The 68,627-nt window shown below is 38.6% G+C and overlaps 1 protein-coding gene across 1 annotated transcript; it reads left to right on the top strand.

Moving 5' to 3' along the window:
- Window positions 1-12,631: 12,631 nt before the first annotated feature.
- snx4 (sorting nexin 4) lies at window positions 12,632-66,527 on the top strand. Its single transcript, XM_043693968.2, has 14 exons — window positions 12,632-12,795; window positions 21,914-22,038; window positions 32,671-32,809; window positions 33,605-33,754; window positions 34,981-35,028; window positions 41,990-42,045; window positions 44,824-44,896; window positions 45,343-45,404; window positions 45,703-45,768; window positions 46,466-46,555; window positions 53,377-53,476; window positions 57,067-57,212; window positions 61,934-62,048; window positions 64,821-66,527. The coding sequence occupies exons 2-14, from the start codon at window positions 21,917-21,919 to the stop codon at window positions 64,866-64,868; spliced, it is 1,215 nt and encodes a 404-aa protein (XP_043549903.1). The 5' UTR covers window positions 12,632-12,795; window positions 21,914-21,916; the 3' UTR covers window positions 64,869-66,527.
- The last annotated feature ends 2,100 nt before the right edge of the window (window positions 66,528-68,627 follow it).

Here is a 68,627-nt window from a genome sequence, read left to right as displayed (position 1 = left end):
CTCTGCAATGGAATTGCCTCCAGAAATCTGGTAGACACGTCCATTATGGGTAACAAGGGCTGATTCCCACTTTTAGTTCTTGGGAGGGCACCTACTCAATCAATTATAACCCATGTGAAAGGTTCTTCAAATGTGGGAATTGGCAACAGACGTGCTGTTTTTATAATGGCCTGTGGCTTACCTACCATTTGGCAAGTATGATACGTATAGCAAACGTTAACCATATCATTGTGCATTCCAGACCAATAAAAATGTTTTTGCAGCTTAGCTTGAGTCTTTCGTACCCCTAGGTGACCTCCTACAGGTAGTTCATGTGCTACCCATAACACCTTCTGTCTGTATGTTACTGGCAACACAAACTGGTGCACTTTGGCCCATTTCTCCTCTGCACTAACCTGCCATGGTCTCCATTTCCACCTTAAGACTTTATCTTAAAGATAATAACTCTCCAGAATATTCTCTGCCTCCTTTTCAGAGTACGGATCCACATATATATCTTTTATTGTCTTATCTTGCTGTTGCAAGACCCTTAGCCTTTCAAGACTAAACACTTGTGTCTAACCCTCTGCCTGTTCAGGTTTTTCCTGCACTATTACATCAAACAGGGTATCCACTAACTGAACCTCAATTCCTTCATCTTTTTCTTTACACTTTGCTTCGTGCTGTCACTTATGATAGTGGGATCTAGTTCCCACAGAGTTTGGGGAAAAAAACAGAATATTTCTGTTTTAACTCCTCAGTTTCTTGGGCTTCTCCACAGCAAGGGGTGTCATTACCACCTTGGATCCTGCCAAATCATTCCCAACAAAAAACTGAATTCCTGGAACTGGCACTCTGTCAATCATTCCCACTGTAACTTCCCCAGTCTTAAGCTGGCACTCTAACATGACCTTACATAAGGGACTGCTAAATTTTTGTCCATCTATCCCACAAATTACCACACTCTCGGATAATAAATCAGAAAGAGTGCATATTTGTTCATCTCTTACTATCAATGACTGGTTAGATCCTGTATCTCTCAAAATTATAACTTCTTGTCCTTCTCCCCTGTTCTTTCTGAGTAAACTTTACCAATGGAGGTGAATTCTTTGTAGAGATCAGGTACTAACTCCATACCCAGCCCATGCCTAGGCTGTGCACTCTCCTGCAGCTCCTCAGCTCTTCCTGGGATCTCCTCTACTATCTTCACTAATGCCACTGGCTTAGCTTCATTTACCATATCTTCTCCCACAATGCCTTTCTTTAATGACCAGCACTGTGACTTTACATGTCCCACTTGACCACAGTGAGGCCTTTCACCTCCTTTCCACCCTCTTGGGCTTCTTTTTTTATCCTGTGGTAAATTCTTACCAGTGCGCTCTACTCTTGGTTTAGTAGTGTAGGATCTCCTCTTCTCCCAACTTCTTTCCCTCACAGGACGAAATTCTGGTCAGAAGCTTGTCTTACGCACCAACATGTACTCATCTGCTAATTCTGCTGCCCTTCTCACGTCCTGAGCTTTCGGTTCCTTCATGTGAATTCTCACCATCTCTGGAAGTGAGTTTTTAAACTCCTCCAGCAGAAGAGTCTCTCTTAGCACCTCAAAGATCTTATCTATTTTCAAAGCACGCACCCATTGATCAAAAAGATTATATTTAATTCTTTCGAACGCAACATAAGTCTGACCTGATTCCTTCTTTGTGTTTCTGAACCACTATCTATATGCTTCTGGTACCAATTCATAAGTACTTAAAATAGCCTGTTTAACTGCTATATAATCTCTTGACCCCTCATCTGACAGTGTGGCAAATAGCTCACTAGCTCTGCCTACCAGTTTAGTCTGAACTAGCATTACCCATAAATCCTCAGACCATTCCATCTGCCCAGCCAATTTTTCAAATGAAATAAAGAAGGCTTCAACATCTTTCCCATCAAAATGTGGCAGAGTTTTGACATAGTTTTATGTATATATATATATATATATATATATATATCACTATCTTCTCTTTTAATCTCCATCCTATTAACTTGACTGACTAAATCGCACCTTCTCAAGTTCAAATTCTCTCTTTTTGCTCAGTCATGAACTTTCTCTCTCTTTTTCCTCTCTCCCTCTCTTTCTCTCTCCCTTTCTTCTCTCTTGCTTTGCTCAGCCAAGAACTTTCTCTCTCTCTCTCTTTTTCCTCTCTCGCTCTTTATCTTCCAACTCCATTTTCCTCAATTTAAGTTTAATTATAGTTTTTCTATCTCTACTGCACTTCTCTGTTTCTCGACACATTTAAGTTTTTGAGTAATTCCCTTACAATTTCAGCTTTTCTTTTGTCCTTGGTTAAACCCAAATCTAACTAACTAGCTAATTCTAAATGTATGGCCTTTTTCTTTCCTTCCAAACTTCCTTGACAAATTTGAGAATCATCTTCAAAACCCTCTTTAGCAATTTTAAGAACCATTTCTCTCACTTTTAATTTACTCAGCCACAAGTCACCGAAAGTAAACAAATGGCCTCACCTATGTTTTATTTAAAGATCTAGGACACCGACCTGCAAGTGTCTAAATCTGCTGGGACGTTTTGTACCCCCAAATCTATTCAAATCTGTCTAAGATAGTTCAAATCATGGATCCGAGCACCCAAACTGTTACGACACAGGGTAAACTCCTCTCCTAATTTAAAACCCGCAACACAAAAAGATTTATCTCGTGTAGTAATCTGTGAAAATTCAAGAGGCCAGGCACTATTTAAAGTAAAAACTAACAACTTTATTTCTTAGAGTATAGCAGAGAATAATTCACTAACAACTATTTACAAGTCCTTCCTTGAACCAATCTTTTACCTGCCTCCACAATACTAGTCCGATGAAACACACAATTAAGATGTACAAAACAAAATTTCTTATCTCAAAACCAGGCAGCTTTCAAATTTCTCTATATTCCTGTTTTATTTTCTTTTTTTTCTTGGGGGGAGGGGTTCTGCTTCATAGGTTACTGATTGATAAAGGTACTTTTTAAGAGAGCTATTTTTTAACAGCTTTTACATGCTGGTAGCTTGGCAGTTCTCCTCTCAACTGTTCAATTTTCCCCTGTTTCATAGCCTCAAAGCATCAGATTGTGTCATTAGCTTTTAAGATTGTCAATATACCAAATTAAAACTGGATTGGAGTTTGATATTTTTCAGGGTATAATTTAAACTAGTTGGTCTAATTCAAATCTGTTTTGTCATTTCCAGGCAACCCAGCTAATCTAGCTTTCGACCCAGTGTTACATTGTTTCTTATTGAAAACACTTGGTGCTGTCACTCCTAGTTTTTAACTCTCTTAAAGGTACAGTGCACCCACATCTTCATAACAATATGTAGAAGACAGGACAATCTGATCCAGAAACTGATGAAGAACTGAATCAAAGACAATTTAAGCAAATTTTGAGTTTTTTTATACATTTGAAAGGCAAGATCCATGTTGACTTAAACTGTCACAGGTAGCAGATAATAATACTCAATTTTTTTAAAAAAATCATGTGGTGCCCCAGACTCAAGGAAAATTTGAGATTAAATTATCGTTACTTTGCATTCGGTCTTGGAACTGGTTATAAGTAATGACCTTTTTTTTAGATTTTAAAAGCATCAAGATGGACAGAGAAAAGCAGGAATATGACATTGAGATATGGAACAGCGATGATCATAGTGAATAGTAGAATAGGCTTGAAGAGCCAATGGCATACTCCTGCTCCTAGTTTCTGTGTGTGCTATGCTGCCATAATGATAATATTTCAAATTGGAGCCTGTGTTAATTGCTTCTTTTATTTAGTTAATGTGAGTCCATGACAGAAGCAAGTAGTTCCTAAACTCAGTTCAGTTTGGGAACAGGCAGAGCCACTTATAGCTTTGCTATCGTGAAGACTACACCTCACTAGATTAAGATAGCCGACAAGATGTGGTAATCAGCTAGGGCTACGTTTGAAGCTGAAAAAAAAATTCTCATTATGCCAACTGGTAGAAAGCAGTCAGCAAAGTTAGCTTGAATAGCTCTGGAGAGGCTTTTTCCAGCAACCCAAAAAAGGAGGTGAGAGGTCCACAATCTTAAGACTTGCAAGAAAAAGTTAATGGGGTCACATAACCAAAAACGTAATAGCTCTACCTTGGAATCTTTCTTCACAGAGTAGCTGAAGTAAGTATAGAAAATCAAAGAGAATTCCAGAGGGCTGTGGCATACTTTTCACATTTGTTTCTGGGAAATGAACTTTCAAGGCTTCATAAGATAAGGGACACTTTGGCAGGAATGAGAGGAAGTGAACAGTCCAATTGAGTTTGCAATAAGTGGTTCCTTATAGACTTTATTGTATATTTAAAGAGAAATTAAAGAAAACAAACACTATTTGCTTAACACTAAAGTCTGCTTTTGTGAAAGTGACATGAAATCTTGTGATATAGATTTCTTGGTGAATTGTTGGATGTTGGTGTTTTATCTTTAGACATTGATGGTCCTGAATAGAATTGTAACATCAAAGAGTAAAGATTAGATTAGATTAGATTCCCTACAGTGTGGAAACCTAATCTAATCTAATCTTTACTCTTTGATGTTACAATTCTGTTCAGGACCATCAATGTCTAAAGATAAAACACCAACATCCAACAATTCACCAAGAAACCTATATCACAAGAAATGAAATAATTCCAGAATTCGGGGGAACTAAGATCTTGGCCAAAGTAACCATGGACTGAATGGCTTTCTTGTGGGCTGCAAGCTTCAATAAAGTAATTTTTTCTACTAAAATATATTCTATTTGTAAAACTTGTAAAAGTAATTCACAAAACATTTTGATTTGAAAATCACAGAAGATACATGGTGGCACAGTGGTTAGCACTGCTGCCTCACAGTACCAGAGACCTGGGTTCAATTCCCGCTCAGGCGACTGACTGTGTGGAATTTGTACATTCTCTCTGTGTGGGCTTGCTCTGGCTTCCTCCCACAGTCCAAAAATGTGCAGGTTAGGTGAATTGGCCATGCTAAATTGCCCGTAGTGTGGGGTGAATGGGTGTGGGTCGGTGTGGACTTGTTGGGCTGAAGGGCTTGTTTCCACACTGTAAGTAATCATACAATGAAATTCAACCTGTTTTCAGATAACATGGGCCACTCTTAGGTGTCTCAATTCAATTGCAATAACCTTAATAATTTCAATATACATTTCATATCAGTCATTGAACTTGAGGGAAAAAACATTTAAAATTGAAAATTATTGAAAGTGTAATAAAAATAAACTTTTATCCTGTCACTAAATTCCATTCTGAAATATCTCAATTGAATTTCAATATTCTCAATTTTCACAATGTATATGTTTTGTCAGGCCATGTGTTTCTACAGATTCTAGGCCTATGTCACACAATGGCTAAAAAGCATTTGACAGCATCCTTTCATCAGTTTCCCTCTTTGGCAGCTGTCCCAAGATGTTGTGCATCTGATGGTAGAAAGTCATTTTGAAACTGTTGGTCTGCAGCTATCAGTCAAAAACGACTCTCTTCATTGGAAAATTGGAAGTTTTCAGCAGAGCAAGTGCATCTTTGAACAGAAGGAAGGTTGTTTGAAATTATTGTTTGTTTCAGTGCGCATTCCTAGAAACTGCCAATAGAGCACTGAGCTCAGTTTCATGGAGCTGCTTGGGATGAACCTTGACTACTGAAACTCTGTCCAGATCTTTTTCTGCTTCAGCCTCCTTGAAAGCAGTGTAAAGAGGTGTTGAGACTTCAGCCATGTGAAAAGGAATTGACAAGAGGGACCTTTCACCACTATCCCAGCTATGTCTTGGTGTTTGTTTGTATGTTGTGGCTATGAGGTAAATGACTTTGACAGTCTGCTTAGGGAACCAACCAACAAAGTCTACCATTTTCTTTTCCTGCAGGCCTCTAGGACTTCATCCGCTGACCACTGCCTGATGGATTATGGTCAAAGGTGTTTCTTTGCATAAATGGGTCAAGTGATATGGCATGATTCAACTACTTGGAATCTTCTTCAACAATGTGTCCTGATACAGCTGAAAATAAAGATGCCGTCAAGATGAGGGCACTGTTAGGAATATTCCTTCCTCCCCTATCTAGAGATTTGTACAAATTATCCATGCAAACATGACTTGTTTTTGACTGCCAGATAAAGCTGAATATAACTTAATTGATTAGCTGAAGGCATGATGAATGGATCTGTTCTACATACAGATACTTTGAGAATATGTCATATCTGATAATCATGTTCCTACTTGCAATGGTGAGGGGCTATTGCTCTCATATGCACAGTTATTTACCATGGCCATTCATTTCTTCCTCTTGTTACAACATAGCTTGACCCTTCTGAACGTTATCCCCACCACTTTCAGGTAACTTGACTGATGAGAGATGGAGGACCAGTCATTTCAGTTCTCAAAGCACATGACCTGGCTCTAGCCATGATTTACCTTGGCCCCAGAGGCATGGTCAAACTAGTCTGGATGTACATCAGTCTGTGCACTGACTGTGAGCCCAAACAGAGGATAGGAACGTCATCAACATACAGCAAGGCTTGGAACTGAATGTCTCCATTGGCTGATATGGTCACTGTTTGATAGCCACATTCTCCCTGATGGACTCAACAAAAGGTTTGATGCAGGACATGAACAGGACAGGAAGAGAAGGCAGCCCTGTTCACGTACAAATTTGATTGGGACACATTCAATGAAATGACAAACATTTGTAAAGTGTTGACTGTGCCTTGAAGTGCGGATCCCTTACAGCAAACTAGGTTTGTTCAATATACCGGTTTAATTGCATGACACTGTGATCTTTTGCTATAAATTCTGTATTTTATGATCCTGCCACACTAGTTACCTGATGAAGGAGCAGTGCTCTGAAAGCTACTACCTCCAAGTAAACCTGTTGCACTTTAACCTGGTGTTGTGTGATTTTTAACACGATAAAAAAATCATGCTAGATTTCAATTGCTAGTTTTCAATTGAAGATTTTTGTATTCATTGAATTTGAACTTCACCTATTATGCTGTAATTTTGATATTTATGATTTGGTGGTTTCATGTTCCTATAGCATTAGCCTGGGTTACTAGTTTAGGATTGTTATCACTGTGCCACAATTTCCCCTATAATCACACCATTCTACTATACTGCTTCCCCACTGTTGTTCAGCTGTATGCCAATTGCCAGGTTCTATTTTTTTTGTTCATTTCTAGCCAGTGAATCACTTGAAATGGCTTATTTTCTATTTCCAACTGTTTTCTCCACCATAAGTGATCTCTTATATTTCTCAACTATGTGTTTGTCCTCTGCAATGTCATTTGATGGCATATCATTTTCAATGATTCCCGATGAAGAGCTTATATTCAAAACATTGGTTCTCTTGCTCCTCAGATGCTGCCTGACCGGCTGTGCTTTTCCAGCACCACCTCTCAACCCTGATCTCCAGCATCTGCAGTCCTCACTTTCTCCCATTTTCAATGATGTTGACAACCCATCTCTTCCCCACCTCTTACAAATTGTTCACACTTTCAAAAATGATCAAGCTTCTTATCTGACATCAGTACTGGATGAGTAGCAAAGCATATTTATGCTGGGAGAATGTGTGGGAGTTGAACCCAGGTCTCTGGTGCTGTGAGGAAGCAGTGCTAACCACTGTGCCACCGTACCGCCCATTACTTCGAGCCTAACTACTCGAGTGCACTTCTCCCAACTCTATCCCTTGTAAACTTGACGTAATCCAAAATTCTGCTGTTTGTTTTCATTTGCCTCAAGTCACTTTCATCTATTACAATGTTCATCAATTCATATTCAAGTCAAGTGTTCATTTTAAAGATTCTCATCTTTGTTTCAGATTTCGCCATGACCTTGTCCCTCCCTATCTCTTCAACCAGTCTACAATCATCAGAGATATCTGCACTAATCTAATTCTGGAGCCCTGACATCTCAATTCACAATTCCAATTATAACACCCTTGGTGAATGTGCCTAGCCCCTTTGCTATAGAAATTCCTCCCTAAATCCCTGTGCTTTTGTAGTTCTCTTTCTTCCATCCAGATGTACTTTATGGCTTATCTGAACCATCAAGCTGTTGGCCATCTGCCTTAATATTACCTTATGTGCCTTGACATCCAAATTTTCTTAATGAAGTGTTCCAGAATGTTTTATGATATTTATATTGTGAATTTCACTTATAAAACATACATCAATCTTGTGTTTTTTTTAATAAATAAATAGACAAAACTGCTTGCTGAAGAGTATGGGGATCAACTAGGCTAATAAAGGATACAGGCCTCCAAAAGGGATTTTTTTTTCTGAGTTAGGTGGAAGATTTCAGTTGATTTATATTCAGATTGCTGGTTATGCATTGAAAAATTTTTAAAATGAGGTTTATGCATTTGTCAAATTTTATCTCATTTGACAGTCATAATGAGAAAAAAAACAGATAATTTTTCCACTACTATCTTTGCTACAATTGCTTTTCAAAGGAGTAACTTATGAAAATCAGCAGTCATATCCATAATTGTGAGGAAATACTGCTGTCTAGCTTTTGTTTTTCATAATGGTCCTACACAATCTTCTCACACTTCATTGAATGGTTCTTCAAAAATGGGCATAAGTATTAAAAGCAACAGTTTGACTACTGAGTTGAAGATTTTCTACTACTTGATATGTATTGTATGTTTTACGGAAGAGCAGTATAATTAAGTCTTATAAAGTCTTGGCCAGGTAAAATGCCTATTTATCGTTGCATGAATTTTCTGAATTTCTATGTCTTGTCATACACATTTCCTGTGCTACTCTGCAATATCTCATCACAATGTTAGGGCAGTAGCATTATCTGATGAACTACCATTCATTCTTTGTGCACTTTTTCATTAGATATCTTAATATGAGAACACTCAGAAACCTCTTCAGCCTCAGCATTTTTGTGAGATGTTTGTGCGATCTTATTTGATTCTACATCTGCTTTCTGAGTCCCAGCTGAAGACATACCAAGCACCTCCTTTGAATTGTCCTCATCTTTAAGGAATGTTTTTACTACTCTAACATCCACTTGTGATATTACTTTGACTTCAGTTGATGCATTTTGTTTAGCAATTGACCTGGTCACCACACAATAAAAAAAAAACCCAGAACATGTTCCTCTAACTGTCCTGTCTCTTTAGCCTCATTTGGACTTTCTGTGCTTATGAGTGGAGCTGTGACCTTTACTATAGTGTATAGACAATTACTTTTTTGTTTTTCTGTATTTTTGATTTGGGACTGAAATGGAAAAGATAAACCAAGAACGATCCAACTCATCCATGCCGACCAGATATCCCAACTCAATCTAGTCCCACCTGCCAGCACCTGGCCCATATCCCTTCAAAGCCTTCCTATTCATAAACCCATCCAGATGCCTTTTTAATGTTGCAATTGTACTAACCTCCACCACTTCCTTTGGCAGCTCATTCCATACACGTACCACCCTCTGACTGAAAGAGTTGCCCTTTAGGTCTCTTTTATATCTTTCCCCTCTCACCCTAAACCTATGCCCTCTAGTTCTGGACTCCCTCACCCCAGGGAAAAGACTTTGTCTATTTATCCTATCCATGTCCCTCATGATTTTATAAACCTCTATAAGGTCACCCCTCAGCCTCCGATGTTCCAGGAAAAAACAGCCCTAACCTATTCAACTTCTCTCTATAGCTCAAATCCTCCAGCCCCGGCAACATCCTTGCTTCAAGTTTCACAACATCTTTCCGATAGGAAGGAGACCAGAATTGCTCACAATATTCCAACAGTGGCCTATCCAATATCCTGTACGGCCGCAACATGACCTTCCAACTCATGTACTCAATACTCTGACCAATAAAGGAAAGCATACCAAACGTCTTCTTCACTATCCAATCTACCTGCGACTCCACTGTCAAGGAGCTATGAACCTGCACTCCAAGGTCTCTTTGTTCAGCAACACTCCCGAGGACCTTACCATTAAGTGTATAAGTCCTGCTAAGATTTGCTTTCCCAAATACAGCACCTCACATTTATCTAAATTAAACTTGATCTGCCACTTCCATTGGCTCATCTGATCAAGATCCCGTTGTAATCTGAGGTAACCTTCTTCGCTGTCCACTACACCTCCAATTTTGGTGTCATCAGCAAGCTTACTAATTATACCTCTTATGCTCACATCCAAATCATTTATATAAATGATGAAAAGTAGTGGATCCAGCACCGATCCTTAGAGGATTGCTGTACTTTGTAAAAGCAATTAACCTGATGCCAATTATAAGTACGGTTTATACAGCTGCTTATTCAAGCAGTAATGAAGCTGGAAGAACACAGCAAGCCAGGCAGCATTAGGAAGTAGAGAAGTCAACTTTTCAGGTGTAACTCTTCTTCACCTCCTGAAGAAGGGTTATACCTGAAATGTCAACTTCTGTGTTCTTCCAGCCTCCTGCCAGTCTACTTTGAATTCCAGCATCTGTAGTTTTTTTGTCTCTATTCAAGCAGTAATGGCAATCTAGTTTGCAGACTGGCTGGAGCCAAGGATTGTGTACCAATGGAGCTTTGGCTGACAACAAATAGCTCATTTGTCTGTAGACTGGGGTTTACTGAGATGATTGTTTTTACCTCTCCAGGTACTTACACTTGTTTGCAGGAGGCACAGGATGACTGGCTCAGACTTATAAGTTCTCTGAATTATTGGCTAAGAGCCACAGCTGACAGCAAGTGATGAGAGAGGATAAATTGGCTTTCTTCAGGTTTGCAATTTTAACTGCGGAGGAAAGGATCAATTCCCTTGTTTTCGGAGGTCTAAAATTGCATTTGTAAAAGCATTCACACCAAACAGGTATTCAGCCACCTGGGAGTCGAGAGTGTGGTACTGGAAAAGCATAGCAGGTCAGGCAGCATTCGAGGATCATGAGAATTGATGTTTCAGGCACAAGCCCTTCATCAGGATTGGTCACCTGGGAGCCAATCACATTGTGTTTGGCTTTTTGTCATTGACAACCAGTCACCATTCACCAAACTAATCGTCTGCTCTGTAGCTCCAGCTTATCTGTAATTACATGCCCCATCCCCCCACCATCACTGAGTGCTTACAGTGAGTGTCAGGTAAATTGCTTTTAAAATGTGCAGCAAGACTTCATTTTTAAAACAGCCCTTTTCCCATTTCAGTCCATTATCAGGAATGCAAGAATAAATAGATACCGGTCTTTACATGAGGAAGACAACGTAAAAAGTTCAAAATGACATTGACAAATCGGTGGAGTGAGCAAATAGATGGCAGATGAAGTTCAACATTGAGGTGTGGGAGGTGATGTATGAAATAAAGAGTACCATTCCAAAAGGAATGCGGGAGCAGAGAGACTTGGGTGTACATATGTGTAAATCATTAATAATAGAAGTTAGAGAGAGCTAATAATAAAGCATGTAGTATTATATTCATTCACATGGGCATCGTGTATTAGAGCTTGGAGGTTATGCTGAACTTTAGGACAGTGGTTAGACCTCAGCAGGAGTGTTGTGTACAGTTCTGGGTGTCACATTCTAGGAAAGTTGTGAAAGCATTGGAGACAGTGCAAAAGAGGTAAATGAGAATAAATCCAGGATGAGACACTAGTTACGAGGATAAATTGGAGAATTTGGTACTGTTTTCCTTGTAGAGAAGGTGAAGGGGAGATTTGAAATAAGATGTCAAAATCATGAGGGATTTGGACAGTATACGTAGGGACAACTGTTCCCAATTGTAAAAGGATCGTGAAATAGAGACCACACTCTGTTTAAAAGTAGTTGCAAATAAATCAAATACAAAGCAAAAAAAAACTTTTAACATAGCCACTGGTTCAGGTTGGGACAGGATTGCTGGAAGTGTGGTGGTGATGGGATCAATTGATACATTTGTGAGAACACTTGAATGACTATGTAGAAACACCAGGCAGTGGTAGAGGCAAAGGCAGAAATTTGGCACCCAAGTTAGAGTCAGGGCAAATACAATGGGCCGAATAATCTCCTTTGACACCATATTGATTCTGTGAATTAAGAACAAAAACAGAAACTGCTGGAAAAACTGAGCAGGTCTGGGAGTATCTGCCGAGAGAAATCAAAAGTTAACTTTCCGGGCCGAGTAATCCTTCTTCAGAATTTCAGTAGCCCTGCGAATTAGGGACTGACACCCAGCATCACCCCCCACCCCATGAAGGAATACAAACAACATTCCTTTCTCACTTTGCCGTACATTCAGTTTCGGTTGGGGGCAGGGAATTAAACTTCGCACATGCGTCCCATTTTCAGACTTGCACATCGAGGTCTTGTAGGAGACGAGACAGTGAGGACTGCAGATGCTGGAGTTCGGAGTCGAGAGTGTGGTGCTGGGAAAGCACAGCGGGTCAGGCAGCATCCGAGGAGCAGGAGAATCGACGTTTCGGTCCGGAACCTTTCAACATTCCTGATGAAGGGCATATGGCCGAAACGTCGATTTTCCTGCTCCTCGAATGCTGCCGGACCTGCTGCGCTTTTCCAAGAACACACCCCCAACTCTTCACAGTCTTGTTTCTGTCATGCGCGAATGGGGACAATCGAGAAAGGACACAAATCGCGCATGCGCTGCAACCGCTGTCAACCAGCAGCTCGTGATGTGAAGTCAGTACGCGCCGTCGTGCGGTACGCTACGCATGCGCAGATGGCGCCCGGCGGCCATCTTTAATGGCGGCCTGCGTAGGGAATTCTGGTATTGTTTGATTTATCATCTTCACACTACGTTCTGATAGTGTTCAATCTCTTCATTTTCCACGGTCAAGATAGATTTGGCATTAAAGCATTTCAATAGTGCATTCTCTCTGAGGTGAGTGAACATAAAATGTCAGACGGAAAGTAGCTGAACGATCAATCGGTGTTTTAAAAAAAATTGATTGTGCGATTTTGGTACAGCATAAGATCATGGCAGCAGGCAAAGAGTGAGCTGAGTGCAAATATTTGTGGGGACAGGGAAGGGCGAAGGTAAGTGTTGGATGGGTTGGGTTGTGTTGTGTTGTGGGCGGCTCTGCATGCCAGCTGCTCTGAACTTACCTCTTCTACTCCAGCCGTAAAGCTCAGCGTTGGGGCTGCTCAGAAGGATGTTGTTGACATGTCAAAAAAAAAACACTGGCTTTCCATGGGCAAAACCAAACGGAGTCAGCTAAGCACCCTACTTTTAAATTAATATTCAAAGTTTAACTAAACAGCTACTTATGGCAATAAAACCAAGGTTGAAACACAAACAAAAAGTGCTGGAGAAACTCAGCAGCTCGGGTAGCATGTATAGAGAGGGCAAAGATAGTGTTTAGAGGTCCAGTGACCTTTAGGCTGCAAGAGACTGCATCCTCTAGCTCCAAATACTCGTGGACTTCCATTGAAAGATTTTTAGTATCTGAATAGATTCTTAATTTTTTTTAGAAACATTCCTCATAGTGGTTCTTAGGGAAAAAAAGCAGTGCATGTGAAAACCAGCACCTTTTGGGCATAATATACTTAGTTTGAATTCTCAACATACGTTTTACTTTAAATTAGTCCTTAGAGCTGTTAAATAACACTGTTTATTGGAGCAAATGCACTGAGAATTGAGGGACTGCTTTTTCTTTAATGGGAAGAGATGTTTGTCTATAAATTTTTAACTTTAAAAAGAGCATGCAAAAGAATGTATCAACTGACACTTGGTTAAAGCTTTGGCCCAAAAATTGGAAAGTAACTAATGTTATAGAATTTATGCCTAAAGTGTATATTTAATCACTTTTTTTTCTTCTTTGTCCAGATTTGGCTGTAAAAATGATTTGGGGGTGGGAATACTGGGTAAACATCTGGTGGCATTGACAGAAAATATGAATTGAGAGATAACTAAAATGGATTTTACTTTGAAAGTATTCACCTAATTTAAAAAGGCATCTCCAAAAAAAGGTGGTAGATTTGAAAGTGGAAATGCAAATTCTGTGTCTTTGCTGTGGGAGTTTGCCTATCAGAAGAACTCAACTAAGCATTAAAAACATTTTGGTAAACTTTTGAAATTGCATATTGGAAGAGGACCATGTATCTATGCAATACTTTGCTATACTATTCTGATTAGATGCTCCTTGTCAGACATTTGAGGCACCTTCTAGTCCAGTATGTTCAGTGATCTAACGTATTTCCGGAACCTCCTGCTCAGGAACTACACTACAACTTGCACTACAAGAACTCCTTTGTCAGATGTTTGACCAAACTAGTTCACTACAATTAGGTGTTAAATAATTCTATATTTGATATGGGCTTCATGTTTTATTATTCGTGTTTTTTAATATTTAAACATCACAAGAGAAGTTGACTGCATTGTATACTACGGCTTGCCTCATCTGTCAACTTTTAAATTTTGTTGATCACAGACGTTACCAGAATATTTCTCTGCTATTTCTGTTGTTTGAGCAAAATGTCTGTTTTATTGTACAATGTGGTAAATGACTGTACTTCTACAGTCAATTAGTTTAATTTTGATTTATCACCCTTACTGATTTTCAGTGACTACAAAACAATTTATAAATTTGGAGAGTAGATTATTATCCAACTTATCAGGATTACTTTTTAAAATAAATCTAAAGGAAATTGTGATCTTTGTTCCCCTGTCCAATAGTGGAGAATATGTTGAATGCAGCACTAATTTTAATAGACTCCCTGGAGATATCACTGGCATGTCTTGTTCATTCCAGTTACTTTTCAAAAAATGGTGTTGACCCATCTTGTTGAACAAAATTATGTGTGGCCCTCGAGACCATTTTAAAAAATAAGACAGTGAGGACTGCAGAATCAGTCAAAAAATGTGGCTCTGGAAAAGTGCAGCAGTTCAGGCAGCATCTGAGGAGCAGGAGAGTTGGTGTCTCAGGCATAAGCCCTTCATCAGGAATGGGGGAGAAGGGGGACTAAGAGATAAATAGGATCGTGGAGCTGGGGATAAGATGGCTGGGAAGTTGATAGGTCGGTGAGGAGTGTGGAGCAGATAGTTGGGAAGGAAGATGGACAGGTCAAGAGGGCATTGCTGAGTTGAAAGGTTGGATCTGGGTTGAGGTGTGGGGAGGGGAGATTTGGAAGCTGGTGAAGTCGGTATTGATGCCGTGTGATTCAAGTGTTCCAAGGCGGAAGACGAGGCATTCTCCCTCCAGTTGCCAGGTGTCTTGGATTTGGCAGTGGATGAGGCCCAGGCCTTGCATGTCCTTGGAGTTGAAGTGGTCAGCCACAAGCTGGTGGTTTTGTTTCTGTGTCCCAGAGATGTTCCCTGAAATGCTCTGCGAGTTGGCATCCTGTATCCCTGATGTAGAGGAGACCACATTGAGAGCAACGGATACAGTAGTTCAGGTAAGTGGGTTTGCAGGAAAATCTCTGGATGTGAAGCAATCTTTTGGGGCTTTAGACAGAAGTGAGGGGGGAGGTGTGGGTGCGGGTTTTACACCCTCCGACTCGGTACCGCTATCTTGACCTGTCCTACCTGTCCATTTTCCTTCCCACCTATCCACTCCACCTCCCCACTGACCTATCACAATTACCCCCTATCGCCTTTCCAGCTACCTTCCTCCAGCTCCATCTCAACTTGGTTGCTGCCTGAACTGCTGTGCTTTTCCAGTGCCATATTTTAGAATGATTTGGAGGTGCCAGTGTTGGATGGGGGTGTACAAAGTTAAAAATCAAACAGACCAGGTTCTAGCCCAACAGGTTTATTTGGAATGAAGGGACAGTGCTCTGAAAGTTCGTGTTTCCAAATAAACCTGTTGGACTATACCTGGTGTTGTGATTTTAAAAAAACTATTTAGAAAACAGTTAGAGAGACAATCTCATTGCCAATAATTGCAAAGAGGTGGCTACATTCTCAGGTATAAATGGAATAAATGGCTCAACTGAACTGTGTAATTCCATACATTTAAACATCCCAAAATAAGTGTTGATACAGTTTAACTAATTATACTGAAACCCCCATATTTAAGAGTTTATTACAATCTACTTCTGGAACATATGATACCCAATTTTTGACCACTTTAGGTGTGCATGGTAGCATTTAGGTCTGTATTGGTTTTAGTTTCTTTGCACATTTTATGGTTGAGATCGATTTGTTCTCTGGTCATAAGCAAGCACCTGTCCATTATATAAAAGTAGTCAATATTCAGTACACCACCATTTTAAGAATTAAAATGAATTAATTGGAAGTAGTTGGCTTTACATTTACACTTATCTCTCCACCCCAGAGACTCCCAGCCACATTCCTGATGAAGGGCTTTGGCCCGAAACATTGATTTTCCTGCTTCGTGGATGCTGCCTGACCTGCTGTGCTTTTCCAGCACTACTATAATCTTGACTCTAATCTCCATCATCTGCAGTACTCACTTTTTTGCCTTCACTGAAAAAAGTTGCCAGGTGTAAAAGTAGTTTGGTTTCAGATGTCCATGCTTCCTGACCAATGAGAGGCTGTGTTATAACCTTGGATATGCCAATCAACTTTAATTCACTTACACAGTTTACTTTTTGAACAGAAGGGGGTAGGGTGCGGGGAACAATAGTAAGTGATTTGGGGGGAAGGAAAGCAAAAACATGAGAAAATTAAAAAGCTTGAAGAGTGGAAAATTTTAGCAAAATTGTTCAAGGGTTTATTTTCATATTGGATACATTCCAAATCAAACGCTTTCAAACTGAAAGCACATTAGAGGGACATAAATTCCATTGGCAAATCACAGATTGTACTGGGAATATTACATTCTCAAGTTGAAAAGATGTCACCCAAGGCTCAAGCTAATGTTCTAGGGCTATGGCTTCAAACGAGTATCTGGTGAAATGTAAATTCAGTTGCTAAATCTGGAATTGTTGACAATGAAACCATTCAAAAGTCCTGTCTTTTAAGGAAGGAAATCTTCCATCCCTACCTGGTCTGGCCAAGATGCAATTCCAGCTCCACAGACGTGTGGTCAACTCAAAAACCTTTTTGAAATAGCTGAGCTTTAGTGGAAATTAAAGATAGAAAACAAATGCAGCCTTTGCCAGTGACACGCATTCTATGAAAGAATATGATGCATGCAGATCCATATTCTGATTTTAGAAAACTTTCTGCCATTCATACCTCTCCCATCATTAGACATTACATCATCCACAATTGTAGATTACTAATGCTGTTACATTCAATCCTTGTTTCCAGATATAGACATGTGAACTGCTCAAACATGAATATAATTTGTTAATGAGTATGAAATTTCCAACTACTACAGCAACCATAAACTAAATACCTACAGATGTAGGTGGGATGAGACTGGACAAGAAAGCAAATGTTTTCCATGGAGCAAAACAGGATAAAACAACAGGAAACTAGGGAATTCTGTCAGTCTATTCCCATGAATTTTTTTGGATTATCCAACTTCTCTTCCCTTCCTGGTCCACACATTAGTTGATATTAAATTTTACTCATTCATGGGCTGTGGGCACCACTAGCAGCACCAGCATTTATCGCCAATACTTATTGCCCGAGAACCACCTTGAACTACTGCAGTGCAATCTCTGCAGGTAGAGCCACTGTTTCTGTTTGGGATAGAGTTCTAGTATTTTTACACTGTGAAACAAAGAACAAAAATGCTTCCAAGTTTGGGTGGTGAGGGGCTTGGTGAAGAACTCGCAGGTGGTGGCTTTCCCTATATATTTGCTACCTCTGCCCTTCTAAATGATAGTGGTCCTGAGTTTGGAAGATGTTGTCCAAGAAGCTTTGGAAAATTTCTGCAGTGCATCTTGTAGGTGGTACATACTGCTGCTGAACATCTTAGTGGAGGGAGTAAATTGTGTGGATGCAGTGCCAAGCAGGGGGCTGCTTTGCCTTGGGTGGCATGAAGCTTAAATTTGGTTGGAGGTGTGATCCTCCAGCAAAGTAGTGAATATTCTATCACACTTGAATGTCACAAGTGGACTGACCTTGGTGAGTCAGATTACTACCACAGCATTTATGGCATCTGATCTGTGCTTGTAGCCACATTACTTGTATGGCTAGTGCAGTTCAGTTTCTGGTCACTGGCAAATCAAAAGATACCAATAGTAAGAGATTCAGAAATAATCATGCCTTTTGAATGGCAAAGGTTATTGGTTAGAATCTCTTGTTGGAGAGAGTTATTGTCAGGCATGTGCCATTCCAAACTTGGATATTATCCAGGCCATGCTGCATAGCCTGCTTCAGTATCTGAGGAGTCAGAAATGATATCTGGTCGGCATGGGCGGGTTGTACTGAAGGGTCTGTTTCCATGCTGCACATCTCTATGACTCTGTTGCATATTGCATAGTCACCTGTAAACATCCTCACTTTTCATTTTACTACGAAGGAGTTGAAAACATTGCAAGAGAAAAGAAAAAGGGGGTGGGGGAAAAAGAGAATGTATTCTGTAAGTGTCCAAGCACTTGCACTACTCCCCCAGGACTAACTTGCTACAGACTCAGCCAGCTGGACGCTAGCCAATGTAACTTCGGTTCCAATTTGCTGCAATATGAACCCACCGTATTGGTCCCAGGCTGGACGTTGCGTTTACTCAGTGTATGGCGCAGATTTCCATCAGTCATATTACAAAAGATCATAAAAAGAATACCACAGATGCACTAAGCCAATGCAAATTCTATATTTCCAAGTAAAAATTAATTATTGAATGATATTAGGAAAACAACAAATTATACAGGACTAATGTTGTGATAGAGCAACTATAAAAGTATAAATTATGGACCATTACTACTTTGTATGATGAGATTCTCTGGCACAAAACATTGATTTAATGATTTGAGAACTTATTGCATGGATTGTTGGAATCAGCTTCTTATTTTGGCAATGGCAAGTTCGCCTTCGAGAGATCAGAGTTCATTGGGGTGGGGCATTGGAGAAGTTCAGGAAAACATACCTCACTTTTAACAACCCACTGAAATCCTAAACAATTCTTCATACAAGATTTAAGGTGTTCTATGTACAGTTTTAATTACTTAGGAAAATTGATCTGCTTTGTGACTAAACATAACTCAAAATATATAATACATGCAGCAATTCCCATTGAAGTATAAATTTGCTAAATTAACTTGAGGCTGGATAGATACCAGCCATTACTGCATACCTACATAAAATAAAAGCATATACAAAAATGTACTTGATAAAATTTAACTCCGGACTGTCTGAGGTAGTATGGGCTGAGGTTAGAAACAGGAAAGAAGTCACCCTGTTGGGAATTTTCTATAGGCCACCAAATAGTTCCAGAGATGTAGAGGAAAGGGTAGCAAAGATAATTCTGGATAGGAGTGTGAGTAACAGGGTAGTTTTTGAGGTCTTTTAATTTTCTAAATATTGACTGGAAATACCATAGTTTGAGTACTTTAGATGGGTCAGTTTTTGTCCAATGTGTGCAGGATGGTTTCCTGACACAGTATGTAGACAAGTCAACAAGAGGCAAGGCCACATTGGATTTGGTACTGGGTAATGAACCTGGCCAGATGTTAAGTAGATGAACACTTTGTGATAGAGACCACAATTTGGTTATGTTTACTTTAGTGATGGAAAGGGATAGGTATGTAATGCAGGGCAAGAATTATTGCTGCGGGAAAGGCAATTATGATGTGATTAGACAAGATTTAGGATGGGTAAGGAAACTGCAAGTGGTGGGCACAATTGAAACGTGGAGCTTTATTTAAGAGACAGCTACTGTGTCCCCTTGATGATTATGTACCTGTCAGGCAGGGAGGAAGTGGTTGAGCAAGGGAACTGTGGTTTACTTGAGAAGTTGAATCTCTTGTCAAGAGGACAAGGAAGGCTTATGTTAGGGTGAGACATGAAGGCTCAGTTAGGGTGCTTAAGAGTTACAAGCTAGCTAGGAGAAGTCGCTGACTGGTTGGATCAAGGAAAACCCTAAAGCCTTCTATGAGACCATCATTGGCTAGACGAATGTTTTATTGTTTATCCCTAATTGCAAACACATTGCTGTGGGTCTGGAGTCAACATGTAGGCCAGACCAGATAAGGATTGCAGTTTACTTCAATAAAGGACATTAGTGAACCAGGTGGGGTTTTCCTAACGATTTGTTTCATGGTCATTATTTGACTCCTAATTCCAGATTTTCATTGAATTCAAATTCCATCATCTGCAGTGGCGGATTTCAACCCAGGTCCCCAGAACATTATCTGGATTAATTGATCAGCGATAATACCACAAGGCTGTTATCTCCCCTACATTTCTACTATTGTTTTTTTTTCCAGTGCCTAGATCGATGCCAGGTTGACCATTTATTTTCGATTCTTTGTTGAAACTTTGTAGTGATTGTTACCATTATGTGACAGTTTGCTAGGCCATTTCACAGAGCAGTTGATTGAAAATTAGAGGGGTGATCATGTTTGTTCTAACCCAAAATATGGTGTACCTAAATGATAGATTAATTTTTTAAATTTCACATGACTATGTCCATATTGATATTGACTATTTCCAATGTAAGCTTTTCAGTTACAGTGTTGGTGTAATTTTTTGATCTCCAATGTTTTACCTGCTACTTGCAGAGGAAAATCCAATGCTCCAGCCAGCTCTACTTCTAAAAGTAATATCTTTCATTTTACCTAAATCAAAAACTAAGCCGTTGTTGTCCACCCATTGGCACTATACTTGCACATCCTGGATAACCGTTTGCTCATTGTCACCTCCTGACAATGCTTGTCATGGCAGTAAAATGAGTAATGATAAAGTTATTGAAAACTTATTGAGAAATATTTGCTGTGAGTAGCAATTCTCTCTCCAAAAGGATGACAATGCATCGGCCAAAGTCTCTTGTGCCCTTGCCTTGAACTCTAAAGTTTGCTTTTTTTTTCCTGCCCTCCCATCTCAAGTTTTTCGAGCTCACGTTGTCCACCTTTGACATTAATCTCTTAAACTGCTGACTATCCAACTTTCCATCCCCTTCCTTCACCCATCCTAGAACCCAGTCCTGAGGAAGGATCACTCGACCTGAAACATAACTTTGAGTTTTCTCCACAGGTGCTGCCAGACCTGCTGAGCTTTTACTGCAATTTCTGTTTTTAGTGTGGTTGGTTATTTATTCTTGTGATATGGGCATCACTGAGAGGCTAATATTTGTTGCCCATTCCTCATTGTCATTGTCATTGAATTGACTGGTGTTTTTGGCCAGGTCCTACTGTTGTGGGTCAGAAATCCTATAGACTAAACTGGATATGAATTGTAGATTTCCTCTCAAATGCACAACAGTAACCAGATGGATTTTCGTGATAGTTGACACAGATATGATTACTAGTTTTCAATTAGAGATATTTTGTGTTAATTGAATTTATACCCTATACACATTCTTGTAAGGACATTACTCCTTTCTGAGCAATTCTTCCATGACCAGACCATTCTTATCCCTGCCTCCCCATTGTTGTTTAGATGGGTGGGAGTGCAATTCACTGGGTCCATTATTTTTTGTATAATTACAGCCAATTAATCATTTGAAGTGGCTTTTCTACTTTTCTGACCGTTTTTCATTTACAAAATGTTCTGCTCTTTCACATCTAGGTTATGCTTCTCAACAGCACCATCAGAAATCAGTGTTAGTTTTCACAGCTTACAATTCTTATCTCTACTGATAACTTTCTCCATCTGCAGTAGCACCAGATTATGTGAAGCTTTTATTTTAAGAGTTCCCATCCTTGTTTTTAGGTTTCTCCATGATCTTGCCCCCTCCCGCCTCTCTCTCATGTTCACCAGTCTACAACCATCAGAGAGATCTGTTGTAACCGAATTGTGGTTCTAATTTTGCTGGCTGTGCTTTTAGCTGCTAGCCTCTTTGGTCCAGAACTCCATCCCAAAATTTTTCCCTCCAGATGCTCTTTAAGATTTGTATGTCTAAACCAGTTGCATATTTGTGCCTTGCGGTCTAATTTTTCTGAAGCTGTAAACTGTATTTAAATTGTGCAATTTATTTTCTAAATAGATCATGGAAGACAAAAGCTGTTTATTGAAGAAAATTGAGATCAGTGTGTCAGAAGCAGAAAAACGAACAGGCAAAAATGCAGTAAACATGCAGGAGATTTATACAGTCTACCTTATTGAAACAAGGTATGTAAATATGTACTACTGCTAAGTTTCATTTATGTAGTTTCATAGTAGTGCCACTGCCTTGGTCTGTAGTTTGTTTTCTTTGGCGCATGCACAAATAACGTTTTGACTTTAGACTTCAGTAGCAGACATTTTAGCAGTTCTTGCTATGTAACTATAAAGTGATTTGTCCATGTTTTGATAAACATTTCATCATAAAAATTGATTTTAATTCTTTACAACATGTACTGTTTCTTTAGTATTTTACTGCATAGGAATTCTAAAATTTTTGCTAAGTGAGCAGGTGAAAGATCTCTTGTGCCAGATCAATGTTATGCCCAAATTTGGTGTACACTCATGCTGACTTCTTTGAGATTACCATATCAAATTTCACTTAAATTTTAAAAACCATTCTGAAGCTGTTAACTCAACATTTGCGCAAGTCATAAAATCACAATTGACACTTAGCCAAGAAAAAGTGGAGAAATATAATAACTGATCATTTGAAGTAATGCCAATGTGAGGTTGTGTGTTTCTGATCACTTTAAATACTACCTAATTCTAACCCTTTTTTGTGGTCTGTTTACCTAATGTACTGCATATTCCAGTATGCACTTCTCTTTCCAAACTGGAATAATGTGAATTTGTGCCTTTTATTTCCACTTCATGAAGTGGATGTTGCTGTTTAGACAGCATTTACTACCCACTCCCAATTTCCTATTGAAAGTGTTGGTGAGTCTCCTTTCTGCAGTCCATGTGATGTGGGCTAATCTATAGTGCTGTCCAGAAATTTGGTTCCATGATGAAAGAGCAGCAGCATGGTTCCAATTCAGGATGGTGTGTGGCTTGAAGGGCAGCAGGCAGATGATCCGTTATCCTACCAGATAGTAGAGATTGTGGGTTTGCACAGTGTCATTGAAGCAATCTTGGTGAGTTGCTGCAGTGTATCTTGTAGCTGTTAAGTGTGGTGGTGTAGGCAGGGCATTTTGAAGGTGGAGGGTTTGGTGCCAGCCAAGTGGGCTACTGTGTTGACTGATGTTGTATGCATTCTGGTTAAGTGGTGAGTTCAGTTGAGTTTTTGACCAATGGTAACTCCAAGGCTCTTGATTATAACAGGATTCGGTGATGGCATACCAATTGAATATCAAGAGATGGTGGTTAGATTACCCAGTTCTTATTGAGGTGCACATTGCCAGGCATTTATGGCATGGATGTTACTTGCTACTTGTCAGCCCAAGCCTGGGAATTATACTGATCTTTGGCTCCTTCAGTATCTGAGGAGTTGCAAATGCTGCTGAACGTGGTGCGATCGTCGGCAAACATCTCCAATTATGACCTTGTGGAAGGAAGATCATTGAAGAAACAGCTGAAAATGGTTGGGCCTAGGATGCTTCTGAAGAACTTATGCAGAATGTCCTGGGACTGACCTCCAATAACCATAACCCCCATCTTATATGCCAGGTATGACTTCAAGTGAAAGATTGTCCCTGGATACATTGATTTCAGTTATGCTTCTGGTCTTTCATCCACATTCTAGCAAGGCTAGAATGAGGTCAGCAGCTGACTGGGTGTCATTGAGCTGGTTATTGTTGAGCGGGTGTTGCTTGATGATGGTGTTGATGACACCTTCAGTCACTTTACTGATCAAGAGTAGACTGGGGCGGTAATTGGTTGAGTTGGATTTATCCTGCTGTTGCATACAGAACATACCTGGGCAACTTTCTACATTATTGGGTAAATGCCAATATTGTAACTTGAAGAGCTTGGCAAGGAGAATGGCAAGTTCTAGTCTTCAGTATGATTGCTGGAATGTTGTCAGCACCCATAGCCTTTGCACTGTCCAGTGCCTCTGACCACTTATTAATATCACAGTGTGAATCGAATTGGCTGAAGACTGGGGGTATATGTGATGCTGAGGACCAGAGAAAGAGGCCAAGTTGGATCATCCACTTTGGCATTTCTGACTCAAGCATTCACAGCAATCTCTCGCACTGATGTATAGGGCTCTGCCATCGTTGAAGATGGGGATATTTGTGGAGATGCCTCTGGTGAGTTATTAATTATTCACAACTGGGATAGGACTGCAGAGCTTGGATCTGATCCATTAGCTGTGGGATCACTGAGCTCTGTTAATTGTTCTGCTATTTGGTGTGTAAGTAGGCCTGCTTTGGTAGCTTCATCAGGTTGACACCTCATTTTCAGGTTTGCTGGATCCTCTCCTGGCATGCCCACCTGCACTCTCCATTGAGCAGGGTCGATACCTTGGCTTGATGGTAATGGTTGAGTGCTTGGCCATGAGGCTGCAGATTCTGCTGTTTTTTAACATATTTTTCTGCAGCCAGCAGGTTGGCAAGGATGAGATCATGTATGTTTTCTCCTTGTTTCCTCACTGCTTGCGGCAGACCCAGTCTAGCAGCTATGACCTTTTGGGACACAACCAGCTAGATCCGTGTACTAAGCCACTTTTAGTGGTGGACATTTGAAATTCCCTATTCAGACTACACTTTGCACTCTTGTCACCCTTACAGTTCCCCCCAAGTCTCTCTCAACAGGAGGAATCAGCCAAGGGAGACGGTATATGATGATCAGCAGGAAGCTTCCTTGCCACATTTCTCATGACGTCGAGACTTCATGAAGTCAGGAATCAATATTGAGGCCTCCCCTTGCCACCTCTATTGGGTCTATCCTGCCAGTGGGACAATGCATATCTGGGGATAGTGACAATGATGTTAAACACAGAACACCCCTTTGAGCCTGCTCTGCCATTCATCGTGATCATGGCTGATTTGTCCAACTCTATAGCCTAATCCTGCTCTTTTTTTTTTCCCTATAACTTTTTTTTTAGATTAGATTACTTAGTGTGGAAACAGGATCTATGGCCCAACAAGTCCACACTGACCCTCTGAGCAACCCACCCAGACCCATTCCCCTACATTTACCCCTTCACTTAACCTGCACGTTTTTTGGACTGTGGAAGGAAACCGGAGTACCCGGAGGAAACCCACGCAGACATGGGGAGAATGTGCAAACTCCACACACTGTTGCCTGAGCCGGGAATTGAACCCAGGTCTTTGGCGCTGTGAGGCAGCAATGCTAACCACTGTGCCACCGTGCTGCCCGTATTGATCCCATTTGCCCTGACTGCTATATGTATCTAATTACCTTGACTACATTCAATGTTTGGGTATCAACTACTTTTTGTAGTAACGAATTCCGCAGGCTCACCACTTTTTTTGCATGAAGAAATGACTCCCTGTCTCTGTCCTAAATGGATTGTTTGTTAGTAAGATATGATTCTGAGTGTATCACTGTCAAGCTATTGCTTAAACTAGTGTTTGAGACAGCTCCCCCAATTTTGGCATTAGCCCCCAGGTATTATTGCAAAGGACTTTGCTGAATCAACAAGGTTGGTTGTTTCTGCTGTTGTCTTTTCTGGTACCTGGATCAGTGTCACGTGGTCTGTCCAGTTCAATTTCTTTGATACTTTGTAATGATTGCATCAGAGTAGCTTGATTGGACACTTCAGAGGACATTGGAGTCCAATGTATTGCTGTGGATCTGGACTCGCACATAGACCAGACCAGGTGAGAATGGAGGATTTCCTTCCCTGAAGGGCATTAGTGAGCCACCGGTGTCTTTTGAAGTTAAATAAAAGTTATCAATACACCATCTGCCGTTGCTGGATTCGTACCTAGTCCCCAGAACATCAGTGGAGTTGCAGAATTAATAGTCCTGTGATAATACTACTGGCCACTGCCTCCCCCTTTATTGGAAATTCTCAATTATTCCTATGGAAGTATAAATAATAGTTAGAATAAAGTGCAACTGGTTGAAGATGACTTTGCCATTGCTATTAGGTGTTAATTCAACTGTCAAATGCATTTGATTCTTAAATTGCATGGGATCGGTGTGTCACTGGCTAGGCCAACATTGATTGCCCATCCCTAGTAACCTTGGCAAAGGTGGTGGTGAGCTGTTAAAACGTTAAGTTGCTTCATTGACTCCCAGGCTGCTTGAGAGGATTATGATTGTAGACAGATCAGGGGACCTATTTGTGAATCATCTTCTAGACCTGGGGATGTTTGGTCTGATTGCCTACTACATCTTTGCGGTTATGTCCATACCCGAGTGTCGTTGGAGAGGCTTTTCCAGCCCACTGTGGCCATCAGCCATGGAACACTCTCCAAGTGTTTCAATTTGAATTGTGTTAATTTAAATTATTGTTTTGATTGTTCGTTTCCCTCTTAGACTTTACCAAATTAAACCATGTTAAATTTACAGAACTAGAGTGGGGAAGGGGTGGGGAGAGAATAAAAATGACACTCCAGTCTTCTGTAGGCACAAAATATATGAAAAAGTCTGTTAAAAGGAGTAGAGCCAACTGGGGACCAAAATGGGATTTACACATGGAAGTATAGCATAGTTGAGGGTATTAAATGAATATTTCATGTTTGTCTTTAACAAGAAATAGAAGCCATGAGGGCAATAGGGTCAGAAGAGGAAATTCCTTCATGAGAGGGGTTCAAAATTGCTAAGGAGGTGGGATTTGATAGTAATACTTAAAGCTGATTATTTCTGCATTGTTAAAAATCTCAACACGAGGTTGTAGCCCAACAGATTTATTTGGAAGCACTAGCTTTTGGAGTGCTGCTCCTCCATCAGGTGGTGTCACTGGTCAACCCCATGATCTGACTACAATCCCATGGCGTACAAAGCTTTTTTTTTAAAATATAAAAACAGTTGTAACCCATAAGACTATACGAGATAGTCATAAAGATGTACAGCATGGAAACAGATGCTTTGGTCCAACTCATCCATGTTGACCAGACATCCTAAATTAGATGTAGAATTTGGCTATTCAGCCCACCGAACCTGCTTTGCCATTCAATCTTGTCTAATATGTTTGTCAAACCCATTCTTCTGCTTCCTCCCTGTAACCATTGATTCCATCTATCTTTTTTTTAATGACTTTGTCGCAGAAGGCTGTGGAGGCCTTGAGTTCCACAGGTTGACCATCCTCTAGCTGAAGAAATTCCACCTAGTTTGACCATGTGCCAATTTGCTTGTGCCTCTGGTAGTAATCTGGCAATTTACCTTTTTTGTATCTGTTTTTCAATTTGGTCCCTAGCTGCTAATATTCCCTCAGCAGAACCTTTTTTTATTAATCTGTATCATTAGTACCTATATCAGCCATGACACTGGATCTTCCCCGAGTTCTTCAAAAGTCCAAATGAGCGATCATGAACCTGGCCACCTGGGCACCATTAGTGGCTCTCTATTTTGGCCACGGTAGTGTCTGTACCCCTGACTGTACTATTCTTGATTTCAGCTTCACTTCTTGTGTTTTCCTCCCTGCCAACCTCCTCCTGACCCCTCCACAAAAAAAACAAATCAGCGCTGAGTTAGAGTTCCTTGAGCGAGCAACACTTGCTACAGATTTGGTTGCTATAAACCACAATGGGGTCCACCTGCTCTCACATTAATGCCTGGCCCTGCACCTTTTATTTTACTTGGTTCATTTTTTTCCTAAAAGAAATTCTACTTGTTTTTTAGTTTGTAGCCTGTAAATACCTTGTTCTACCTTCAGTCTGAAAGTAATCTGTATTATTCAAGTTATAGCTGTCACCAACTACTGAACTTATGGCTTACCTGTTATTTTGCTCTTTTGTGTTGGATGCCTGATCCTGGGCTTCAGCTTATCCTGTTTCTTTCAAAAAAAACTTGCAAACTGTGAGCTTAAAAAAGCAAGCAAAAAGCACCACTTTCCCTCTGCAATGAATTCCCACGCTGCCTCCAAATAAAGTCACTGATCCAAAGAGTTGCCTTTTATCTACCTACCTTGCCACCCTTGGGAATCTATAGACGTGTGCACCAAGGTCCCTCTGTTCTTTCCAGGGTCCTAACATTAATTTGTGGCTTTACTTGTTGTATTAGCCCTCCTGAAGTCACTACATTGCACTTTTTCTTTTCTGGGTTGCATTCCATTTGCCACACACCTGACCAGTTATTGATGTCCTGCTGTAGTTTAAAGCTGCTCTCCTCACTATTTTACCACCTTAGCCATTTTTGTCCATGAACTTAATCACATCCCCAGTCTTTAAGTTGAAATTAATGTACACCACAAGTAAGGGTCCCAGTACTCAGCCTTGTGGGACTCACTGGAAGCAGATTTGCAGACACTGAAGCAATCTGCCTTCACCCTTTGCGTCCTGCCTCCCAACCACTTTTAGAATCTAATGTGCCATTTTTGCCTGCAGTCCCATGGGGTTTTAATTTCTGGACCAGTCTGACATGAGAAACCTTGCCAAAGCATTGTTAAAATCCACATAGACCACATCAGATGCCTTTTCATTTGACTGCATCTCTGATGTTTGATTCTTTGCTCCTAAGTCTATTATTTAAGTTTTTTTTGTAAGAACTGATGCAATGAAAAGGTGATTAGCAACATAATTTCCTATCACTCAGCCAATTTTGTGTCTGAGTTATGGTTAACTGATATTTTTGGGCTGAAGGAAGTGGTTGATATTGGCATCCCTGCCAATATTTGACCAGTGTAAAGTTCACTTTATTAGTAATATTTGATTATGTTCTATAGTGATTTTAAAATATGGTCAACTGGACTCTTCTGTTAGGATTAGATTAGATTACTTACAGTGTGGAAACAGGTCCTTCGGCCCAACAAGTCCACACCGACCCGCCGACTTGTTGGGCCGAAGCGTAACCCACCCATACCCCTACATTTACCCCTTTACCTAACACTACGGGCAATTTAGCATTTAGGATGATGTCTGCAAAGTTAGTTTTCATTGCAGGTTACAGAATACCTTCCAAACACACTTTCATGCATTTGATACTGGGAATTTTTGTACATTTTTTGAGACTTCACTTGAAAACAAGCTAACTTCATATTGGTACAGATTCAATGTCAAATGGCTATTTTCTGTGCTGTAGACTTCTATGATTAACAACCATAATGAAAAATGCTTTGAGAAATGGCATGCATTTGTTTATGGAACTGGTAAATCCAGAAAGAAACAGAAAATTGTTGAATTTAGATTTTGATGCACTGAAGAATTGAAATCACTGGGTTTTGGGAATAATGGCATCACTCCTTTGTTCATCACATCACTTACTTGAACTCTTAGTCTGATTTGCCCGTATGTGTTCACATGACACACAACTTGACATGATATATGGTCATTGCTCTTTGTTTTTAGTAGGTAAATATGCTATTCTGTGTAATTGCAACAAATCTTTTTACTGCTTTCCTATTAGTTTGGTCCCTTCATCACTTGCTCCTCCTTCATTTATTCCTTAATAGATGGAACAGGTATACGGACATCCTAGAGCAGTCAAGGAGAAATTTAGTCTCATTCTCTGCCATTCTTTTTTGTCTGCTTTCAGGTGCCCTTGGATAGGGAATGTGCAAAGTCTATTCTAATCTTGAAACCTTTACCTGTAGTTTCTGGGGGCATCAGTTATGATTCAGCAGTCGGTCTAATGGTTACCCAGAATTAGCTCTGTGATCCTTGGACTTCTTTCAGGGTAATAGTGGAGATCAAGTGAGTTGGTATTCCCTGAATTCATTGACATTAAAGGTGTTTTTTTTTTTTTGGCGAGCATGACAGTTTTGGGGGAAATTGCCCATCAGAAGTTTTGGCCCAGCTTTTCCTCTGGCCAGTTATGCCAGTTTGGTGGAAGTGGCACATGAGATCCCTGTGGTATTCCCGATGTAACACACTCAAAAAGATATCCCTGGGAAATTTAAACTTTCTGGTGAGCAATTCCACGACCTCAGCAACCTTCTGAACCTTCCTAATGACAGGCCTTTGCCCAAAACGTTGATTCTCCTGCTCTTCCGATGCTGCCTGACCTGCTATGCTTTTTCTGCACCACACTCTACTCTCCAATCCTCTTTTGCCTAACCTTCTGAAAGATCCTGTTTAAAGCAGAATTTGGAAATACATTGAAATTGCAAGTTACACTCTTTAGTGTATAGACTCACTGAATAATTATTAAATTGGCCCCAACTTACCCTAAATACCTTGACACTTGGCAGCCGCAGTTCTTTCGGTTTTTATTTGTTGTAAATCAGAAACGAGAACTGCTGAGCTTTTCCAGCAATTTGTTTTGACAGCATCTGTGAAGAGAAAGTTAACCTTTTGGCTATGGTGACCCTTCTTCAGAACGGTGACACTTGGGTACCATACCTTTCCAGCGCCCTAATGTCACACTTGCCTTAAGATTAGATAGCCGCTATTGTAGTGGCGGTCAGGACCCTTTTTTTTCTTTTGAAAGATTTTGGAAACTAGTCACTGCTGTGAAAGGGGGCCTGGTTTGTCTTCCTTACAGTTCTGTACTGCAAAAGAACTATTAGAATGAAAGCACAGCTGCATTCTAAGGGAATCTTAATTGGAATTTCCTATCAGAAATGAGCAACTCCCATCTATTCTTTAATTGAAAGGTAGGGCCTTCTAAACAACATTTAAGTCTCAACTTACTTAGCATTTTTATTTTTTTGCTTTACTCATTTAGGCAATCCCTGCATACCAAGGATCATCCTGGTGATCCTTCTCTGAATTGCCTCCACCTTCCCTCAAATAAGGGGACCAAAACTGCTCTCTCTGCTCCAATGCAGTCTCACCAGCACCTTGTACGGTTGCAGTGCGACTTTCCTACTCTTTATACACTCTGGCCCTTATTTCAAAGGGTTTAAACATTTCATTGGTCTTCCTAATTACTTGCTGCACCTGTGTGCAAGCTTTCTGTTGCGTGCATTATTATCTGAAACATGTCCAGTTGAGCTTATGCATGCTTTTCTGGTTTCCTTTTGCCTCTGATTTAATTTCAAAATGAAACACTAACCAGCTCTGAGAATAATGTCTGATTCATTTCCTGTTGCAGATATTTAATGTTCAGCTGTTAAATTAATTTGGTTCGCCAGCACATTTTTCCAACATCTCCTAGGAATATGGTTTCTGTATACACTTAGATATTAGCCACATTTACTTTCATATTGTAACAACTTGTCTTTTGTCCTACCTCCTCTCCCTTGTGGCATCAAGCTTGAGTAATAAAAGGACATTCTATTTCAATAATGTTATCACTTTACATACTTAAATCTCCTGTGTTCTTCACCAAACAGTAAAGAACACACACTCCAGAAACTTTCAGGATTTGTGTAAGCTTTTTTTATTAGCAAGAGGTACAATTTACTTATTAACTTTACTGAAATTTAGAAATAAATTCTTGCCTAGTTACCAACATATATTTTAATTTCTGCACTGATCTGGTGCAAAGTTCAGTGGAAGGTTATGAAAAGTTGACTTAATAAATATTTTAATAACCACTGGTGTGTCCAGATGTTTTGTTTAATGGAGTCAATCTATTTTGTGCATTAAATAGGTGTGTAATACATGTGACTATGATTTCAAATGTTTAGAGGTGTAGATTACCCTAAAGTACGCATTGCCTTTGCACGAGAATTTATCGATACTTTTCACTCTGAGGGGCGTCTCTTTATAATTTTATGTTTTTGTCTTCTCTTAGTTGTTTACAAATTTGCTGTCAACTATTTCAAATAAGGGACTAGAAAAAGCAAATCAGAATTGCAGCTGTTTCTACTGTGGTCTTTGAAACTAAATTGCAGAGAAGATCCATTATGTGATCACTGAAAGTAAACTCGTTTTGTTAAATGATCCTTAAGGAGGAAGTGAGGACTGCAGATGCTGGAGATCAGAGCTGAAAATGTGTTGCTGGAAAAGCGCAGCAGGTCAGGCAGCAGCCAAGGAGCAGGAGAATCGACGTTTCAGGCATGAGTCCTTCGGGCATGCCCGAAACGTCGATTCTCCTGCTCCTTGGATGCTGCCTGACCTGCTGCGCTTTTCCAGCAACACACTTTCAGTAAATGATCCTTAATTCTACCTTAAGAATTTATCAATTGAATGTTATGAGAACTGGGGAATAGAAGTATATTTTGAACATGATTGATCCTCAATAGATTTGAAGATACTTTTTTTTAAAAAGTCCACTTCAAATAGTTTTTCAGCTGCTATTGTTGAAAATATTTTTGACAGTTAATCTTTTCATAGCCGTACAGCATAGAACCAAGCCTTTTTTGACTCTCTGTGGTGACCAACAAACACCACCAGATTGCACTAATCCCATTTACCCGCACTTGGTCCATAACTTCCTATACCCTGACATTTTAAGTACTCATCCAGATGTTCCTCAAATGTTGGAAGAGTAGCTGTCTCCACCAGAATGTTTGTTTCATATTTCTACCACCAGAAAATTTTTTTCTGGCAGATCAGTTCTGTACCAATCCCATTTCGTGTCTAGAACATACTGAAGGATATTTTTATCAATATGTTTTCCTTAGTGCACACTTATGCTATGAACTCTGATTCATTTTAATGTTAGTGTGGAATTATTTCCTGCCTGTGAATGAATGGGAAGGCATAGGATGTTCACTTAAAGTTTTGATGTTAAACAAGAAGTATATTTGGTTACATGTTTCACTCTTAACTTGTTAGAAATGTCTTTGGTAATTAAACTTTATCTGTTACGGGTAGAAGGAATACAGTTTATTAATCGAACCCAGAAGTTGGCAATCTGATTTTGTTTTTTGTTTTAATACTTTTTCATTTATAGGACACATGATTCACAAAATGAAGAGGAGAACTCTGTGCCAGATTCACTCTGGAGACGATACAGTGAATTTGAATTGTTGAGAAATTATTTAGTTGTTACATATCCTTGTATAGTGGTACCACCTCTACCTGAAAAAAGAGTGAGTAAATTTCATTTTTGCATCGCCTGCATCCCCAAATGCGTGACATTCAGTAATTGTCAATTGCAATAATCAAATATGTAAGTAATTCTTTAAAATGAAGGGCTGCATTTTGAACCCTGTTGACATCCTGCACCGTGCATGAGGGTATCTAAGGCTTATGCTGAAGAAAGTATCCAGTGAGCTTTTTTCTTTTCCCTTGATACCTGACTTTCACAAATAAGGTGGTGTACGAGTCCATTCCATTTCTAACTAGGGAGCAATCAATTAAAAATATTACATTTTGAGAATACTGAAGTAGATCAGATGCAATGCCATAGATGGCAGTTCTTTTAATAAAGCATATTGCTGAAAGCTTTTCTCTTGCCATTTCAGACTTCTTATTAATGTAGATTTTAGTATGAAATGGATTCAAATCCCAATATAATGGAGTCATTCTTTAAAGTAGTCATTAGAGTGAAGAAAAGTTAGATATCCAGTGCTCTGGAATGTATTCTTTGGATTCGACCATAAATTTCCAGGTTAAATCTCAAATGAGAGAAACCAATTGTCATACATAGAAACATCGAGTACTGCAATATTTTTGGGTTGCTGTATATTGGTCCACCATGTTGGACTTGCTCAACCTGCTTTGATCATGTGATAATGCTTCCTGTAAGATTTGAATTCTGCAAACCTTATTATTAGCATGTTGTGGCCTGCTTTACCCCAGGGAAATCACAACTGAAAGTAGCTTCAACATTATTCAATAACAAGTGCCAGTTGAGTAACCTGCCTTCTATTCCATTCCTGCAGGCAGAATTTGTTTGGCATAAGTTATCCGCTGATAATATGGATCCTGATTTTGTTGAACGACGAAGGATTGGTCTTGAAAACTTTCTGTTGCGTGTTGCTTCACATCCTACTCTCTCTTGTGACCCAATTTTCTATTTATTTTTAACACAGGTATTGGAAGTTTGATTTGTTTTGTTAGCTCTGCAATTTTAATACTTTTCATTGCAAATGGATGGCTTTGGCATTATTCAGTGACCAGTATGGCTGTAGAAAAATGAGAAAGAAATGCTGTATCATTTTAAAAATCTAAATGGGGATCTTTACTGTACTATAAGCTAAATAGTATGTTTTCTTAAAAAAAAAAAATTCTTGACCAAAGACCAAGTCTTTTTTTTTCTGATACTATGGTACTCTTAAGACAAATAATTTCAATTTCCTTTTTGGCATTGACAAGTCACCAACTGATTAATTCAAACTTCAGGCTTTTGTCAAAAACTTTTTTTGTCATCTGACTTTGGATATAAAATGGTACAATTTTTCCTCTGGCATGTTTGTTTCTTTGCTATTTTTGTTTCTTTCACCCACAGGTGAGCACCCCCTCTCACATCCACTTGAATGGTGTACAGAGTTTGAACAGAAAATGGCTAGTTGGTCATCAAAAGCTTTGCCTCTACCAATGCCTAGAGTATAATTTTTGTGAATTCTGCAACACCCTTACTTGATTTTCCGTCAAAGTTCTGCAAACGTATTGCTTCTAGAACTACGAAAATTTATTTTGTAAATTGGTTCAGAGCCACTTCCATGTTGTTGCTGTTTTGATCTGTTTCTGAGAGAATGGCATCTGTGATTTGATGTCTTGATGCATTCTCCAGAACTGTTGCTTATAGGTTGAAGAAGCTACATTTTAGTCATGTCCCTCAGAAAACAATCTATAAATGTGTTGATACATAAACGTGACAGTGTTTGCTGTTACCTATTGTACTTCATCATTTATAGTACCTCCACTCTGAGGCAATCCAAATTGCTATGCCACCATATCATTTTCACAACCCAGTTCTTTTCTTTTCCTTTCACTTTGGATTTCTCTTGCTCAAAAACTGAAAGCCTTAAACCTGAAAGATTAATATTACTGGATATTTTTTCATTTATGCAGGATGTAAAATTACTTGTATGTCTGTGAATTGCAAGTAATATAATTTTAAATTGGATCAAACAAGTGGCTGCAATATTAGATGGTCATAAGTTTGCAAAACAATTGTACAACTCCAATAATTTAGTGTTCAAATATACTGAGCCAGTTTGCAGCAATTACTTGATATGTAAACTACATATTTTGAATGTCATGCTGGAATACTATTACAGCTGGTTGTTCACTGTTTACGGTTTAATTTTCTTAGGAAAATGGCTGGAAAGAAGCAGCAAATGAATCAGGGTTCCAAGCAAAGGTAAAGTTGACTTGACTTTTTTTTAAAATTGGCTTATTAACTTAAATGTGAAAATATGTGCTATATTAATGGAAAATTACTACTTTCAAATTATTAGAGTCTGATTTTTTTTTAATTGTTTTGCAAAGACACCTGACTAATTTATATGTATCATTCAAATTGTCAAGCTGAAATCTAAACACTGTTTTGGTGTTTCAGTTAGAATTTGTAAGCATTTCTGGAAGGAATTTAACTCTTTAATTGGCTTGACAGTTTAGTGCTGAATGTTAAACTATTTCAGTGCCTTTTTGTGACTTTCAAATAAGCATTTTGAGCTATTTTTGACTGAAGAAAGAACAGGTGCAGTTGTCAATAAACCAATTGACTGGCCTCTTAAACCCATTCCTAACCATGTGATATGGTACTTCTACATCTCTTTAATTGCAAGAAATGTGTTGCAGCATCAGGCTTTGTTGATTCAGTTGACCTGTCACATTCAGCACAACATGTTATCGTATTTTCCCAAAATTGATATCTCTTGTCATTAATTGTGAGCTATCTTTTTTTAGCAATTTTAAATTTTTAATTGATCAATTCTTCACTTTTAGTTTTCATTCTGATGAGTGTTAATTGATTTAGGAGTTGATTAGTATCAGCTGATTACCTTGTGCAATACCGAAGTCCTCTTTTTCCAGTTAGTGGCATTTAACAAGGATCGTGTCTTATCCATCCAGGTGGACATAAGTGATCGTGTGATGAGTCCCCCAACCCCCAAACTCTAACCAGCTAATCACTAGAACATATCAAGTAACTTGTCACATTTCAGTTATCAAGATCTTGCTATGTCTATTTGTCTGCTCCCATAAGCAACGTTTCCTCTTTTTATTTGTAACTCACGAACCCTGGAGTTGTGGATTGTCAGATCATCCATGACTTCATTAAATAGCAGTGCTGACTCAATGGCCATATGGTCTACTTTAGTTCTTGCATCTTACGATCTTTTATTTTTCAAATCCAGAAGCAAAAAAACACTATGTTCCTGTTTAATCATGCCCTAACTAGAGAATTGCACTGGAGAAATCCATTTTTTAAATTTTCTATCTTGTTATGGAGGGGGGGGGAAATAAGTTATTTTTAATTCTAGCTAGTTTATATACATTTTCTGCATTTTAGAGCGCAACACTGACCATCATCCCTCCTTCAAGATGAAGGTTTATTGCACTGCATTGCAGAAAACTTTGGATTACCAAATATGGAGAAACCTTTTTAACAGAATTGTCTAACAATCAATTCAGAATTGTTTTGAAGGTTTTCTTGATTCACTTATCCTCCAACTCCTTGCCCCTAACTATATATTTACCCATTACCAAACAACTGATTGACCTTTTTATTGAAAATACTCTAAGTAGTGTGAGCAGCATAGCCCATAAAATGAGGTTAATGTACTATCTTGTGATTTTAAAGAACTGATGTATACAACATTCAAGTGACCTCTAACCCCATTTACTTCTGCAGCTGAGCAAAGTCAGCACAAATATGCATTCAAAGAATGACGATCATAGGAAACGTTACAAATTGCACTCAGACATTTTAAAAATCTGACTCCATTGTGCTGAAGAGCAATGTGTGCTCCACATTTTGTAGTTAGAGGAATAATGAGAGTACAGACTATTTGCAGCTTTGTTCATTTTATGCCACATGCTCTTTGCATCTGATTTAAAATTCTCATTTGCAATTGATTTATCCATGGCAACTTCAAACTATGATGTATTTGCTTGATTTTTCGGACTCTGGTCGTTTTGCCATTTAACTTCAAAAGTACAAGTTCTATTTGCCTTGGCTGTACTGCAATAGGTAAATCTGGAATCCACAAGGACTAAAGGGATTGTTTTCAATACTTAATCTCTTTTGAGGTTGCTTTTGGAGCAGTGCTTGCCTTTTTTTAATGTCAGAATTTGGGACACCGCTACTTTTGTCTTCCATTTGTTGAATCATAATTTTGAAATTTGAGTGAATTGCACTAGGTCATCTGGCAAGATCGAGGGAGAAGAAAAAACCCAAATTCTATTTGAATCGGGTGAGACTGGTCGACCATTACTTATGTCATTCAGCAGATTGATCTTAAATTGAATGACTTGTCTCTTCTTTCAGTGGAGTTTATCAAAATACTTATCTGTCTGTGACTTAGTAAATTGATTTAAGCATCTGGTGATATCAAGACTGGCTAATTTATGTCAAGCTTCTAGTTTTGTTGCATGGAAGCTTCTAGAAGTTGCAAGTAATGTTAGTGAACTTTCCTGGGATTTGTTATTACTCTGTAACTTATGTTGTGAATACTTAGTTTGTGGTTCAAGTAGATTTACAATATACCATTTAGTTTTAGAATGTCTGTTTTAAGTAAAATTTAACCACAAAATAGAATAAATGCAATTAAAGCAGCTTGAAGTCAATTACATTTTTAAAAGGTTGGGATCGTAGTAGGCTGAGGTTGACAGCTAAAACGGTAAATTTTATGAAACAGTAGGTGATCTTTCTTAGCTGGAGAACTGAGATGTAATGGATACACTGATTTGAAAAGTGTAATCCAGTGAGGTTTTTGTCCTGGGAGTTGGAGTCATGTTATTTTTAAAAACATTTCTGTGAGCCATGAAGATTTTTTTGCCTATCGAGTAAAACAACAAACTGTAAATGAGGCATAAATGTCTGTTTGAAGATTCACCAACATGAGGTGATTTGGAGTTTTGGAAGGCTGTCTGGTTTCTGAGAGGGTTTTTAGCTGCAATTTGGTCCTTTATATAGTTTGCAGCTCAATGGGAGAAGTTAATCAAAAATAAGTGTCTGACAGACCTGCGCTGAATTTTAAAAAAAAACCTAACTTTGATCATTTGGAAGATGGAAAATCGTGATCTCTTTCTGATTTTGTGAGAAGCAGAAGTTTGAAGATTGTCTAATTTGAACCAGTGGGAGAATCTATAGTTGGGCCTTGCAGTGTGCCATCATGCAAAAGAAAGTAACCTGCAGTTTAGCTTGGAAGCTTTGGGAAAAGTAACCAGAACAAGGGACTTGTACTTCGATAGTGAAGAAAGGGTATGTGAAAGTATATAATTTTTTTTTAAAACTTCTAAGAATTCTTGGAAGAACTGTACATATGAAGTTTTGAATCATTTAGTAATTGGTGCTTTTTAATTTTTTAATTAAGTTTTGGTTTAAAATTAATAAAATCTTGAGACAATGCAGTTGGTTAAAACAAGGTAGTTGGAGTATTTTGGTATTCATGGTCCTTGAAGACTGGATTGTGATGAAACATGTTGAAGAATAAAATTCAATTTCTCTGAAACAATCTGAAGGATTGCTCATGAGTCACTGATGCAAATGCAATCATGATCCTATTAATCATCATTTTTTTTTTGAGCCATAATTTGCTTACTTAAAGTAGGTTTTTGTTCTCTCCCTTCCAATATCATTGGTATTTTCTGCTCAAAACTGAGATTGTAAACTAAAGCTTCTTTATTTCCTCCTTTTTTTTTTGCTCTTCTGCAGTTATTCTTGACCAGTTTTCAAATATTCATTATCCAAGCTTGTCAGATCTCATTGCTATTTCCTTTTTTAATTCCTCCATTTTGTGCATCATATTTTCTGTCCTAGTTGCTAAATAAGTAACATATTCAAGTTTTAAAAGAAATGCAGCAGATAACTAGGTACATCTAACAGCTTTAATATGTTGTGAAGTATTAAAATGCAACAGAACCATACTTTACAGAAGTAGAAAAATTGAATTGGTATAATACTGTAGCTATGTGATCTGGGGGTTGGAAGGGGATGGAAGAATGATGTATTCAGACACAAGCTGAAGCAGAATCACATTGTGTATGAGTGAAATGTTGCATTTCTGTTGGTAACTCTTCAGTCTGTAGCTAGAGCAGTCATACTTCATGAAAGAGATTGAAATGTTACATCTTGGCAGACTGGGTCTTCTTCACATGATAGTACACATTCCAAAGTATTACACTGGGTGGGGATCAGGAGCAGCAACTCTGACTCTCCCCATAACACCCCTGGCCTTTGTAAGTAAAATGTCCTTATTTGAACTTTAATTTAAAATGTTATTTTGGTGGCTTTCAAATTCATTTTTTAATAAGTCATAATAATTGCTAACATTGCCTACGTTGGGGCATTAACACTGTTGCAGCAGACTACAAACAAGTATTGTTGCTTTGTTCTGTCAGACAGCATGGCTCCAGGTGCTTTTCTTTCCTCCATTCTCCACTTCTTATTATTTCAATGCTCGTCATTTATAACTGCCTGCTGTTAAAGAACCATAGTCATACGAAACAGGAACAGACCCTTTGGTCCAACTCGCCTGTACCAAACAGACATCCCAATCTGATCTAGTCCCATTTGCTAGTACTTGGCCTGTATCTTAGTAAACCCTTGATATTCATGTACCCATCCAGATGCCTTTAAATGTTGTAATTATACCAGCCTTCACTACTTCCTCTGGCAGCTAGTTATGTACTTGCATCACCCTCTGTGTGGAAAACGTTGCCCCTCTGGTCCCTTTTTAAAATCTTTCCCCTCACTTGGGCCAACAAGTGGTAAGTAACATTCACGCCACACAAATGCCAGACAATGACCGTTGCCAGTAAGAGACACTCTGACCACCGCCCCTTGACATTCAACAGTAGTATTTTCACTGAATTCCCCCACTGCCAACATCCTTGGGGGTTACCATTGATCAGAAACTCAACTGGACACACCACATAAATGCTGGCTATAAGAGCAGGTCAGTACTAGGAATACTGTGGCGAGTAACTCTCCACCTGACACCTCAAAGTCTATCCACCATCTACAAGGCACAAGTCAGGAGTGTGTTGGAACACTGTCCATTTTTCTGTATGGGTGCAGGTCCAACAACACTCAAGAAGCTTGACACCATCCAGGGAAAGCAACCTGCTTGATTGGCACCACACTTACAAACATTTAATCTCGGTAGCAGCAGTGTGTACTATTTACAAGATGTGCTGCAGAAAATCAAAGATCCTTAGATAGCAACTTCCAAACTCAAGACCACTTCTTCCTAGAAGGATAAGGAAAGCAGGTACATGGGAACACCTCCACCTGCAAGTTCCCCCTTCAAGCAGCTCACCACCCTGACCTGGAAATGTACTGCCATTTCTTCGCAATTGTTGGGTCAAAATTCTGGAATTCCCTCCCTAATGGCATTGTGGGTCAACGCACAGCAAGTGGACTGCAGCAATTCAAGAAGGCAGCTCACCACCACTTAAGGGCAAATAGGGATGGGCTATCAATGCTGGCCAGCCAGCAATGCCCAAGTCCCACAAATGAATTTAAAAAAACTTTAAACTTATTCCCTCCATTGTGGAGTTACCCCAACCTTGTGAAAAGACTTGAGCAATTCACCGGATCCATGCCCCTCATGTTTATAAACCTTTGTAAGGTCACCCCTCAGCCTCTGATGCTCGAGGGGAACAAAAAAAACCCTACAGTGTTCAGCCTCTCCCTATAACTCAAACCCTCCCATCCCAAAAACTTATTTTGTAAACTTGAGTGCAGAAAAGATTTAACAGCAATCTCCCTATAAAAGGCGACTGGAATTGTATGCAGCACTCTCTAAGAGGTCTCATCAATGTCCTGTACAGCCATAACCCCTCAATTTCTGTACTCTGTGCTGACCAATGAAGGCAAGCATGCCAAATGCTGCTGTCATTACCCTGTATATCTGTGACTCCATTTTCAAGGAACTGTGCACCTGCATCCTGAGGTCTTCATTTGCCACACTCCCTAGGGCCCTACTGTTAACTGTGAACGTCCAAAACCTGTTCGGTGTTTTAAATGTGATGCATACTGTTCATGTGATTGGGCTGTTGCTGGTTTGGTAGTTTCAGAATTTAGGAACCAGTACTGAGGAACAGGTTTTGAGTGTACTATGGAAGATGTGAGAGGAAGGAAGGTGTCATAACAGGAGGACCTGGAAAAGGTGAAACTCTGGCTTGTTTTGCCAGACTCCCATTTGGTTATCTGTTGTCTATGGGTTCCATAATGAATAGCTAAGTTGTATATCATAAGAATGTTTTGAAATACATGCATAAAGTGGTATTAGGCTAATAAAATTATACATTTGAACACTGCCAGTACTAACGTCTTATCTTTTGTAAGAGCTGTGTTTTTATTAAGTAGTTTTTCTGTTTGTTTCCTTATTATCCATTACTCCATGAGAATAACCAAGTTGTCCTTTGAAATTGCACTATATTTTGCAGCTTTAACTATCCATCAAACTCTTCAGTGTATAAAAATTCAGTGTTGCAAATGTGGCATTGATTTAACTGAAAATCTAGTATTTGAATTTTTAAATGTAAACCTGTAGTGAATTGTTATTCTTGGCCATGTACTTAATGTTGCAATTTGAGTTTGTTTTTAAAATCATACCCTTTTATGTGGTGTAACCCTTAAATTTTGACATTCTGTGCCAATTGGTTGTAATTCCATGCCTGTCTGAAAATAGCTCCTTGGAGACTACAAAACTACTGTAGTCTTAACTTCAGAGCTGAAAATGTGTTGCTGGAAATGCGCAGCAGGTCAGGCAGCATCCAAGGAACAGGAGAATCGACGCTTTGGGCATAAGCCCTTCTTCAGGACGCTTATGCCCGAAGCGTCGATTCTCCTGTTCCTTGGATGCTGCCTGACCTGCTGCGCATTTCCAGCAACACATTTTCAGCTCTGATCTCTAGCATCTGCAGCCCTCACTTTCTCCTTGTAGTCTTAACTTCAGCCTGAACTAAAGATTTAAAAATGTCCAAGAGGTGAAAAACCCAACCTTCTGAGCCACTGTTCTATCTTTTCTGTCCGCTGAAAAGGTCAATTGAATAGAGTTTAAGAGCAAATAATTTCTTCACTATGCTGCCATTGAATGAAGAAGGATTGTTTTCAAATATTTAAATTTGCCTTTTTTATTTTAAAACAGGCAGATTCCAGATTAAAAGCACTCAATGCAACATTCAGAGTCAAGAATCCAGACAAGTAAGATTTTTTTTTTTTTCCCTTTTTGTAACATTGTTTTAAACTAGCAGCTTTGTTTTCTTACCAAACCTGAGGGATCGATAAGTACTTTTTTTGGTCTATTCTATCACATATTTTTCCTTAACTTAGTGCTCAACATACAAAAAGTATAATGCTGAATTGATATGCCAGCTAGGGATATAGCATGAGAATTTAGATTGCATGGAGAAGCTCATCTGTATAACTTATTTTTTGTGATAACTGGCTTGACTTTGACTTGTCAACATGGTTTTATAAATGAGCCATTGTGCACATGAAATTTCTCTGCATATTGCATATATGATGAATAATGTCTTAAGTGCATGTAGCATCATTTGGTGACCTGGTTTGTCTGTAGTCTCCAAACCATTAATAAATTTGTAGAGAAATGCACCACGAAGGAGGATCATCACATCATCGGGTAATCCAGTTAGTGCCCCATTTTGCACACATCCTTCCAATTATTTTACATAGTTGCAACAATTTTTGAAAGTATTGGTGAGACTGCACCTGGAGTGTTGTGGGCTGTTTTGGTCCCCTTATTTGAGGAAAGATTTGGAGGCAGTTCATAGGAGGTTCACTAAATTGATCCCAGGTTTGGGGGGTTTATATTATGAAGAGATTGAACAGTGGAATTGAGAAAAATGGGGTATTCATGATGATATAAGGTGTGGATAAAATAGATGTGGAGTGGAATCTTCCTCTTTAGGTATACGTCTTTTATGAGCCACTTTATTTGCTCTGCTGCTGTCAATGCCTGAGAATGCTGTTGTCAATAAAAAGCTTTGGCATTTTGCATATGCAAGTATTTTGTGCCATGAAAAAGAAATTCAGTTAAATTGATCACTTATTCACTTGTACCTTCACTGTATTTACCTGTAAATATTTGCTATTTATTTGCATTTGCTTTAATAATATTGTGCTTCCAGAATCTTTGATTAACCTTGACTAGACCAACTTTGTAAAAGTTGTGCTTGCAAAAGCAGGTCACTGGCTGAGGTCTGCAGTGAGAAGCTAATTCTACAAAGTCTGTCCAGCATTGATGCTGAGCAAGTCAGGATTGTGATGGATTACTCACCACTTGCCTGGATGAGTGCAATTTCAACAATACTAGAGACATTCAAGAGGAAAATAAAAGCCAGAATGCTTGGCACCCCACCTACCACATTAAACTTCCATGCACTGCAGCAATTTGCCATCACTCTTTCTGAACTTAGAACTAGAACAGTGAGGGCAGATGTGTGGAGCACCATCACCTGCAAGTTCCCCAACAAGTCATTTGTTTATTTGCAACTGTATTACTATTCCTTCACTGTTATTGGGTCAGAATCCTGATGCTCCCTTCATTACAACATTGGTGTACCTACATTAATATGGAATACAGTTTTTGCAAAAGGCACCTCACAACCACCTTCTTGAAGACAATTAAGAGTAGGCATTAAATGCAGGCTTTGTCCATGTTGTTCAAATCTCAAGAACGAGTTTTAAAATAATCAGAATTTAGGCAGTTGCGATCTGTGGTCTGACCAGGATCTTATACAGTTTTGGTTTTAATTCCCTCTGATTTGTATTCCACCATTGTAACTATCTCCTGCCTGTACCAACTGTCTTGCATTGGTTAGACATCTTGGGAATGAAATCTACTTAAGTTCATCTTTCAGCTTCATCTTGAATATTCACAATCCCATTTGAGTACATATATCAGTGTGTACTACATCTTAAGAACCTGAGATCCGAGAGCAGCAGTCAGCCATTTGTCCTTTCAAGTCTAACTTGCCATTCGGCATCTCTGTTCAATGAAATCGTGTCTGGTCTCCTCTCCACTTTTGTCATCTGCATCCTGTAAGACCTCATTATACTCTGGAAATTTTTTTTTTTTGTAGCTATATGTTCTATTTCATTGTTCTGTTCACATTTTTTAAATCCAGCTCCAGAAAAAGCTGAATTGTGAATACAGGTTTGTTTGCTCAACTGGAAGGTTTGTTTTCAGATGTCTTGTCACCATACCAGGTACGTCTTCAGTGAGCCTCGGATGAAGCACTGGTGGTATAGTCTTTCTATTTGGATTTCCTTGGGTTGGTGATGTCATTTCCTATGATATCATCCCCTGTTCTTTTTCCCAGGGGTTGGTAAATGGGATCCAAGTCTGTGTGTGTTAGACACAGGAAATGACATCACCAACCCAAGGAAACCCAAGCATGTCAGTGGAAAACTAGCTATGCCAGCAATGCTTCATCCAGAGGCTCACTGAAGATACTATGCAGTATGGTGATGAGATGTCTGAAAACTAACCTTCCAGCTCAGCAAGCAAACCTACATCCAGAACCTCCGCCTGAGCTATAAATCTTCTTAACATGCTAAAGCTTACAATTTAAATACTTTGCCCCCTTCCACTTCCCATTATAAGATTTTGCTCACTTCAGCTAGCTAATATTACTCATCCTGTTTGGTAAAAATTTAAATGCTATTGAAGCCATATGTTGTGATTGGCTTGTTGAATTAAGTTAACTATTTAACAGAACTGAGCAAATGTATTATCCATTTGTTTTAGATATTCTTCTTATATTTGGGCTTCTAGAAAGTCAACTAAGTTCCCCCCAAAAGCTTATTCTCCATCATTTGACGTGCTCTCCATTTTACAGATGATAAAACTTTTGGTTTGTCTTTTGTCGAATGGTTTGTTGGTATTCTAAACAACAGAATGCAATTTGAGTATTTTAATCTTAACCTAAGATTAAAAAGAACTTCATCTGTTTGCAGGAGATTTACGGAGCTGAAACATTATGGAGATGAACTGCAGTCCATCATATCTCACCTCCTGCGAGTTAGAGCAGTATGTAATTCTAGGTTTATACTTTTTCTCTTCTCCCCCCAGATTGATTTATACTTGTGTATAAACTTGTAAAGTTATATGTTGGCAAGCTATTATACCCAGTTCCTAGTATTGTCACTGTGTCTTTCACTGTTCAACTTATTCTACTGGACAGCAATCAGGATCAGTAATCCTCATGCCCACCCTGACAATTAACAACCACTTAGTCATTGCAAATCGCAATTCAAAATTGGATCAACTTCCCTAGTCCCTATAGTAGCCTGATGATTCAGGAATTCATTTGCTGATTGAAAACAGATTTTTTTTTTTCCCCCGATTGATATAGTTTCACAATTTTTTGTTTTTAGAAAAATACTTTTTGCTGCAATCTTGTAATTGTCTAAATGTGTGGTGATTTGCATTGGTGGTTCTTACTTTAACTTCCAAAATGCTTACTGTAATTGCAGAGGGTGGCAGACCGTCTGTATGGTGTATACAAAGTGCATGGAAATTATGGAAGAGTCTTCAGGTAAGTTGTTTAAGAATTTTCACAGCTTCATTGTTCGGAACATTTATAAACAAACAATGTAAAGGAGTTTAAAATATTATAAAACTTGGGAAGGTGAAATAATTGTATGAAATGTCTGGTATAAATTGCCTAACTGTTTAAACAGCATAAATTATTTTTTTTTCCTTTTTTATCAAGGGTAGTATTCTTTCTCCTTTTTTGAACAGTCTATGGAAGGCCCGTTTGTTAAAAGTATTTGTTTGTTTTTTTTTGTACATCTACATGGACTATAATACAAATACTTTTCCTTTTTGAACAGTGAGTGGAGTGCTATAGAGAAGGAAATGGGAGATGGACTGCAGAGTGCTGGTCACCACATGGATGTGTATGTATCTTAAACAGTCCTAACTAACTTGTGATACAGTACAAGATTTCAAAAAATACGATTTTAAACTTGCATGCTTAAAGCCTTTTTGGGGAAATCTGGAAGCAAAATAATACTGACAGATTTTAAACAGATCAAAATTCAGTTTTTAAAAATTGTAGGAATTAAAGTAGCTAAATATAAACCTCTAGAGTTTTCAGTGTTATAATTGCAGGAACGTTTTTGGCATTGTTCCCATTTCTTTTTTGAAACCTATGCCAAAAACCATGCAATAACAAAAAGCTGCTGTACTGCACACTTGATGACTTCCATTTGCTTAATAGAATGACATTATCAAGGGTCTTTAGGTTGTTTATGACGGGAAGGAAAACAGTCACATGGAACTATTGATGCCTTGCTAACCATGATCAAACTCTAGCATTTATTGAGTGGCATGCATTGTTTTGTGAATTTTAAAAGTTGTTTGTAAGCATTTTTAGGAATAGTTTTCAGGAAAATGCAAGAGTAACCGATGAGAATTGTTGGGTTTTCAACAAAATAAATGTCATTTTAAATGTTTAAGATTTGGTACATCAATTAGTCATACCACATTTATGTGGGCTGCATTTTAATGTGTTATGGTAAAACACAAATCTCTCAACTGTGACAGTAATGTTTTATTACATGTCAAGTTCAAGGCTTTTCTTCGTTCTTAAAGATATGCAGCATCTATTGATGACATTCTAGAAGAGGAGGAGCACTACGCTGACCAGTTAAAGGAATATCTCTTCTTTGCAGAAGCTCTTCGGTATGTATTATGTACTTTTTTAAAACCCAAAGCAATATGAAGAGTTGGGTTAATCAAACTGAGTCTTTTTTCTAAATTGGAATACCTACAGTGCAGAAAGAGGCTATTCAGCCCATCAAATCTGCACTGGCCCTCGGAGCATCCCAGCCCCTACTCCATCTTCATATTTGCCATGGTTAATCCACTTAGCCTGCACATCTTTGGACTGTAGTAGGAAACTGGAGTAACCAATTGAAATCCTCACAGAACAATGTGCAAACTCCACACAGTCACCCAAGGCTGGAACTGAACTTAAGTTCCAGGTGCTATGAGGCAGCAGTGCATACCACTGAGCCACCGTGCTGTTCTTTGAAACTTTGTAATGCTTATGCATGTAACAGCAATCTTGTAAGTATTATAATATAATTGGCTTTGATACAAACTTTTGAATTCATCCATGAGGTTTCTGTGTTGACATCGATATGTTTCCACATTTAGTCTCCCTCGATACACTCTCAACAATTGGCCATGTATGAAGCTGCTATCTGTGTTCAAGTTACTTTAATGGCCAACTGAAGTTGTTGCAATATATATTGGAAGCAATTACTTTAAAATATTTTAATGTTTGATGCAATTCTCTACTACACAAATGATATTCATCTTAATTATTCACGGTAATGGGGTCAAATTTATTCTAAAAACTCTACCTATCCCCAATGAAGCAATTCAAAAAAAGGCCTGCTTTAAGCTATGGTAATTGAGGACGATCAATAAATGCAACCTTAGCAATTTTTCATTGCATTCTGAGAGTTTAAAGAGATAAGGGCATAATGATTTTATTGCTGGGTGGGTGAGCCAGTTACCCAGAGACCCGGGTAATGTTCTGGAGAAGTAGATTTGAATCCCAGCACTACTTTATCTAAATTTAAAGAAAATGCTGAAATTAAATGTCTAATCATCTTTGGCAGTCCCTCCAGTGTCAAGGATAACTTGTTTTCCTGCCTCCCCATTTTGGGAAAGTGCATTTGGCAGTAATTGAACAGTTGTAATTCTGGAGCTATACACTGATTACAGGTGAATCAGATGGTGTTTGCTAAGGAGGGTGGGTGGGATGTTCTGGATTCTGCACTTTGTACTGCTTCACATGATCATATTGGTGATTGATTGATTGAACTAGTTGGTGCCTTCACAGCTGATCTTTTTTCTATTTTGTGTATTCTAGTGCAAGCTACTCCCATATGTCAGTGGGGGTGTTACATTTTGTTTATAGATACTTTCAGGATATCCCTGTAACAATTCCTCTGGCCGTCTCCTATTGCTTACCATTTGTGGAGCTTGGAGTAAATAACTTGTTTATGGAAGTTTGTATCTCAATGCCTGACATGTGACTCACCTATTTCAGTTGGTCATTTGTGAACAGTGCCTTTACTGGAGGTGGACCCTGATTGCTATGTCCAATCAACCAGTGGGTTTGCAGGATTTTGGAGAAGGCAGTACGGGTGATAACTATCAAAGGATTTAGGGTTTCATCATTTGAACAGTTACCTTTCTTTGTCAGACTAAGTGTCTAATGACATGAAATCATTGTCAATTGTCATAAAACCCATGGGATATCCTTTAGGGTAGGAAATCTGGTGTGGGGGGGAGCAGAGAGGTTGGAAGTGAAGAAAGAATTTCAGGTAATTGGGGTCACATTTTGTACCATAGAAGAATCGTCCCAATGTCCTAGGTCTAACCATCTTAAGCTGCATTATTCAGTCAGTAGTAGGAATATTCACTGCAGTGCTCAGCACCATTTGTTACTTCTTTGAAACTGAAGCCATCTATGTCTGATTGCTACAAACCTGGCTAATACCCAGGTTTGGGCTGACAAGTGACAAACATTCGTATCAAGCTGAAGTGCCAAGACAGTGACCATTATGTGTGTATTATAATTAGTGGCATATGTGTGTTGGTCAGTTTTTATGAAGGGGTCAGGTCAGTCTTTCAGGAACCATAACTTTAAAACCAGTATATTTCAGAGAGACCATGTGACTGAAATAACCCCTGGAGTTTTAATGAATGTTTGCTTATGCTGTGCGGTTCAACAACCAGAGGGAAAAATCATTACATTAGCTAGAGTAGAATCTAGGATGAGCAAGCTTTAGTTCAATCTCTTTTGGGTTTAGTTCCAAAGAGACCCCACTGAAGTCCGTGTGAGTACAGCTCCTTCTATAAAAGAAGATTGTTCTGAGCAACTACAGAAATAGATTGCATCAATAAAAGATTGTAGTTGGGAAATTTTCAGAAATGTTCTAATTTTAGATTTCTTTTTAAATTACTTAGTGTGGAAACAGGCCCTTTAGCCCAACACGTCCACACCGACCTGCGGAAGCGCAATCCACCCAGACCCATTCCCCTACATTTTACTCCTGCACCTAACACTGCGGGCATTTTAGCATGGCCAATTCACCTAACCTGCACATTTTTGGACTGTGGGAGGAAACCGGAGCACCCGGAGGAAACCCACGCAGACACGGGGAGAATGTGCAAACACCACACACAGTCGCCTGAGGTGGGAATTGAACCCGGGTCTCTGGCGCTGTGAGGCAGCAGTGCTAACCACTGTGCCACCGTGCTGCCCTTTGTAGGTTAAGGGCTGAGAAAAGTCTTAACATCTCAGATGTGGCCTCAGCACACAAAGGCAGGAGCTGAAGAAACTGTTAAATCAAACCTACAGAGTTGTTGGGGAAGGAAAATTTGTCTAGATTTTGATTCCTATAAAATGATTGTAGTTGGGAATAGATGGGAGTTATTTTGATATGTTTTGAAATTTTTCATACATTTGAAAAGGTTATTTTTATTTGTGTGTAATATGCTTCTGTTTTATTGTTAAAACTAATCCTGCAGCCTTGTGAGCATGTTAATTTAAAAAAAATAATACATTTAGCTGGATTTCATTCTGGGATCTAACTTTACTAATAGTAATGTCAGCTGGGATCATAACATAACCTTGAATAAGAGAGAGTCTAATTGTCACCTCTTAACCTTGAATGGTATTATCATCACTGAATCCCCCACTATCAATATCTTGGGCATTACTACTGACAATAAACTGAGCTGAGCTAGCCATATAAATACTGTGGCTGCAAGAGCATGTCAGAATCTAGGAATCTGAACTCTGCTGACTCCCTAAGTCCACAAAGCCCATGACAAGTCTGATGGAATGCTATCCACTTGCCTGGATGAGTGCAGTCCAACAAAACTCAAGAAGCTTAGCACCATCCAAAAGAAAGCAGCCTGCTTGATTTCCACAAGCATTCAGTCCATGCACAACCAATGCTCAGTAGCAGCAGTGTGTACCATCTATCAGATGCACTGTAGAAATTCACCAGGGTTCCTTAGGGAGCACTTTCCAAGCTTGATTGTCATCTACAATGCCAAGGCAGGAAGTTCACCATGTGCAAGTTCCTTTCCAAACCAATCACCATCCTGACTTCGAAACAACATATCCGTGTTCTTTCAGTATAGCTGGGTCAAAAATCCTGGAATTGCTTCCTTAACAGCACAATGGGTATACCTATACCTGAATGTATTGCAGTTGAAGAACATGGTTTCTTCCTTCTTGAAAGGGATAATTAATACTGTCAGAAGTGTGACGCTGGAAAAGCACAGAAACAGGAGAGTCGTTTCAGGCATAAGCCCATCACATTCCTGATGAAGGGCCTATGCCTGAAAAGTTGACATGCCTGCTCTTCAGATGCTGCCTGACCTGCTGTGTTTTTTCAGTGCCACACTTCTGACTCTGATGCTCCAGCATCTGAAGTCCTCACTTTTTCCTATAGATAATTAATAGCCAACAACACCCATGTCTCACGAATGAACACATTTTAACAATTGACTAATCTGAAACTGTTTTTTAAAATAAAAGACCATAGCAACATGCCTTTTTGAAGGCGTCCATCTGTGAAAATTTCCGATTGAAAAACTAATAATGCTTAATTTTTCAAACGTAAAGTATCCAGAAGGTGGTCTATGGCAGAAAAGGTAAGTAATGAAATCAGTGGGAGAATCTAGAATCGGGAAATACGATCTCAGAATAAGTGGCAAGCCATCTTAAAACTTGTGTTTTCTAAACTCAGCAATGTGATTCTTTTGAAATTCTTTATCTGTTGTCTGTGGAAGCATGGTTGATGATTATCTTCAGGACTGAGATTAACAGCACCCATATAATCTGATTATATCCAGGGAAATGGGACTAGTGTGGGGAAGCCTGAAGCATGGTTAAAGGATAGTTAAATTTGCAGTTAGGTCGATAAGCTGTAGGTCGGCAATGTTAGTTCCCTCCCTAGGGCAATTCAATTGTACATATGTTTATAGAACAACCTCGGTTATCTGAATTTCAGATTATCCGACAAAGATCTCGATGTCCCTGTACATGCATTTTAATTGAAGTAGGAAATTCTATTCCTCATCCATTTAATGCTTCATTTTGTAAATTTGAACTGGAATATAGATGCAAGTATGTTTTAATAAATTAACTTCAAATATATACATGAGATGAGACATGATGTTTATTTACATAGAAGGGCTCTCTGATACCTATTCTCAGAGGCCAAAGATTTGTGACTGTGAGCATGCAAAAAAAAATGTAAGGCCGAGCTGTGTATTCTAACAGCATGATTCCCTTGCAATATTGACTTGCTGCATTTTGCAAACCCAACAATTGTGTTTCCTCTGCTCATTCTCCAAAGTTAAGCCAAAAAAATGCGCTCCCACTTTTCATTTCCATTGCTCTTCCTCCTGTTTTCCCATGACTACTCTCTTTTTTTTTCCAAACAATATCTTTCAGCTGACAAGAAAATTTAATGTAACTTTTGTTGGGGGGGAAGCAAATTGTAATGAGTTAGCACACCTGAAAATAAACCAGAGGAAAACTTGATGGGAGGAAACAAGAGGAAAACATGACTTCCCCCTGTGTTTTTAAAAAAAAAAAGGACGGAAACTGAAGTCAGTTTAAAAAAAAGTCTTCCCCCCTCTCTCGTTTTCCCCCTATATTTTGTGCCCCTCTGTCTCTTTAAGGGCTTGGTTGTCACTGAGGAGGGAGGGACAACACTTGGTTAGTCTGGATGATGGGACGACACCAAGCAAAGATACCAGTTGCTGTCGAGGACCAGGATAAAACAGAGGAAAATGTCAGTGAAAAATTTCGGACTTAGGTCAAACTCTACCCAAAAAGTGATTTTTATTTGTAAAATGATGAATTTTTAAGTAATATCCAGTGTTTGTACACATTTTATTGAATGAAATAAAAACTCTAAATGTGTTTTACGTAGGTTATGTTCAGAATGGCTTCCTTTGTTTATGATCCAATCAGTTATCCAAACAAAATACTCCCCACCAGTCTCGTTTGGATAATCAAGGTTGTTCTGATTTTAATGCCTAATTTTGGGGGTGGGCATTTGACACTATAACCATAACAATTGGTGAAAGATGCACATCTGTTTTTAAATGTGCACATCAGGACAATTTTTGGCATGTTAGTTTAACCTGTAAAACAGCAAGTGTTGTCAGATTCTTAGAATTCAATTTTATTGTAATCACTGAACTATCATTTCGCAGCTAGTTTGTGAAACTGAGAAACCATCATAACAATTGCTTATGCATAGAAGTTTTGATTCATTCTGATACAAAATCCAAATTATTTCTAGCTCCATAAAGAAATCAAATGATAAGTAAACTTAAATGAAAAACAAATTTCATAACTCCCTGTTTTATTTTAAAGTTTTTATGTGCAAATTAGTACTTTAGTCTGAATCCCTCTCATCTTGTTAGAACATAGAACAGTATGGGGCCTTCGGCCCTTAACGTTATGCTGATCTTTTATCCTATTGTATGATTTATGTAAATTTTAACCCTGATTTGCATAATGGCTTACTTTCAGATTTTTCTTTACTCAAAGCTTAAGTGTCAATTATCAAACAAATGGCTCATGATATTCTTAGGAATCCTGATATGCTGATAGTAACTGTTGAAACAGCATTATATAAGTTTGGCTCAATTTTTTTAATTCATTCATTGTATGAGGGTTCTGCTGATTAGGCCAACATTCATTGCCCAGAAGGCAGTTACGAGTCAACCACAGTGCTGCAGTTCTGGATGTAGACCAGACCAGAAAGGATGGCTGTTTCTTTTCTTTTTCTAAAGGGCATTAGTGAAGCAGGTGGGATTTTTCCGATAATTGACAATGGATTTATAGTCATCATTTTAATTTGTACTTCCATATATGTATTGAATTCAGATTCCGCCATCTGCCTTGGTATTCAAACCCAGGTCTCCAGAACACTACTGGGTCTCTGGATTAACAGTCCAGTGGTAGTAATACCACTAGGCCCTTGCTTTCCCACTGTTGAAGGATTATCTGGTCTAGAAATAACACAATAAAACTGTGGCTTGTAATTGTCGTAGATGATTTGAACTTTGGAAAAGAAAATTTGGAAGTGGGAAGAGAATTTTTGCACTAGATAAAACATATTAGTAACTGAATATTTGGAAATCTGTTGAAGCCAGATTACCAATTATACAAGTTGTTCTCTAAAAATTAAAATTCCAGGCAACAATTGGAAAGTCTGACTTAACTCATTCTCCTTGGACGTTGTCCTGTGTATGAACTGTTTGGCTCATGTTACTCGGGCAAAGAGTTTGAAAGATTCCACTATTAAATTCCAGTATAAATATGGGAGCTATCACAATGTAAATCTGACGATATTTTTACAGAAACTAAATTGTGAAGTCTTGTTAAATTAGTATATTAATGAAATGTTAATATTCTTGGTATTATTACTAATTTCTTTTGATTCTAGGTCTGTATGTAGAAAGCATGAACTGCACCAGTATGATTTGGAGATGGCTGCTTTGGATCTAACATCAAAGAAACAACAAAAAGAGGAGCTCGCTACAGGGGTGTGATCCTTTTCTTTTCAGTTATCTTTGCCATATTGTATGAGCACTTTGAATACCAGTCCAATTAAATATATGTGGAGATTAAACTTGTATGGAAGAGTGCAGAATGCAAATTTCAATCACTCTGCAACTATATACAGTTGATGGCAGTGTGCCACACTACTGGAATCTGTGTGGGTAATTCATTCTCGCACCCTTCGATAGTTCACTACAGGATATTCACTGTATGAATAGCTACACTTAAGATTGCATTCCCATTCAGTGGTTTGATTTTAAAGAAATGAATATTTCCTGGTTTGACACTGTCTTTTTAAAGTTGTCCTGCATTGTGTTATGACTTGTGTACAAGCCAACTTGCTAACAGACTCAAATGGAACCCGTTCATGTTCCAGGGGCTTGCCTGTATATGTATCCAAGAGGAGAAAGTGAGGTCTGCAGATGCTGGAGATCAGAGATGGAAATGTGTTGCTGGAAAAGCGCAGCAGGTCAGGCAGCATCCAGGGAACAGGGCTAATGCCCGAAACGTCGATTCTCTTGTTCCCTAGATGCTGCCTGACCTGCTGCGCTTTTCCAGCAACACATTTCCATCTATGTATCCAAGATATGTGCAGATTGTTTAGGTATTTGTAGAGTTCTTGTGTAATAAGCCCACCTCACTAGCTTACTATTCTCATGAATACAAAAGTAATCACAACTGTCAGTAGTTTCCCAGAATTTTGGATTAAGTTGGATGAGTATCCTGGTTTTCTTTCTCCTTTTTTATATATTTGGCTATGGTCAAAGATCTTCGTGGTATAATTGCAAATTATTATTGAAATACTTTGTGAGTATTGGCAATTTATAATCCAGTACAATTACAATGAGCCCATTGTTTGTTTGTTTTTGTTTTTTGACTTGAACAGAAACATTAATGTTCAGTTCACGAAAAATTAACCAACTACTTTTTGTAATTAATTAATAAGGGAGTACAGATTTTGCATTTGTAATATGTATGCTGTGTGGGAGAAGAGATCTATATTTCAATTGCCAATCTCACCAAGATTAGAAGGTTTCTTTTCCTGAATGGGTTTTATCTTTTTATTAACATTGTTTAAACTCTGTAGAAACTAATCCTCTTACTCCAATACAAAGACAGGCAATTAATGCGTAATTGAAATAAAGTCCATAAATTGGACATGATATGCATGTAAATATGTTGGTTCTAATCAATTGAAGAAATTTTAATTTTAATGTTTTTCTTAGCCTTTGCAAACAATGATCTTGTCTGATGTATGAAATGCCTCATTCTAGTTTTTTGACCATTAGCTAGATGCTATAGTTATCATGCTAAGGAAAAGCTTTCTCTGTTTACTTATTTTTCTTTTGATTTATAATTTTAACCCTTTCCATATTTTGTTCTATGCTCTTAATTCAGATATTTGTCTCTGTTAATGTAGTTTTTGCTCAACCTTTTTGAATATATCCATTGATACTAGCAGCATACTTTGAATTACTTTGGCCCAGATTTTGATCGCTGAGGAGAAGCGTAACTGATTTTCTGCCCACATGCCATTTTAAGATGGGTCCATTGCATCCCTGTTGAAGCCAGAACTGGAATATACAATGACACATAGTCAGGAGGTCAAATGGCAAGCATATTTTCACCTAAATCATCCTCCCTTTTTCATCATGAACTGAAGCCACGTCCTTTTAAGATCAGTCTTTTAATGCATGGATTTATGCTATTCTCATGACCCACAGTGCACATCAGGCTGGAAAATAAACTCTGGGGAAAGTCAGTGACAGAGCTTTAAGTAGGTATTCATGATCCTGAGCAAAAAGCTTTTTTTTTCCCAAGAAGGACTTGATGAGAACAATGAAGCACTCCTCCTTAACAATGTGTTCAAGAAGAGTATCCAATCAAAAGCTAAGCTAAAAACTATTCATAGGCCTGAGGATTTGGAATATTTTTAGACCAAGAGGATGATAAAGCAAAGTGGGGGAAATTTGATTCATGTAATTAAATTTTGAAGAAATATAAGAAGAAACAGCAGAAGTTTCTATGGGTATTTACAAAGAAAAGCAGTAGCTAAAGTAAGCATGGAGCAGTAGAGGATGAAACTGAGAACTAATAATGGACAGGGAAATGGCAGATGATTTAGGCCAATATTTTGCATCCTTCACAGTGGAGGACTTTTATGTAAGCATCCCAAAGATAATATAAGCAAGGTGCTTATAGGAAAAAAAATCCTTGTAACAGTCTCTATTACGAGACAAAATATTTGACAAAACTAACCAGATTAAAGGCAGAAAAGCCAACAGGATCTGATGGCCTGTGTTGGAGGGATTTAAAGGGGTGGCTGCAAAAATAGAGGTATTGTATGAAATATTCCAGAACTTGCTGGATTTTGGGAATGTTCCAGTGAGTTCGAAACAAACTGCTCATGTGACACCCCGTTCAAGATGGGAGGTGACAAAGAAAGAACCTACAGGTCAGTTTATCCCAACAACAGATGTCAGGCTATGCCAGAGTCCAATACTAAGGAAGAATTGGTATTCAATTAATAAAGCTTAATGAAATCAAACAAATTCTCCAAAAACTCCAGAAATTTGAGTGTTCTTATTCAATGTTAGCTTGCAGGTGTAGCAAGTAATTAAGAAGGAAAGTTGAATTTGACCTTTGTTGCTACGGGTTAGAATGTAAAAATTGTAATAAAAGTGTTGTTGAGACTGACTGTGGAATGCTGTGTACAGTTTTAGACCCTATATTTTATAAAAGATTTATATGGTTTTAGAGGTTGTTCTAAAGAGATTCACTTGGCTGACTTCTGGGATTTTGTGGGGTGGGGGGTGACTTATCAAAAAAAATTAACTTAATCTTTAATCATTGGAGTTTAGAAGCATTGGAGAAATCTTCTCAAAACATAAGATTCTGAGAGGGATCAACAGAATTGTGGAGGCTAGATCATGACATATTTATAGAGAAGGTAGTTAGCCTTAATCCCCAAAATTTTGAATCTAATGAGCTGATAAAAGAAGAGTTAAGACATTGGGCAAATCACCCATGCCATAATTGAGTGACTGGTCAGAATTGAAGGGCTAAATCATATTTTTCTGTTATGTTCTTTGCATGCCATTTTTCTTTTACCTTTTCTGTTTATCCACTCTTTGGAAGTAGCATCTGTATAAATTGCACTGATCAAATTGCCTTTTTCTTTTGGAGTGAGTGTGTTTGTGACTGACTTGCATCGTTTTAAATTATGAAATTACCCATTGAAGTAGTGTGTCTTTCTGTCAAAATGCCCTACGTGATGGTTGAGTTAATTGTAAAACATTTTTCAACCTTGCACGTTAAGTTTTTCTACACTACTAGAATGCTAAATAGCCAGGTCTGTGTTTATTGCTACCAATATTATCTGAATTCAGTCATCAAATGAATTCTTACAGAATAGGCAACTATCAATGCCTCATTTTGCATAACTCATTATTTTTAACAGCATTTATTCTTTATGTAGGCTAATGACTGACTGACTGACTACTATGGGAAGTATGTCTTTATGGAAATATTTAAGTTTCTATATCTGAATGATGACACCAATTTTTATTTACAGACCGTGCGCACGTTCTCCCTGAAAGGTATGACAAGCAAACTTTTTGGTCAGGAAACACCGGAACAAAGAGAAGTTAAACTAAATATGTTGGAGGAGCAAATTACTGATGGAGAGGAGCTTGTGAAGGCCAAGAATCTTGAATGCGAGTAAGATCAACAGTACAACTTGTATGTTTTACTGCTAAACAAATCTTGTGTTGACAAATAGTGTCACATTAATTTTTTGTACAGAATATAGTATTTAATTTTGAATCTACATAAAACAATTTTAGAAGTGCCACCAGACTTGATTAATTTTTTTTATTTTTGAAAGAAGTAGTTTTAAGGTAGTGTTATTTTCAGACACTTCCTTACACTTCAGACTATTAAGTGTTCCTTGGATACTGTATACTTAAATTGTTTAGGACTCTGGATAGAATCTGCACCACTTGTGCATTTTAATGTATTATTATGTTTGTAAATTGCATAAAAGCTGTATTGGTTTAATGTCACTGTTTTGAGTTAAGGAATGAGCCATTATGTATTTATGAAAGTATTGACTTTATTAATTTTCTACTCGTGCATGTTTAAAATGAGAAACCTTGAACAAACAAAACATAAGCAAACAAAACCATTCTACTTTTGGGAACATTCTTTGGGGATGTGAAATTACTAAAGAGAAACAATTGACGAGAAGATTTCATGTGAAGATTTAACCATGCAGTCCAGCAAATATCCCTTCCCACTCAAGATTGTTTGGTACCCTGTTTGTCCAAATTAATCTTTGAATATCTTTTTTTGCTTTCTGAGCTTTTTAAAAATTTTATAGACTAATATGTCAGGTAACATGACGGTGCTATTTGTCTAGAGGAGACCTGGACATGTTCATATAAATCATTTGAAGGCAGAAGGGTAGGTTGAGAAATTGATTTTTAAAGGCCTAGGGATCCTAGGTTTCATAATGCATGGGGTACCAAAGCAATGAAGTAATTATGCCTGTGTTTTAAAACAGTAGTTTGACCTCCACTACAATATTGTCTAATCGTGGACACCACTCGTATGTAGGGATATAAAGGCATTAAAGAACGTGTAGAAAAGACTGACAGTGATCCCAGGGATTTTGTTAGGAAGTTAGAATGAAGAAGCTGTGGTACTTCTCTTCTAGAAAAGGAAGTTGAAAGGAGATTTTTGAGGGTGGTGTTCAAAATCATCCTGGGTCTGAATAGTGTAAATAGAAACTGTTCCCCTGTCAGAGGAGACAAGAACCAGAGGAAACAGATTGAAGATGATATGATTAAATGTGGTTTTATGCAGTGAGGAGACTGAATCTGGACTATGGCCTGAGGCTTGAAGGTAAATCAAATTGTGGCTTTGCAAAAGGAATTTGATAAACAACTGAAGGCAAACAAAAATTGTACATTGAGGTTAGACGAGTGGGGCTAGTTGAACTGTTCTTGCAGAAAGCTGTGACAGACACAACAGGGTGCTGGAAACATTCAATGGGATTCAAATCTGTTTGGAAAAATGTACCTCACTTGGTCATTCATTGTTGTAAACACTGATTTCATCTGAAGTAAATGTCTGATGTGCTTTTGGAAATTTGAGGTATTTCATAATGCCAAAAATACAAACCTACCAGCCTTTTGTGCCAATTCTTGCGCAGTTAAATGTCTGTCTATGTGCATTTCAACAACTAACCAATTTTTGGTATTTCTGGATGTTGTAGTAGCTCTTTCACAGGATTGCTACTTTTTAAAGATTCTTTCACTTCAGGGTTCCTCTTTTCAGCTGTTGGAGGTTTTTTAAAAAGAGGACAACTTCTCATAGATGAAAGCCTTTCTTGACAGCTCTTGTTGAAACATCTTGCTTGTGGATATTAAGGAGTGAAATTTCACAAGCTTCACCTTATCAAAGTTGTTTTACAAAAAATAATTTTATAGATGTTTTATAGATAAATGTGAGGTGCTGCATTTTGGGAAAGCAAATCTTAGCAGGACTTATACACTTAATGGTAAGGTCCTAGGGAGTGTTGCTGAACAGAGACCTTGGAGTGCAGGTTCATAGCTCTCTGAAAGTGGAGTCGCAGGTAGATAGGATCGTGAAGAAGGCGTTTGGTATGCTTTCCTCTATTGGTTTACCTTTTCCATTTTATTCCCAAATTAAAAATACAGAAAAACAAAAAAGTTATAGTAAAGGTTACAGCTTTACTTATAAGCACAGAAAGTCTGAGCATTGGAGGCTGAGGGGTGACCTTATAGAGGTTTATAAAATCATGAGGGACATGGATAGGATAACTAGATAAAGTCTTTTCCCTGGGGTGAGGGAGTCCAGAACAAGAGGGCATAGGTTTAGGGTGAGAGGGGAAAGATATAAAAGAGACCTAAGGGGCAACGTTTTCACACAGGGTGGTATGTGCTTATGGAATAAGCTGCCAGAGGATGTGGTGGAGGCTGGTACAATTGCAACATTTAAGAGGCATTTGGATGGGTATATGAATAGGAAGGCTTTGGAGGGATATGGGCCAGGTGCTGGCAGGTGGGACTAGATTGGATTGGAATATCTGGTCAGCATGGACGGGTTGGACTGAATTGTCTGTTTCCATGCTGTACATCTGATTCTGACTGTATGGTGTAGATTACTTGCCATGTTCAATTTTGTGTATTGTTATGGATACAGCACGCACTTGTGATAAAAAGCTAATTTGCTTGAACTGTTGTCGTCTCCATTCGCTGAAGGACCATATTGAACCATGTGGATTTTTGGGGAAATTACTAATAGTTTCATGGTCACCATGTCTGAAATTGAAAAGCTAATTTGGGTATTAATAGCTGTTTTTAAATTCCATTGCTGTCATGATGGGATTTAAACTTGTGTCCCCAAAAGATTATCCTGGGACTCTGGATTATTAGATCAGTGACATTACCAGTACACCACCATCTCCCTGTTTTCCTTACAGCTTCATGAATCTCAACAAGTTAAAGGTATAAGTGCCACTAACTGATTTTTGGTTTCCTCTCTAGTGTGGGAGTACAATGGTTCAGTGGTTAGCTCTGCTGCCTTAAAATGCCAGAGATTCAGATTGGATTCCATCCTCTGGTGACTGTGTGGAGTTTGCACATTCTCCCCCTGTCTGCATGGGTTTCCTCCAGGTGCTTCTGTTTTTCCCCAGTAGTCCAAAGATATGCAGGTTAGGTGGATTGGCAATGCTAAATTGCCTGTAGTGTCCAGGCTAGGTGGATTAGCCATGGGAAATACAGGGATATGGTGGGATGCTGTCTGGAGGACTCCAAGGGCTGAGTGGCCTGCTTCACACTTTTTTGGATTGTATGATTCTGTATGTCTACACCAACCTAGTCAGAGAGATGGTCCAACTTGTCCATGCCGACCAGATATCCTAGATAAATCTAGTCCCACTTGCCAGCATTTGGCCCTAATCTCTCTAAATGTTTCCTATTCTTATACCCATCCAGATGTCTTTTTAAATGTTGTTGTAATTGTACCAGCCTCCTCCACTTCCTTTGACAGCTCATTCCATACACATGCCATCCTCCATGTGAAAAGGTTTCCACTTGAATCCCTTTCAAATCTTTCCCCTCTCATCCTAAGCCTGTGCCCTCTAGTTTTGGACTTCCCACTCTGGGGGGAAAAGACGTTTTTGTCTATTTACCTTATAAATGCCCCTCATGATTTGATAAACCTTGATAAAGTCACCCCTCCGGCCTCTGACAATCCAAGGAAAATAACTTCAGCCTATTTAGCTTCTCCATATAGCTCAAACCCTCCAAACCTGTCAACATCCTTTTTAAATCTTTTCTGAACCCTTTCAGGTTTCACAACATTCTTCCTATGGCAGCAGCGTGACCAGAATTGCACACTGTATTCCAAAAGGGGCCTAACCAATTTCCTGTACACCTGCAACATGACTCCCAACTCCATATTCAATTCACTGACCAATTAAAGGCAAGCATACCAAACATTGCCTTCACTAACCTATCTACCTGAGACTCTAATTTCAAGAAACTATGAATCTGCATGTCAAGGTCTTTGTTCAGCAACACTCCCCAGGACCTTGCCATTAAATGTATAAGTACTGCCCTGATTTTGCCTTTCTAAACTGCAGCACCTCCCATTTATCTAAATTAAATTCTATCTACCACTCCTCGGCCCATTGACCCATCCCATTGTACTGAGGTAATCTTTGCTGTCCACTACACCTCCAATTTTGGCGTCATCTGCAAAATTACTAACTATCCCTCCTGTGTTCACATCCAAACCATTTATATAAAATGACGAAAAGCAATGGACCTCGTACCAACCCTTGTGGCACTCCGCTGGTCACAGGCCTCCAGTCTGAAAAGCCTCCACCACCACTCTGTCTGCCTTTTTGAGCCAGTCCTGTATCCAAATGGCTAGTCCTCCCTGTTTTCCATCTGATCTAGAGACAAAAAAACTGCAGATGCTAACCTGTCTACCATGAGGAATGTTATCAAACTCTTTACTGAAGTCCAGATAGATCGCATCCACACTTTGCCCATATCAATCTGTCACTACTTTGAAAAACTAAGTCAAGTTAATACACTGTTTCCCACACACAAAGCCATGCTGATTATCTCTAATCAGTCCTTTCATTTCCAAATAAATGTAAATCCTGTCCTTCAGAATTCCTTCCAACAGTTTGCCCACCACCAATGTCAGGCTCACTGCTCTATAGTTCCCTGGCTTTTCCTTACCACCTTTTCTTGAATGTTTATACTTTTCCATAATGTTTCTTGGGTTTAATACACTCTGTCATTGTTTTTCAAATTTCAACTTGAATCCCAGTTTTGGGTTCCTTTTTTTAAATTTAGGCTTGTATTGCATTTAAGTTCTATTTTGATATCTAATTTTAGAGATTTCATGAAGGATGCCTGGGCAGACATTGAGCGCTTTAAGGAACAGAAGAACAATGACCTGAAAGAGGCCCTTATCAGTTATGCAGTAATGCAGATAAGCATGTGCAAAAAGGTGGGTTGTTTATTACTACAATTGCCTATTTTTAAAACACCATGATTGATTTATGTGAAGAGAAGATTGAGTTTCAAACATAAAGTTCTCATCGGAATATTTAAGTAATTAAAGTATTTTGCAAGGAAAATTTTAATTTGAGGTCATATTCAACTAAAACTTGACTTTGCAGTAAATTTGTATAAATGTGTTCAATGGAACCAAGCCAAACTCTCTCTTTTCGGTTTTGAAAACTGAACAGAACATTGCAGTTTTGAATTGAGTTTAGAAGTCCATATCTCTTTGTCCTAATTACAAAAAAGTTAAACTACAGTGCATTTGTGATTTGTCCTTTTTATTTTGAATACATTCTAAGATCATAGACTCCATTCCCCCCCCCCTCCCCGCAGGAAGCTTGGGGCTATAATTTAACTGGCAGCAGCCCATCTTTTATTAAAAGAAAATGTTGTCCATGTTTTGATTTTACTGTTTGTGTTGAAATGCTTCCAAATTGGTATAAATAGTGGTGAGGGATTGCATTTGTTCTGGCTTATCAGATTTCTGAAAGCAAATAAACACAAGTCACGAATGCTTGTACGAATTTGCTGAGTTGACTATTGATTTTTGGGAAATATACAATTCATAGGCATTAATATACATTCTTTTTCTTTTGGTGTACACTCAAGTGCACAAACTTTAAATGGTATTTGAGTAAATGCTTGGGCCATAATTGCTGCTTTTCTTGAAACGTTTGGTTATATTTGGATTGTGACTAAACCCATTAAGGAAATGTTCTGTTGAATAGCTATTATTTATAGTGTCTCAGTTGTGATTCTTGCCACTTACAAATTGTAAAATTTGTGTGTCTGATTCCTTCATGTTTTGACTACCTGGAGGGAAATTTAGTAACTTTTTTTGGACAAAGCATTAATGCATTTTCAATATAGTCAGCTTGATTGAACTTCATTCTTGTTCATGCATACCAATTGATAACTTGGTCTGCCTTTGGAACAAAAGCACCTTTCAAATTTCTTTGGAGTTTCTTTTATTAGGCCAATTTTCCTAATAATGACATTTAGTTGAATATGGCCATTCAGATAATCCATCTTCCTGTTTTTTGCTCAGTCAGTAAGCCCACGTTTATCTACACATACTGCATCTGCTGTGAATTTGCCTACTCTCATTCGTCCGTCCGTCCGTCCGTCCCAACTCACTCCTAAGCATCTCTGCATTGACTCCACAGCTCACCCCATCTTTTCTGGAATGGCAGTCAGTGGTTGGAGATCAGATTATTCCAACTTTATTTCGTGTTTGTCAGCCAGTCTCCCCTCCCATCTCCCCCTCCCCCCTCCCCCTCCCTCATTCTCCTACCCCTCCCTCTCCCTCATTCTCATCCAGCTCTCTCTCTCTCTCTCTCTCTCTCTCTCTCTCTCTCTCTCTCTCTCTCTCTCTCTCTCTCTCTCTCTCTCTCTCTCTCTCTCTCTCTCTCTCTCTCTCTCCCTCTTCCCCCCCCTTCTCTCTCTCTCCCCTGTCTGTCTCTCTCTCCGTCTCTCTGTCTGTCTCTCTGTCTCTCTCTGTCTGTCTCTCTGTCTGTCTCTCTCTCTCTCTGTCTGTCTCTCTCTCTCTCTGTCTGTCTCTCTCTCTCTCTGTCTGTCTCTCTGTCTCTCTCTCTCTCTGTCTGTCTCTCTGTCTCTCTCTCTCTCTGTCTGTCTCTCTGTCTCCCCTCATGTAGCGCTCCACACTATCTGCACCAACCCCAGGTTCGCCATCAAACCTGCTGACAAAGGCTGGGGCAGTTGTAGTCTGGAGAACGAGCCTCTATGTTGCAGATGCCGAATGCCAACTCTCCAACCCTATGTCCTACCACCTCCTTGCCCATAACCTATCAGGTCAAAATCACTCTCTGTTTGTGCCCTCATTGCCTCTGATGCACTCTCCTCCACTACCTCCAATCTCATAGTCCCCTGCCGCACACTGCCCGGTTCTACCTGCTCCCCAAGATCAACCAGCCCAAATGCCCTGGCTGATCTATCATCTTGGATGCTCCTGCCCCACTGAACTCCTCTCATCCTATCTCAGCTCCATCCTCTTTCCCCTTAGTTCAGGTACTTCCCACCTACATCTGCATCACCAACCATGCCCTCCATCTCTTCAGTAACTCCCTGGCCCACAGTGTTTTGTTTTCACTGTGGACATGTAGTCCTTATACACATCCATACCCCATGAGGATGTCTTCCTGGCCCTCAGCCGCTTCCTCTCCAACAGACCCATCTAATCCCCCTCCACCAATACCCTCCTTTGCCTTGTGAACTGGTCCTAATTACCCTCCAGTCTGTACTTGCATGCTTGAACTCCACGCTTATACTCCAATGAAGTACTGAGGGAGGTCTTGTATTTAGGCTGAGATATTAAACCTAGGCCTCATTTGTCTCCTTGGAAGAATGTAAAATATCCTGCAACCCTACTTTTTAAGAGCTTGGGAGGTATTCTGAGGAAACTGGCCAATGTTTGTGGTCCAAATAATATATCAAACGAAAGTTACCTGATTGCTGTGTGTGGGAATTCACATGCAAATTGCCTGCCTATTAGTTTTCTACAATAAAATGGCTTTAAAAGTACTCCAAATGGCTGCAAAATGCTTGATGTCTGTCATGAAATGTTTTCTATAAAGAGTTTTAGCATTAATTTCTTTATGAAAATGCATGTCACACACCACTTGAAAATTTGGTATTTTTACCTAAAAATGTAAGTATTTTAAAATGGTTTTCTGTAATGCATATTTTTTTTTTGTAGGGAATTCAAGTCTGGACCAATGCTAAGGAATGCTTTAGCAAGATGTAAACGTTTACATTCAATAAACTTCAACCTTGCATAATACAAGCACAAGGAAAGGTAGAACTCAGAAATGATTTGAGCACATGGAATCCTTTTTACAGCGATTGTATATTTATCTTTCAATCCATTTGCTTGAGAAGTGGGCACAAAGAAACTTTTGTGAGAAAATGTCTTGCTAATAAAATTTTAAAAATCATGTTGCCAAGGACGTGGGGTTAAGGGAAAAGCAGGCAGAATTTCTATTTCAGAAACTAATCCATGTGCTGTGCTGGGTTTTTCCTGTAAATTTGAAAGCCTTCAGATCATTTCCAGATGTGATTACATTTTGCTAGTTTTTTTGGTGCAGTTTTGCATTGGCTTTCAACAAGGCTGATTTCCATAACTCTTAATAAAATGGACAGCTGCTCATATTTGCTGTAGAATATGTAGATTTGTACAATAAGTCTTAATTTCATGTGTTCAAAATACACTGTTTAATTCTTCTCAATAGAAGGTTCCAGCTTTATTTGATTTCCTTCTTTCGGCTGAATTTGCAGCATTCTACAAATGAGTAGATAAACATTCAATGTCTGGTATTTGGCTGGGATATACAAGAAATGATGTGTAACCAGCCAATCCTAATTAATGATTGGTATGAAGAACTGTTAACTTCTGGTGTGACCAGTGTAGATTATTTAATCTTGTTCATTGGCATAAAATTTGAATAATTTCAGTGTTGTGATTTTGTTTCAGTCTGGACAATGCATACAGTTATCAATCATGATTTGTAAGTGACAATGAAAAGTCTACTTTCTTAACCTGATTTGAGAAACTCATTAACTTCAGTATCTGATTTATCTATAGATTTTAATATTCTAGCTTTCCAAAACTTGTAAATTTCAAAGTGTAGATTATGACAGATGACTGCCTTCCCTTCAAACCGTTATGAGTACCATGCATGTCTAAGTAAATGTGATTTAAAATATCAACACTCAGTTAATGACACTACCATTTGTAATTGTTTCTTGAAGCCATTTCATCAGTCTTTCGGGTAAGTTTTTTTTTCTCTAATTTCAGCAAAAATGTTGAAGGGAAATTGCTTTTTCTACTGACTTTTCTATTCTAAAATTGTCAATGGGGGAAAAGTTCATTCCTGCTATAATTATGCTTTTATACAGTAAGAAAAGCAAAAAAAATTCCCTTCAGTTTTCTGTATTTCTTCTAACTTGAAGAATAGTGTTAAGCTGTGCTAGAACAACCATGCAGGTGATTTTAAGAAATCTGCTAACAAACACTTAGTTGAGAATGGATGGCGAAAGGGATAATTTGAACATATATGAACATTACCTGTTTAATGACCAAAAAAAAAATGATTTTTAAAAAGATGAAGTGACTTAAGTGATTCCATTAATACATTCTGTTGCCTTTTGCCTTGAAATGCCAAAACAATAACACTAAATGATGGTGCCTTAAATATTCTGCCATTTTTGTGCTTATTTGTATATGTATAGTAATTACTGCATGTTTGATTTACTTTGATTCCATCTTGGATTGCTCAAAAGGTTGCCTGAAAATTCATGTGTAGATAAAACCAGACAATACATTGAAGTTTGTAGAAGAATCAAAGGAATACACACCCCACTGTGCCAAAAGTGCTGAATGAATAAACATGCTTTTAAAATGCAAGTTTTGTGCTTTTCTTTCCACTTATTTTTCCAGTTGTAAATCTGAACAACAAAGCATCAGTGCTCATCTTGCTTGTGGTGAACAATGATTTGCACTAGACCAACTATGGGGAAAATAAATTAACTTCGATTAAAATATATGATGTATCCTCATTTCTTTTCTTTTTCTCCCCATTCTCTTCTAGTCATTCATGGCCCCAAGAGGGGAATAGAAGGAAGTGACCAGAATTGCTGAGCACCTTTGTGGATCCCGAGAGAGGGATAAGCTTAGGGTGGCAATCCTGAGGGAATGGGTTGATTTCTAAACATTCCTTTGCTTCTCACTGCTGAGCTTTTGTATAGTGTGCATCAAAAAGTGTAACAAACTTTACATCTAAGAGCAACATTTCTAAAACTGAACTGATTGGGCTCAACTGGAGAGGAAAGACATTATATGAGGATGTCTACATTGGCTGACAGTTATTTTAAATGTAGCTCAGTCGGGTGAATAACTGGTTTGCAATGCAGAGTAATGTTAACAGCATGGGTTCAATTATTGCACTGGCCAGGGTTACCATGAAGGATGTAGGTGTCTAAATACCAACCCATATCAGTGACCTGTTACCTTTTTCAAATGAAACCAGCCATCTTCCCCCTACTAATGGAGCTGTAATGCCACTGATCTAACTTTACTACCCTACACCACCAGAAGAATGTTATTAAAATAATCACTCAATAACTGCATACTAACCCATGTTTCACTTTTTTTAAAAAAAGCTATTGACCGGGGCTCGGAATAAGAGTAAAAACAATTTGGTCTTTTGGTTTTTTATTTATAGCAAGGATTTAATGAGTGGGTCTAAGCAGTATAATCACTTGCACCACACCTAATTGCTGGGATCCAGTTGGTCCTGTGGGTGTACTTCCTTCTTTGTTTAATCCTTTGACACTCCTTTTTATTATTTGGTATTTTTCGGGTCCTTAATCATGGATTAAGGTATAAAAATGTACAAACTTTCAGGCAAAAATCTCCACATACTTTTTGTTTTCTAATGTTCAGATATTTTGTTGCACAACTCTAGAGCAGGTGGGACTTGACCAGAATTGGAAGGCCCATATTCATGTCCCTATGAAACTTGAAGTAACTAAATTTTAATTGGAATTAAGACAAGCTAAACGAGACTTGCATGTGAAATACAGTAATTACATTATGACTATAGATCTTATCACAGTCATTACACCACACAGGAGACCATTTCGCCTATCTTGCCTGAATTGGATCTTAAAACAGGAAATTGGCACTTGTTTATATTTTTTTACCCCCATATATTTGCAAATAAGAATATGTAAATATCCAAATAATCATCCAATGCCATCTTGAATGCTTCAATTGAACCTGCATCCACCAAACTTCCAGATAGCACATGGCATTAGCTCTTTTTTTTCTTGTAAGTCACTTTAAATCTATGCCACCTTTATTTTGTTACATTGATGAGCAGGAAATCCTCTCTCTATGCACTCTATCCAGCATATGCACAATTTTGTAAACTTCTAACTCTCCTCTCTGTCCAAGGTGAACAGTTCCAGCTTCTTACATTTATCCTCATAACTGAAGTTTCTTATTCCTGAAAACATTCTTTTAATTACTTCTGCAATCTCTCCAATGCTGCTACTATGCTAAACACTACTGGAGTTTAATGCTCCAAGATCAAGTCCAAATTTTTCCTCAGGTGGGGTACTTTATTTTTATTTCAGATATATCAAAATTCGTCTCACTAATGAGTTTGCTATCCTTACCCAGTTGGACTTGCACACTTCCAGGTTCGCATCACTGTTTAGCTCTGACTTGCAGTCTGCAATGGTATAGAAGCCAGTATAAAACTGTGACAAAAAGTTGCCACAAAAAAAAATCCAGGGTTTCTTCGGCAGTAGTACCTTCAAAATGGGATTCGTAGCTGCCTTAACACTGGAGATGTGGCTGTATGTATCTATGGTTCACAACTGCATCAATTCAACATGCAGCTCACTGTCACCACCTAGAGGGCAAATAGGGGTGGGTACTAAATTTTGTCCTTGACACACGTTGACATATTAAAGGTGCATTTTTAAAGTATGAAATAAG

Source organism: Chiloscyllium plagiosum, unplaced genomic scaffold, assembly GCF_037043375.1.
Source record: "Chiloscyllium plagiosum isolate Xiang-an unplaced genomic scaffold, Cpla_swu_hap1 HiC_scaffold_7, whole genome shotgun sequence".
Lineage (NCBI taxonomy): Eukaryota > Metazoa > Chordata > Chondrichthyes > Orectolobiformes > Hemiscylliidae > Chiloscyllium > Chiloscyllium plagiosum.
Note: the sequence above shows the minus strand (reverse complement) of the source record. Positions and strands in the feature narration are given on the sequence as shown.

What these genes read in the sequence shown, in the direction of transcription:
- snx4 (XM_043693968.2), top strand. Translation starts at nt 21,917, where the DNA reads ATGGAAGACAAAAGCTGTTTATTGAAGAAAATTGAGATCAGTGTGTCA. An exon ending in CACCTCTACCTGAAAAAAGA is followed by an intron (nt 32,810 to 33,604) that starts GTGAGTAAATTT and finishes CCATTCCTGCAG; the next exon opens with GCAGAATTTGTTTGGCATAA. An exon ending in GCTGGTCACCACATGGATGT is followed by an intron (nt 45,769 to 46,465) that starts GTATGTATCTTA and finishes TCGTTCTTAAAG; the next exon opens with ATATGCAGCATCTATTGATG.